This window comes from Pholis gunnellus (assembly GCF_910591455.1).
Source record: "Pholis gunnellus genome assembly, chromosome: 5".
Classification (NCBI taxonomy): domain Eukaryota; kingdom Metazoa; phylum Chordata; class Actinopteri; order Perciformes; family Pholidae; genus Pholis; species Pholis gunnellus.
In genome coordinates, this window is record NC_136531.1 from 3,424,947 (window position 1) to 3,483,151 (window position 58,205).

Consider the following 58,205-nt stretch of genomic DNA (forward strand, 5'->3'; position numbering starts at 1 on the left):
GGGTAAAATAATAAAAATAATTTCAAATCTAGTCCTGTATATTCACATCACTGAGGCTGGGTATTTGTGCTCTTTTTGGCCGCCTCAACTTTGTAAGAGTTTGTGACACGCAGCTCATGCAAAATTCCATCTTCAATACAACAACATCACAATAGTATGCATAAGGAACAGGGTGCGGGCGAGATTTCTAATGCAGAGGTAGAGCAAGCGCCGGTCACTAGGACGTGCTACCAGGGGCGAAATCTGGAGTGAGACATAGGGTAGAAGGGAGGTATAAAGTATGCAATGCAATTGTAATGCGTTTTTTTTCGAGTCCGGACTGCCCTGCTTACTTGTACTCCTTGTGATGCAAATAAACCTGCGTGAACTGAAGAAAATTCAATAACTCTCGTGTTCTGTGGGTGTTCGTTACTGAGTTCCTAATAGTGAGATACTGTGGAGTAATAGAGAGAAGACACATCACAGGGATGTAAAGAGTTAAACATCAAAACATCAAACATGTTTGAAGGCACAGCGACAAAAACAGGAATAGATCAAAACTTTAAAGCACTTCTTCTCAGAAGATGATCCTGAATATTAATTATTAATCGACACTGCATCCAGTAGAAACTGATAATTCCCTCGTTTGCAGTATCACTGAAACTGTTAATATATATTTAATGTAGATTTAAACTTTCGGTTGTATTTTGCTTTTTAACAGTTTAATAATTATTTTTAGACATATGCTGCTTTATGGTGTATTTGATTCTAAATGGACCATAATTTACTAAATGAACATCATGCTGTATTGAAGAAGACTTGAAACTAGAGATTGAGACCATAAACTCATGTTTACAATGTTTACTGAGGAAATAAATCAAGAGAGAAGTAGTCATTTTCTCATAGACTTCTATACAACCAGAGGAGTCGCCCCCTGATGGACATTAGAGAAAATGCACGTTTTAAGACACTTACTCATTAAAGTGGTGTACACATTAATGCATCAATAATTATAATACAATATATTATTTAGAAATTAACCTCAAGTCGATATTGATGTTAATCCTTTTGAACTTTCAAGTAAATATTTGAATGCAGAACTTTCACTTGTAACAGTATTACTATTTTTAGGTAAGTAAAAGATGTAAATACTTCCTTCACCACTGGTTACTACCACTCGTTAGCAAGACATGCTAATTCTTGCAGCTAACACTATAGCAGATTAACAGGCTGTTTAATTCAGCCCTTAAGCTTTTTCTCATGTTTTTGGTTTTGTAAAGGGTTAAAAATAGAAAGCAGCATCCTGAGAACTCCATCTGCTGAGACTCTCAACAGACCACTATGACCTGCAAGGTGAGAGTCACATGACCGGTGGAGGCTTCAGTATAGACCAGTTTTGGGGTTTTCTCGTGGTGTCTGATAACAGCTTTGCTGTCTCTTATAAGGGAGCTGGTTCCCCGTAAATAAACTGTTACCACCTTACATAAATATGTTGACGGCTGGAACAATTTACTAACTGAATACCTTTATTATTCAATCAAATATCAAGTTATTCAAACAATAAAAATCAGTACAATCACATACATTTAACAAACTGTAGCCACAAGATGAAAACAGTGTGAATTAAGTACCGTAAATTCCGGACAATAGAGTGCACCTATATATAGGCCGCACCTGCTAATTTTTAAAAGAAATTGTACATAAATAAGCCGCACTTGTCTACAAGTCGCAGGTGTCCCCGTTGAAACATTGAGGTATTAACGCGACAAGACAATAAATGCCGGTAACATCCACAACTACATACATACCGCAAGTGCTTTTTTTCAGAACAGTGCTTTTAACCGTGTAAATAACCCGATTCGTGTTTGGCAAGAAATCTGTTGCCTCTTGTTGCATGTTTTTTTTCTGAATTTGTTATGTCTTTCCTGTTTTAAGACGAAATGCCTTTATTTTGAAGGCAGCTCTCAGAGTAAAAACGGAAGTAGAACTGTGCGCGCGAAGAGAGAGAGTAAAGTAAGGAGAATATGACGGTTGAGAACGTATATTAATGGTACGGCATTAGTACCCCCCTCCCGAAGAGGCACAAGGTTGGTTAATAACTAATAACTGTAATAACTAATAACTGTAATAACTAATAACTGTAACAACTAATAACTAATGACTGTAACAACTGTAATAACTGCGTGTGTTTTTTAACTGACATAAGTAACGGCTCTATGTGTGTAGGCTATAGTAATGCCAACGGGAAGGAAATGCTAAGACATATTTGTTGCTATGTACACAGCTCTTACGTTGTTTGTGGGATTTATAAAGAAAGACTGATCGCTTTTAACTTGAAAGCTGCATCATGTGCATTTCTTCGTGTCTTTTCCATGATGAGGGTGCGTGCACGAAGCGCAAAATGGGTGATCTGAAGAATTAAGTGTGAGTTCGTTTGCCGAAACAGTTTCATTGGTCCACTGTGACCTGTTCGGTAATTTCATTGGTCAGATTAGCCGCATCGTTGTAAAAGCCGCAGTCTCAAAGCGTGTGAAAAGAAGTAGCGGCTTATATGCCGGAATTTACGGTACAAAACCACACTATAAAAAACACATTTAAAGCTGCTGAATTACAAACTCAGAACAAATTCATGATTGAAGGATTGCCTCCGCACGGCTCTCAATATGGCAGCAAGGGTGCAACAGTTCACACAACAACAACAGTGCTGACAGAGCTAACAATATTAAGCTTGGAACGGCTTTATCAGCTGTAAATATTGGCAATATTTGACAAAAAAAAACAGGTAATTCAATCCAAGGTTACTTCATTTACTGATCTTAAACAAGTTTGATCTCAAGAGTATATAAGATTATAGATTTATCAATTAATGAAAGATCACTTAAAAATTATCATTAAATTAACACTTTGATGCTGCAGGTACTCAAGTAAAGTACCTCAAAAATGTCAAGTACAATACTTAAGTTAATGTACTTAGTTACATTCCACCACCGCTAAAAGATCACAAAATTGTTTACAAGAGCACAAAGTTCTTCATAGAACTAGCCTCTTGATTTTGGTCTCAAAATGCACCAGATTGATGCATTTAACTTTAAAATGTACAACACTTTCTTCCAGGTGAGCGTGCCCCGGACCCCTCTATAAAACAAACACTAACTAGAAAATAAAAACTCAATTAGTCTACTAGATCAAACTAAAGACAGTACTAAGCTCCCTGCCAACGTGAGGAGGAGTCACCTTAAACAAAGCATGGATCTCTCAGAGCAATCAAGGTGTATTGTGTCACTGATCGCAAGCGGGGGCTAATTGTGTGTGAGGACAGGGTTTTGAGGGAAACAATTCAAAATATGAACGTGAAATCAATGAGCAATGCTCTCAAATTAAAACATGCTTTTGAATAAAGATCGGAAAAAAGCACCACATTTCTTCCCCTGCGTTATGTGCCATGTGGTGTGTCAGATTTACCTTTTGTTTACAAACAGAACCACTAAAGCTGGTTATCTGTTGTATGAGTAATCATGTGTAACTTCAGAGCTGATTTATGCCGAAACCTTTTATCACACACTGAGCAGCTGAACGGTTTCTCTCCTGTGTGGATTCTCATGTGTGCCCGTAAATTTTGAAACATTTTAAAAGATTTCTTACAAACTGTGCAGCTGAAAGGTTTCTCTCCTGTGTGGATTCTCATGTGCATCTTTAAAGTTGAACACTGCTTAAAAGATTTCTTACAAACTGTGCAGCTGAATGGTTTCTCTCCTGTGTGGATTCTCATGTGTATCTGTAAATGTGAACGCTGGTTAAACGATTTCTTACAGACTGAGCAGCTGAAAGGTTTCTCTCCTGTGTGGTTCATCATGTGTCTCTGTACATTTGAACGACTTTTAAAATATTTCTTACAAACTGTGCAGCTAAAAGGATTCTCTCCAGTGTGGTTTCTCATGTGTCTCTGTAAATTTGAACACTGCTTAAAAGATTTCTTACAAACTTTGCAGCTGAAAGGATTCTCTCCTGTGTGGATTCTCATGTGGCTCTGTAAATGTGGTTGCTGGTTAAAAGATTCCTTACAGACTGAGCAGCTGAAAGGTTTCTCTCCTGTGTGGATTCTCATGTGTGTCTGTAAATGTGGTTGCTGGTTAAAAGATTTCTTACAAACTGTGCAGCTGAAAGGTTTCTCTCCTGTGTGGATTCTCATGTGTGTCTTCAAAGATGAACAATGGTTATAAGATTCCTGACAAACTGAGCAGCTGAAAGGTTTCTCTCCTTTGTGGATTCTCATGTGTGTCTTTAAAGTTGAACAATGGTTAAAAGATTTCTTACAAACTGAGCAGCTGAAAGGTTTCTCTCCTTTGTGGATTCCCATGTGTGTCTTTAAAGTTGAACAATGGTTAAAAGATTTCTTACAAACTAAGCAGCTGAAAGGTTTCTCCCCTGTGTGGATTCTTATGCGTGTCTTCAGTTCTCCACTTGTCCCAGTTGTTTTCCAACACTTCAAAGATTTTAAACCTGACTGAGGTTCTCTGGTCTCCTTCCAATCACGACTGTCATCAGTGTCAGAAGATTCTCCAGTCTTCTCAACAGTATCTGGTTCTGGATGTCTATCTGGATCTGAGTTCCTGTCTGGTTCTGGTCCTCCACAGTCCTCTCCATCAGCATCTGTTTCCATCAGCTCAGTTTGTCTTTTATGAAGCTGTGAGGACTGAGCTTCCTCTTCATCATCTTCACTCTTCACAGGAGTGAATGAGAACTTGACATCAGCCTCTTCCAGACCTTGAAGCTGCTCTCCCTCCTGACTGGTCCAGAGTTCCTCCTGTTCCTCTTTAATGTGTGGGGGCTCTGGGTCCTCCTGTTCCTCTTTAATGTGTGGGGGCTCTGGGTCCTCCTGTTCTTCTTTAATGTGTGGGGGCTCTGGGTCCTCCTGCTCCTCTTTAATGTGTGGGGGCTCTGGGTCCTCCTGTTCTTCTTTAATGTGTGGGGGTTCTGGGTCTTCCTGTTCCTCTTTAATGTCCTCCAGGTCCAGACTGGAGCTCCCCTCCTGCTGCTCAGGGGGAACGTCTTCTTTAACCACCAACAGCTGCTGGACGTCTGCAGGAAAACAGTAAACACACACAGAGACGTTACGAAGAAATATTAGTATTGAGCAAATAGTCTCCTGTAGATACACTTTGTCTTCCTGCCATCATTCCCTCTTACACTCCCTGTGCAGTTACCAAACAGACATACCGACACAAATTGTAAAAGACACAAAGCACCAGCAGCAATGAGGTCATCAATAGTTTATATGGCAAAAAAGTGTGGCACTATCCAACATTGTTAAGAAGTATTCAAAGAACCTGCATCCTCCATAAAGTCCGTCAGATATTTGATCATGTTGGCAGTTATATTTGACTAATGTATGCTGCACTCCAGTGTATCCATGGACCCAGATAATATAATATCACACTCTCTTGTGACCATGAACATAGGAAATATTTTAGAATTCAACCAGCTGCAAAATCCACGTGGTGTTATCAAAGAGAACAAACTTGTATTTTAAGTGTAAATATTGTAATGTCATGAGAAGTTAATGAGAAGGCTAGTGTGAGGTGGTGCAAGGAAATTCACAAAAACAGGAAAAAAAAAATCAAGGTTCCCAAAAAGAAGGTGAAGTTTTATTCTTCAGCTGATCATTGAAGGGAATATAGCCCCAATCAACCGAGTCTCACTCCAAACTACATTGAAACGTTATCAGCTGGAGCATAAACAGAATTAAAGCTGCAAGCAGCATTGATCGGGCCCTTGCATATTCACGGACGTCGAGGGTACTGGCAGGACTCTGGTTGATGCAGCCATGCATTTCTGTGACCATCATACACTGCGTGCACGAGTTAAACAGTAATTCATGTGTCGACCAATGGCGTAGCCGGGTCATTTTGCCAGTCTTAAGCCTTGAATGTTTTGAGTGTACCTCTGAATACAACTGTTATGCCCCCTGACTTAACGATGCCTGCTTTCGAGGCTGAAGTAGAAGATGACTTATGTTTAATTGCTGCACATTATGAGATTCCTGTATCTAGGTCTTGGATTAAGCAGGAGTTAAAGTCTATTATTCGGAATGGCTTGGCAGAAAAAGGTGTGTTTCTTCTAGCAGGTCCTGAGCAACAGACTCCAGCAGATGATCCTGAGGCAGCTGCTGCAGGGATGGCATTTACTGAGGATCTGATGAGTCCTCCCCATGCGGCTAGGCCACTTGAGGAAAAACCACCCCTCTCTTTGTCATGGTTTGATCCATTATCTCTTGATTCTTCTCCTTTGTCTAGTGTAGGTGCCTGTTTAAAGGTGCGCTTAGTCCGTCTTGAATTTGAAGCAAACGAAAAAGCACGTAAAGAGGAGCTAGAATTTCAGTTAAACCGCAGTAAGCTTGAAGTTGACACTGCTATTAAAATCCACCAGCTTGAGTTAGAGTCTCAAAAGAATGCTACTGAACCTTCAGCTGTGTTTTCTCCTTCAGTTTCAACTCCTTTGGCATTCGATGTTAGCAAAAACTTCGCTCTGGTCCCTTCATACCGGGAAACTGAAGTAGAAGCTTATTTCAGTGCATTTGAATGGATTGCTGCTGCCTTGCATTGGCCCAAGGATTTTGAATACATTGCTGTATTTTTCAATGTTCAAGACCACAACTTGAACTTTCAGGTTCAGATTTTTTTTTCAAATGAACAAAACGTTTGACCTGGATTTAGCTGCATAGTCTGGCCTCTTCTACTACAATGCCAGTTGGTTGGTCAGGCCCAAGAGGCGTGTGCCACGCTTTCTATTGAGGTCAGTCTTGAGTAAGAATTCAGGGACTGTGTTCCAGAGTGGACCATGGTTTATTTGAATGAACAGAAAGCAACTACCTTGCAGGAAGCTGCCGTCCTGGCAGAAGAGTTGTGGAAAACCAGAGGCCGATGAGGATACTGAGAGACACTGGTGGGTCGCAGTCCTCCATTCTCGCTGATCTTCTGCCTCTCAGCACTGAGACCTCTTGTGATGCTTGTGCAATAGTATGGGGCATTGAGATGGGCTATGTACCTGCCTCACTACTTCGAGTTCATGTCCAGTCCAAACTAATCTCTGGGTTCTTTGATGTTGCTGCGCGCTACTCATTTCCTATAAAAGGGTTTGAGGTCATTATGGGAAATGATATAGCTGGGGATAAGGTACTGCCTACTCCTGAAGTTGTGGATATCCCCGTTACTAGTCCAGATGGGGATGAAGTGTTGAAAAGTCATCCTGACGTGTTTTCTGTCAGTGTCCTCACCAGATCACATACTCGTAAACAGAAAGAGGAAACCAACCTGGCCGACTCCATACTTACACGTCTTGGCAGAAGACAAGCTGCCCCCCGTTGATCGTCGGGATTCTACACCTCCGGAAGAGGACCTAACCACTCCCACAGGGAGTTTGTCACCATTGCCTGTGACACGTGAGTCACTGATTGAAGCTCAGAAAGCTGATGCTAGTCTAACTAAATAGTTCGGGGAGTGACGGAGGTAGCAAGTGAGAACATGACCGTCATTCTATACAGAAGATGGGATCTTGATGCGAAGATGGGTTTCACGGCCTCTGTTAAAAGATGAGGGAATGGATGAAGTTTGGGGGTACCGTGAACCAAGTAGTTGTTCCCATTATGTACAGACAAACGGTTTTGCAACTAGCACATGAACATCCATAGTCTGGTCACTTAGGTGTTACAAAAACCAATGACCGTATCCTCCAGCATTTTTTCTGGCCAGATCTAAAGGCTAACTTAGCAAAGTTCTGTAGGACTTGTCGAGTTTGCCAAATTAGTGGTAAGCCTAATCAAGTGGACCACCTGTTCCTCTCAAACCCATACCTGTCATGAAAACACAAGACAGACATTTTGATGAAACGTGCTGAAACATTTTATTCCTGTTGCACAGCAGTGGAACGTTTCACACAAAGTCACACACTGAGCACAGATAGTGAAGAGATATAACAGCTACTGTGTAAAGGGAATACTGCTGTTAAAAAGAACCTTATTTGTTTAAAGTGTTTGCAAACCAAATGTTATTGCCCTTTTGTTCATATAGCAGTACCTTTAAAATAAAAGTGCACAATACACTACCTTTGAATTGATTATTGGACTTTGCCATAACAATGCGATTAATCTCAAAAAATCCATGCGATTAATAATTGTAATCGTTGCCCAGCACTAATATTTATAGTATACTTTAAACAGTTAAATATATTGTTCAATTTGAAGAAAAAAAATTTGCCTTGGCAATAAAAAAAAAGTATCGGCTCAGGCACCGGTATCGTTTTAAAAGTATCGTTTTAGCACCGGTATCGGAAAAAACCCAATCGATACCCATCCCTAATTATGAGTGCTTTCAACCCCCATGTAGTTGCAACCCAGCCATCAAGAGGACGTGGGAGCAAGTAAAAACTAAGCACAAAAACATTATTCAGAATGGTGAGTCAATACAATATGTGCCATGGTAATGTCATGAACACATCCATAAGTTTCTTAATCGCCATATTAAACTTTACGAACAGCACGGCATGCAGCGGCTTTCCCGATGTTCTCCGCATCGCATACACTGTACAAAAATGTACCACTCGTAAAAAAAGCGCGAGGCTGCATACAGTCTGTGAGACACTCAATGCTCGGCTGCGGCGTGTGGTGTTCGCAATGTATGGCTCGAGAAGGTCTTGTAAATAAATGATTCGTTGTCGGCAGAATCGATAGAGCTCGTACAGGAAGTCATGATGTGATAACGGATCTTGGCGATCTCAAAGAATTTGTGGTGCCATACCTGGGGTTCAAACTTAATGGAAGCTTTTTAAGAGTTCTCAGCCTTTTATTTTGTAAAGTTTTCTCCTGTTTTTGTGACTAGTTAGGGAGTTCAGTATTGTTTTTGTTTGTTCGTAGGCCAGCTGAACTCTTCTTTTCCAGGTAGTGTGGGGGTTTTGTTTATTATGTTGGCCTGAGAGACCCTGACGGCCACGCTTCCTTTTTTTAGTTGGTTTGTTCCTGTTCATCTATACTGTTAATAAATTTAACTAATTGCAGCTGCCTTATCCTCTTGGTTTTTTGTTAAACTTTTGCCAAGATTTTCCATCACCTTTTATGTTACTTCCTATGCACACTATATAGGCCTTAACGACAACCATAACTGTAAGCCTGTAAAAATCGACAAAAAACAGAATGTGTGTGAATGCGCTTCAGTGTTAGTAACACTGTCAAAGTAAATGCAGGTCGTTTGTTTGTGCAGGTAGCTCTGACAATCACTGCTGAGTGGCTCAAAGCTGGAAGAGTCGAGGAGAAATAGGAGAATGTTTAGTTCCATGTGGAAAAAAAAAACATATATTTGTAAAGAAATAAGTTTAAGCCAAAAGGTGAGCCAATGTAGAATAATCTATCATATAAATTAGGCTGGGTGCAGTTTGATTTTATTGAACAAACTTCACGTTGCATGAAATTACTTTACATTACGGCCTTGCTCCAAAATGAACAAAAACAATTAAATTGACTATTCATGAAAATTCCACGTACAAGCGCGATTTTTAAACCTTTTTTATCCAATTTCAGCTCTCCAAACATCTTAGTTTGCACATATTTAGATCAGAGAAGTCTTTTTCTGGTGGTGTGGCTACGAACACTTTTAATAGGTTCTGTGTTTGGGCCGCTGTATTTTTTTTAAAAGTCTACATGTGATACATCGGCTTACCAAATGTTATACATCTAGGTGAAACGTACTGCGAGGGCTGCATTGTTTAAAAATCGAGTTTTTAAAGAGTTTTGTTTGGAATATGTATAATAAGCATATCATTTAGTTATCACTACTGAGAATGTGAGCAGTACTTTTTGAATAAAAGTGCGCAATACACTACTTTTGAATTAATTGAATTTTGCGCATAATGCGATTAATCACAGAAAAATCATGCGATTGATCACAATAAAAAATTTGAATCGTTGCCCAGCACTAAATATAATATGATATCTTAATTTATTGAGACGCCCCTATGGACCTTGTTATAGGGAGGTAAAGATCAGGAGACGTAAACATGAAGTGTAATTATGAATAATGGTGTTAAGTTAAGAGATGATGAGTTTTCACTGTTAATTTACCGTCTCAATTAAATGTTGATGCTTCCATGACCAAGTTAAGCAAATGAGACTGAGGACAACTATGTAGAATAAAAGATGTTCACTTTGCCTAATATGTAGCTTACAGAGTTCTCATGTTTCCTTACCTCCTCATCCCTCACTCCCGTTACTGTCCATGCTGCATCTGTCCCGTTGTTTTAAAAAGCTAAATAAGTTATAAGCATGACTGCATCCAGCTAGCCCAACCTTTCTGGTGTACAGCTACTAGAGAAGCTTCGCGTGTTCTGCTAGTCTGCTGTCTGATTGTGAGGTCAGGCTGATCTGGGATCAGCTCTTTCTCCGCCAAAGTTCTCCTCTCAAACGGGTCTTGGAGGAGTAGTGCTCGCGCTCGCCTATAGAGACTAGTCCCAACGAGAACGCGCAGCTCGGAGCAATACAGATTTGGGCCCAAACTGAATCTATTTGAGGACGCTGATTAGCTAAATTGTATGTCACACATTTATATCTTTAATCAGCAATTGGCTAAACTGTTTCATAGAGCCGTCACGGAGTCCTCCGCTCCGACTACGTCCGTGCTCCGGGCCTAATAAATAAAGTGAACCAACCTGCTCTGTGTAACCGCAGCTGAGGGTTGAAAACAGCGTCCAGTAGTTTCCTTTGTCTCTCGTTCTGCTCTTTTAAAGTAGAACGTTCCTCCTCGTACTCTGCTATCGTTCTTTCAAACAGACCAAATATCTCTTCAACAGCCGCAGTTAGTCGCTGGTTGACTAAACATCTCAGCATTTGGACTTTAGACATTTTCACTAAACCACAGAAACGTTTCCTCCAGACAAACTCCGGAAGATATACCGAGACGGACTGTTGTGCGTTAATAAAAGGTCCGAGTAGCACCAACAAGCTTGGGAACATTTAGTTCCACATGTAGATGTAATATGTGGTAACCGTAACAGTTGTACTTGTATAATATAATTGATGAAATATATACTATTATAACGAAGCATAAGAACTATTTAAACATTAACATACCGTTTGTCTTTTCCATATCTACACCCTTGTATATGTATTTAATGTTCAATACTATGATATTATAATGTATATCACAGACAATTGTATTCTTTACACAGAAGACAAGCAACATTTTTTCATTCCAAGTATAAATGAACTGAAACTGAATGTCATCTTTATAAGAGCCAGGGTGTATAAAACAAACAACTCCAAAACATCTCTCTATATAACACACACAACTCTCACTTGATGTACTGTTTCTATTTTAAACTTTGTTTATTGGTTGTTGACTCTGGCTTCTGTTTTTTTCTTCAGTACTTTTCCATTTTGGATATATATATTTTATATTCATTAGATTAAAAATTGACAGTTTAAAATCATTGTTTATAGAAGACTCCAACTCTGATAGAGTAGATGTTTACAAATGGTCACTGTTAACGTACAATCATGAAGAAATGCATGCTGGGTAGCTCCCAACTAGCAGATTTATACCTCACTAACACAAATCTGAACGAGACACACACATGAAATCGTATGACAGCAGCCAAAGAGCTCTAATGACAGAATTCCATTATCTACTCTCAATTTTGGGTCAAGACTGTAACTTTAATACTGAGGCAAGTGTTTTTTTTACTTGTTTTGTACTTTATGCAAATGTCACTGAAATTGCAGAATTTTACTCTGACATTTTTATTTACTGCTTTTATGGCAATTAATAAGTGAGATAAGCACAATTATTATTTATTCATTGTTTTATTTATCTATATTTTATTCTATTGCATCAGTTATTAGATGTTGACTAACTGGAGCTCTTTATTGCTTTCATTTTGAAGGAAATAAAATACCTCAAGCATTTCTTTCCCCTCAAGATGAATACCACATTAAAAAGATTTTATTTTTTGATTTAGTGAATAAAGTTGATATTCACTGAATGCAGGAAAAACCTTTATCCAGCTTATTGGCGCATTAGCTCCACGTTCTGCACACATACCACATCAACCTATAACTTATCCTCCATGTTTTACACTATAGCATGTCCAAAAAAGTCATTAAAAGTCATTGTAGACTACACCTATAGAGTCTAAGACTCAGTACTCCAGAGTGTCCTGCTTTCTGCCAATGACGATATTCCTGCTGCACAGTCACTGGATTCTTTACATAGCTTAAGGTGAGTATGTATTTACACAGTTGTGTTTTGTAGTTGGATTACCATTTGTGAAGGTTTGTACTTTATTCACTCAATTAAAAATATCTGCTCAGGTGATACAAGCATCCACAAAAGCGCATGTCCTCTTTGGATGTGACCTTAATTTGACCTAAATTTGAAACAAATATCCTCGTGAAGGAGGTGAGCAGCATCCTCCACCTTCTCTTTAACTACCTCTACCTGGACATGGTGCACTGCGGCCTGAAGGGGGCAGTAGATGCAGTGGTGGAAGAAGGACTCTGGTCTATTTCTTGGATGAAAGAAGTAATGCACCAGTGAGTAGAAATACTCAAAATCGTTCTTACAAAAAAAGTACAACTGTATCAGTAATAAAATGTACTTAACGTTCCAAAAGTAAAAGTACGCATTATGCAGAATGGCCCATATCAGAATATGACAAAAACTATTACTGATTTATTTATGAGTTCATCTGTTTAAAATGTCATCTGATAAAGATTCAGTTATTCCTATTTAGTCAATAACTGTACTTAAGTACAAATTCATGTTATATATACTTTACTTGAGAATTTCCATTTCATGAAACTTTCTACTCCATTACATCTCGGAGGTAAATATTGTACTTTGTACTACATTTGTCTGACAGCTTTAGTTACAGTTTTTCATCTCCTTCCTGTCCAGTTACTCGTACTTCTCTACCTTGACAACATTGTGGTTTTCTCTTCCTCAGTAGAACAGCATCTGGAGAGACTGGAGGTGGTGCTGGGTCGGCTTCAACAGGAGGGTCTTAAGGCGAAACTCTCCAAATGTGCGTTTTTCCAGCATGAAGTGCGTTACTTGGCAAGAGGGCAAGATTTCCGTCCCGTCTGTCCAGAGCAACCATCGCCAATGCAAGAGATTCTGGAGAGAGACTCGTGCCACCCTACTTCGGTCTTCCGAACAAAACAAGCGTCTGGCTGACCGCCCCCACCTATCTCCCTGGCCAACAGGTCTGGCTTTCCACCAAAGACATACCCCTAAGCACAGAATCCAAGACACTCTCCCCCAGATACATTGGCCTGTTCCCCATCGTTTCCATTATTAACCCAGTCACGGTCAAACTCAAGCTCCCGCAATCCATGAGAATCCACCCTGTTTTCCATGTGTCTCTTTTCAAGCCCGTACACTCCAGTCCTCTGAACCCTCCGGCCGAACTCCTTCCACCCCCCCGACTCATCGAGGGCGGTCCGGTATATACAGTCAACCGCCTCCTGGATGTCTGCCGACAAGGTAGGGGTTACCACAGAATCCAAGACACTCTCCCCCAGATACATTGGCCTGTTCCCCATCGTTTCCATTATTAACCCAGTCACGGTCAAACTCAAGCTCCCGCAATCCATGAGAATCCACCCTGTTTTCCATGTGTCTCCTTTCAAGCCCGTACACTCCAGTCCTCTGAATCCTCCGGCCGAACTCCTTCCACCCACAGCTGTGCCTCATCTCCAGCTGACATAAATACTCCGGTCATTCTCGTCCCAGCTGTCAGTCCGTCCGTTACCCTACCTGGTATTCTGGCCCCGTAAGTCTGTTCGTTTACACTCTGAAGTTCCGGTGCTAACTCCCTGTTTGTCTGCAACTTACCTGCTGTCCAGTGTCGAGCTTCGTATTTCACCTGGTCGAAAAAGTCCTCCAGTTCGTTCCTCGGAGATCAGCTGAGTAGACTTGCCTAATCCTGTGTCGAGCCTCAGGTGTCACACAGTCGATCCTGCCTGCCACTGGTGTAGGACCCCGGGATTCCACGCCAGGTGAGCCTGCCTGCTGTTCTTGTATCGGACCTAGGGATTCCACACGAGCTACGTCAGCCCTGCCTGCAAGCCTCGTACGTGGCATAGCCACTTTCCGGCTCGGACCAGAGCGGAGCGCGCGGACGTGTCACATAACATACAAGAGGTTGTTTCTGTAAAAACAACTATTGATTATAGCAGCTTGTGGTTTTTTTCCCTGATTGATGAGCCACTTCTTTGACTTTATCTGACTCGTGGTGAGACACCACAGGATCTCACTATTAGGAAGTCAGTAACGAACACCCACAGAACACAAGAGAGATTGGATTTTCTTCAGTTCATGCAGACTTATTTGCATCAAAGTATACAAGTAAACCGAACTGTCCGGAGTCAACTAACTTCACAATAACATTGTACATTACCTCCATTCTACCCTAAATCTCCCCCCCTTCGGCGATGTCCTCCTCTGAAATTTCACCGAGACAAGTTACACAGACAAGTCATAACAGGGTTTTTAAAACAACCAGTCTCCTTCCCCACTTATCTTCTCTCGATTCCACCTCTGGCCACCCGTCACAGCGACTGGCTCTTGTCTTTTCCCTCAGTTAGAAATCTTGCCCTACTTGTTTATCCAAGTCATCCCCCCTCTATCTTCACCCGGGCTCCAAGGCCGCTATAATAGACTCCCTGTCTCAGTGACGTGAATAACATATGACAATGATACAGGCCAATATCACAGTATGAATGTGAATATACATGGATAATTTCAAATTATGGATATGATTGATTTTACACAAATATACTTCAAGACAAATACATTTTTCTCCCACAAGCATTAAAGTGGTGGACACAATGCATCATTAATTATAATATATTATTTAGAAATGACCTTAAATAGATATTAATCTTTTTGTACTTTCAAGTAAATATTTGAATGCAGAAATTTCACTTCTATTAAATATCACAGTATTACTACTTTTAGGAAAGTAAAAGATGTAAATACTTCCTTCACCACTGGTTACTACTGTAGTAGTAAACTCGTTAGCAAGACGTGCTAATTCTTGCAGCTAACACTATAGCAGATTAACAGGCTGTTTAATTCAGTCCTTAAGCTTTTCCTCATGTTTTTGGTTTTGTAAAGGGTAAAAAATAGAAGGCAGCATCCTGAGAACTCCATCTGCTGAGACTCTCAACAGACCGCTATGACCTGCAAGGTGAGAGTCACATGACCGGTGGAGGCTTCAGTATAGACCAGTTTGGGGGTTTTCTCGTGGTGTCTCTTAACATCGTGACAGTCAGAGTTGATGGTTCAACACTTTTTGGAGATGCCAAACTTAAACTTTTGTTATGTTCAGGAGAGCGAAGGTCTCTTATATGGGAGCTGGTTCCCCCGTAATTGACCTGTTACCACCTTGAATAAACATGTTGACAGCTGGAACAATTTACGAACTGAATACCTTTATTATTCAATCAAATATCAAGTTATACAAACAATAGTGTGTAGCCACAGGATGAAAGCAGTGTAAATTAAGTACAAAACCAAACTATTAAAAAAACATTTTAAAAAGTTGCTGAATTACAAAGTCATAAACAAATTCATGATTGAAGGATTGCCTCCGCATGAATCTCAATATGGCAACAAGGGTGCAACAGTTCACAACAACAACAGTGCTGACAGAGCTAACAATAATAAGCTTGGAACGGTGTTATCAGCTGTAAATATTGGCAACATTTGACAACAACAAAACAGGTAATTCAATCCAAGGTTACTTCATTTACTTATCTTAAACAAGTTTGATCTCAAGAGTATATAAGATTATACATTAATCAATTAATGAAAAAAATGATCAGTAAATGAACACTTTAATGCTGCAGGTACTCAAGTAAAGTACAAGTACCTCAAAAATGTCAAATGCAATACTTAAGTTAATGTACTTAGTTACATTCCACCACCGCTAAAAGATCACAAAATTGTTTACAAGAGGACAAAGTTCTTTATAGAACTAGCATCTTGATGTTGGTCTCAAAATGCACCAGATTGATGCATTTAACTTTAAAATGTACAACATTTTCTTCCAGGCGAGCGTGCCCCGGACCCCTCTAGAAAACCAACACTAACTAGAAAATAAAAATTCAATCAAACTAAAGACAGTACTAAGCTCCCTGCCAACGTGAGGAGGCGTCACCTTAAACAAAGCATGGATCTCTCAGAGCAATCAAGGTTTATTGTGTCACTGATCGCAAGCGGGGGCTAATTGTGTGTGAGGACAGGGTTTTGAGGGAAACAATTCAAAATCTGAATGTGGAATCAATAAGAAATGCTCTCAAATTGAAACAACATGCTTTAAAATAAAGATAGGAAAAAAGCACCATATTTCTTCCCCTGCGTTATGTGCCATGTGGTGTGTCAGATTTAACTTTTGTATACAAACAGAACCACTAAAGTCTGTTGTCTCTTGTATGAGTAATTATGTGTGACTTCAGAACTGACTTGTGCCGAAATCTTCTATCACACACTGAGCAGCTGAAAGGTTTCTCTCCTGTGTGGATTCTCATGTGTGTCTGTAAATTTGAACAATTGTTAAAAGATTTCTTACAAACTGTGCAGCTGAAAGGTTTCTCTCCTGTGTGGATTCTCATGTGTGTCTGTAAATTTGAACACTGGTTAAAAGATTTCTTACAAACTGAGCAGCTGAAAAGTTTCTCTCCTGTGTGGATTCTCATGTGTGTCTGTAAAGTTGAACAGTGGTTAAAAGATTTCTTACAAACTGAGCAGCTGTAAGGTTTGTCTCCTGTGTGGATTATCATGTGTCTCTTTAAATGTGAACAATTGTTAAAAGATTTCTTACAAACTGAGCAGCTGAACGGTTTCTCTCCTGTGTGGGTTCTCATGTGTATCTGTAAATGTGAACGCTGGTTAAAAGATTTCTTACAAACTGAGCAGCTGTAAGGTTTTTCTCCTGTGTGGATTCTCATGTGTCTCTTCAGATCTCTACTTCTGCCAGTTGTTTTCCCACACTCAGAGCATGCAAATAGTTTCTCACCAGCACTACATCTTGAATCACTGACATGGACTTCATCAGGTTTCAAAGAGTTTAAACCTGACTGAGGTTCTCTGGTCTCCTTCCAATCACCACTGTCATCAGTGTCAGAAAAGTCTCCAGTCTTCTCATCAGTATCTGGTTCTGGATGTCTATCTGGATCTGAGTTTCTGCCTGGTTCTGGTCCTCCACAGTCCTCACCATCAGCTTCTGTTTCCATCTGTTCAGTTTGTCTTTGATAAAGCTGTGAGGACTGAGCTTCAACCTTCACAGGAGTGAATGAGAGCTTGACATCAGCCTCCTCCAGACCTTGAAGCTGCTCTCCCTCCTGACTGGTCCAGAGTTCCTCATGTTCCTCTTTAATGTGTGGGACCTCTGGGTCCTCCTGTTCCTCTTTAATGTGTGGGACCTCTGGGTCCTCCTGTTCCTCTTTAATGTGTGGGGACTCTGGGTCCTCCTGTTCCTCTTTAATGTGTGGGGGCTCTGGGTCCTCCTGTTCCTCTTTAATGTGTGGGGGCTCTGGGTCCTCCTGTTCCTCTTTAATGTGTGGGGGCTCTGGGTCCTCCTGTTCCTCTTTAATGTGTGGGGGCTCTGGGTCCTCCTGGTCCAGACTGGAGCTCCACTCCTGCTGCTCAGGGGGAACTTCTTCTTTAAATACCAACATCTGCTGGAAGTCTGCAGGAAAACAATAAACACAGAGACGTTACGAAGAAATATTAGTACTGAGCAAATAGTCTCCTGTAGATACCTAGATTGCCGACACAAATTGTAAAGACAACGCACCAGCAGCAATGAGGTCATCAAGATGGCGCCACGGACGGCTGCCTCGAAGTGTTGGTGTGCATTGTTTTGTGTTGTATTTGTCATTAATTCAGTTTTAATGCTGCGATACTCGGAGCTCTTTCACCAGAGATGAGCTCATGAACACCAGGGGTACAACTCCAGCGGACTTAGTTCAAACTTTTCTGCTAACTTCTGTGCAAGTACTGGACATTCTAGTCAAAGGTGCTCTCACCTTAGCACATGCAGTGAAACGCCGTAGGAGAGGGAAACGGGCCGGAGCGCTGGTGCGTCTTCTTCCGTTTTGTGCTTCACTGAGACCTGGCTCTGTGGATCGATACCGGACTCCGCGTTCCAGCTGGCTGGTTTCCAGCTGTTCAGAGCGGATCGCGACACGGAGCTCTCCGGCAAATCGAAAGGTGGAGGAATCTGTTTCTATACCAACAGTGGCTGGTGCAACAATGTGACAGTGATTCTGCAGCACTGTTCCCCTGACCTGGAATCTTTCATCATACACTGCAAACCCTTTTACTCCCCCCGTGAGTTCACTTCATTCATTCTGGTCAGTGTTTACAGAATAGAGAATCTTTGCGGTTTTGTCAAGAGGAAGATGAGACATCAGACCCAACAATGCAGATGAGCTGAAGGCCCCTATCAAAGCAACCTGGGCTTCCATAACACCTCAGCAATGCTACAGATGCACCTGTATATTTCAAATTGCATCTATTAGACACATGAAGATAAAGTTGTGAACACCGGCTGAATATCTATTATCAGAATCATTATAACTGTATTTTAACTACTACTGTGTAAAGCTGACTGCTGTTAAAAAGAACCTTATTTGTTTAAAGTGTTTGCAAACCAAATGTTATTGCACTTTTGTTCATATAGCAGTACTTTTTTAATAAAAATGTGCAATACACTACTTTTGAATTCATTGAATTTTGCGCATAATGTGATTACAAATTTGAATTGTTGCCCAGCACTAAATATAGTGAAACATGTTTATTTATATTGCATTATAATATATAATCTCTATAAAATATGTTTTTCTTTCTAAAATAAGTACATATAACATAATAAAATCAATTTCCAAAAAGATTGGACTTTTGCATTAGATTCTGGAATATATTTTCAAGTAAAATGAACTTCAAATGTTAAAATTGAAGTTAGGAACAGTGCAACAACTTAAATTTCCCCATTAAGGTTTTTCAAACTGAATTAGTGTGCAGGAAAATAATAAATGCTACATATAGAATAATGATCAAAGACAAGAAGTTACTCAGTGCTTTCAGCATAGATCACATTCCTATTCCTACATGTAAATTGCTTTCTGACATATTCATTTGTAAATAAAATGAACTTAATTTATTTTAAGTGCAAACAATGTTTTCCCACATTTCCCCACATTTAACAGGTTCTCTCAAACAAAAAAATAACACAACAGGTTCTCTCAAACAAGAAAATAACACATCCAGCCATGATTGATGTGGATTTACTTTGTTCAGATTGCTTTCAATAAAAGCTTCTTGAAGAGTGCCACAACTTAGGTTACCCAAATCTTAGGTTCTTTAAAACTGAATTAAACAGGATGTGCAAGCTACTCAAGCTTTTTCTGCATGGATCATATTCTTTTTATCATAATCCTATTCATAGGTACATTCCCATTCCTACATATCAATCAGTGACTGGTGTGGGCTTCATACGGTCTACAGACAGCATTTTAAGACACACAACACACTGGGGTCTCTCTTCTTGGCCGACCATAGTGCTTATAAAATCCAGGGACGGATATTCCTCGTTATATTCATGTCGGTTCCGCTTGATTTATTTTATTTTTAGTTCTTAGGTGCAACCATATGATATAGTGCTCTATCTTTACAACTTTTTTGCAATTATTTGTGTTATAATTTTCTATTGTTTTACCTGTGTGTGTGGGTTGGTGGGTGACACTGGTGACACTGCGCCCCCCTAGGGAGAGCGCCCCCCAGTTTGGGTACCACTGAGCTGAGCGATGATGAGTTTTCACTGTTAATTTACCGTCTTAATTAAATGTTGATGCCTCCATGACCAAGTAAAGCAAATGAGACTGAGGAAAACTATGTAGAAGAAAAGATGTTCACTTTGCCTAATATGTAGCTTACTCATGTGTGCCTGTGAACATGAGTGCCTCATGTGTTACTCATGTTCTCATGTGTGCCCTGGTGTTCTCATGTTTCCTTACCTCCTCATCCCTCACTCCCGTTACTGTCCATACTGGATCTGTCCCGTTGTTTAAAAAGCTAAATAAGTTATTAGCATGACTGCATCCAGCTAGCCAAACCTTTCTGGTGTACAGCTACTAGAGAAGCTTCGCATGTTCTGCTAGTCTGCTGTCTGGTTGTGAGGTCAGGCTGATCTGGGATCAGCTCTTTCTCCGCCAAAGTTCTCCTCTCAAACGGGTCTTGGAGGAGTAGTGCTCGCGCTCGCCTGCAGAGACTAGTCCCGACGAGAACGCTCAGCTCGGAGCAATACAGATTTGGCCCCAAACTGAATCTATTTGAGGACGCTGATTAGCTAAATTGTATGTCACACATTCATATCTTTAATCAGCAATTGGCTAAACTGTTTCATAGACCCGTCACGGAGTCCTCCGCTCCGACTACGTCGGTGCTCGGGCCCTAATAAATAAAGTGAACCAACCTGCTCTGTGTAACCGCAGCTGAGGGTTGAAAACAGCGTCCAGTAGTTTCCGTTGTCGCTCGTTCTGCTCTTTTAAAGCAGCCGCAGTTAGTCGCTGGTTGGCTAAACATCTCAGCATTTGGACTTTAGACATTTTCACTAAACCACAAAAACGTTTCCTCCAGAAAAACACCGGAAGATATACCGAGACGGACTGTTTTGCGTTAATAAAAGGTCCGAGTAGTACCAACAGGCTTGTGAACATTTAGTTCCACATGTAGATTCAAAACGTAACAGTTGTACTTGTATAATTGTCAAGTGAAACAGGGTTTTTCTTTCATGTAAATAGAAGAAATATAAATAACTGAAAACGATCTAAGCTAATTGTAAATAAAATAATAAGTAAAGCAGTTTGTAAAGTAATTAATACTGACATTCTGACTATTCAGAAAAGAAACAGGGCGGAAGCAATCTGGCTAGAAATCTAGATAAGCAGACACGCAGTGACACGCCGTGTCGCAGTAAATACGATCCGGAATCGGACAAACACCGCACCAGAAGAGATCGCATGGTATTGAGATGTGCGATATGACTGTGCATCACTGACGAGTCTAAAAGTCCGGAGAGGCAACCGGTAACAGAGCTGAACTTTGCAACAACTGAGAGACTTTGTAGCTGACGTGAAGATCACTTCCGTCACCAGTTGGTTAGCATTAGCATTAGCATTACGTCACGGGGATGTGTAGCACATACGGCGATAGTTTAAACTGAGTATTTATTTACAGTTATGTGTTGTGTAGTGAGATTTCCATTCGTGAAGGTTTGTACTTTATTCACTCAATTAAAAATATCTGCTCAGGTGATACAAGCATCCACAAAAGCGCATGTCCTCTTTGGATGTGACCTTAATTTGACCTAAATTAGAAACAAATGTCCTCGTGAAGGAGGTGAGTAGCATCCTCCACCTTCTCTTTAACTACCTCCACCTGGACATGGTGCACTGCGGCCTGAAGGGGGCAGTAGATGGCAGCGGTGGAAGAAGGACTCTGGTTTATTTCTTATATGAAAGAAGTAATGCACCAGTGTGTAGAAATACTCAAAATCTTTCTTATAATAAAAGTGCAACTGTATCAGTAATAAAATGCACTTAACGTACCAAAAGTAAACATTATGCAGAATGGCCCATATCAGAATATGAGTAAAACTATTACTGATGTATTTATGAGTTCATCTGTTTAAAATTGCAGCTGGTAAAGATGGAGTTATTCCTATTTAGTCAATAACTGTACTTAAGTACAAATTCATGTTATATATACTTTACTTGAGTATTTCCATTTCATGAAACTTTCTCCTCCATTACATCTCAGAGGTAAATATTGTACTTTTTACTACATTTGTCTCACAGCTTTAGTTACAGATTTTCATCTCCTTCCTGTCCAGTTTGAACCTCGTATCTCCAGATGTGTTGATGTTGAATGTTTGTGATAAACTGGAGGATGAAATGTTCCTTTTATGTGATGATAAAATCCTCCTACTTCTTCAGATAAATAAACTCTTTAAAAAGACTCTTGGATCAGCTGGAAAATACATCGTCACAAAGCCGAAAACAGGTTTTTCTTTTCTGGAGATACAAGGTTCTCACAGGACAGAGACGCTACAAACATGATTTTATAGAATATGATGCATTGATGTAGAATAAACTAGTTAAAAACATGCACCGACGAGGATCATTTTACTGCACAATCAATACTTTTACGACTTTAAGTACATTTTTGCTGATTCATACTTTTACTTAAGGTTTGAATGGAGGACTTTTAACTGTAGTGGAGTATTTTCACAGTGTGGTATTAGTACTTTTACTTATTAGTAAAATATCTGAGTACTTCTTCACTGCATAAATCCTACCATCATTTCCATCATTGTTTTTTTACAGGTGTTGATGCAACTGTATGATCACTTAGAGACCACAATTTATTGAATTGTATGACGTTATACAAACAGGTTTTTCTATTATTTAGTCCACCCCATTTATATCAATGAGGGTTGGCTAAATAACAGAAGCTCTGTATAAAAAAATACAAGCCTAGGACTGCAACTTTGATTATTGAACCCTCTACTGTGCTCCTTCACCCAGGCTCAGTACTCCTTTTAATGTGCAGTCATGCACCCCTTTTTTGCCACATTCGGTTGATTCTTATCCCCAAATAATACACTTGACGTCTGCTTTACTGACACTAATGTGCATATCTGTGTTTCCTGTCTTTAAAGCCCTCTTTGCCAACTCATCCGCCCTCTCATTCCCACTCACTCCTAGATGCGCTAGAACTCACAGGAATTTAACCTGACCTCCCTGATTAGTTATTCTTCTGGTTGACTGGAGGACTTCATGCAGTATATGGGGCAACTGTGGTAGAGCAGGGTCGAATCAGAGGATCGGCGGTTTGATCCTCGGCTCCGCTAGTCCATGTCGATGTGTCCTCGATGCCTACAGTGTCTGAATGTTGTATGAATGTTAGTTAGTCCTGATGGGCAGGTGGCACCTTGCATGGTAGCCCCTGCTATCAGTGTGTGAATGATGACATGTAGTGTTAAAGCGCTTTGAGTGGTCAAAAGACTAGAAAAGCTCGACACAAGTACAGTCCATTCAACATTTATCTTGACGGCTGTTTGAATGAAAAGAAATTAAACTTGCTTTTGGGCTGATGATGAGTCGGAGCAAATCAACACTGTTTCCTGTCTAGTTATTTCCACCCATCATAGTAAAACCAGCACTGCCATTATCTCCACTGTGTAAACCCCAAAATGATTGGATGTTCTTCTGTTGATTCCTCTTCCTTTAGCTGGTGTTGCCGCCCCATATCCTGTCACTCCTGTCTCAGGTTTCTTAGGACCATCCGTGTAAAATCATGATACTCTTTCATTACATAATATTAAAATGCACTTACCAAATCAACTTCATCTTTTTCTTTCCTTTTCAAGCTCTAACAAATACCAGTCTATGTCAGGCAACACAAGCGTCCATGGAGCCACCACCGGGTAAACTACTGAGGGGCTTATCCTCCGATCAAAGACTTCTGATTCTCTTGCAATGTCATTGTCTACATGACCAAAGTGATCCCTCTGACTCCTCCCACTCTCCCAGACCACCTGCAACACCCTTTTTGCAGGGTGAGAATCATTGTGTTCCTGTAAATTAGCCCAGTAGTTTGTCTTCAGTTGCCTTCTCCTTAAATCTAGCAACGTGTCTCCCATTTCTACCTGCAGGGCAGGTTCTGCTGCAACTTGGTGGGTAACCTACAAAATAAAAGCCTCTATAAATTATTCCCATCTTAAGTTACCTTCCATCTTTTCCATATGTAATGGGTGTGGGTTGGACATGAAAAAAAAAAACTCAATTCATTTTTTTCCAACATTTATTTACTTCTAGAGAAGAATTCAACCCATTAACTGCCTTCTGATCTTTTTCTGCACCTCTGCTCCCTCAGCAATAAGCAAAATGACAATGTGTGATTTCATTCTTGTTTTTTTTACATTTAGATACATTCTTTTGATATTACAGTATGTACTAAGCTCAGGATGCACATTACTAGAAACATATTACTAGAATATTAAAATGACCAGGAAAACATCTAACCTAAATCATAACAACACATTTCCTCAAAACCATTAAAGACAATATATACAAGAGGGAAAAACAGGGACACCTGGTGGGTAAAGTGAAAAGGTGCGTAAGACTGGGTGACTAAACAGAGACAAAAGAAACTATAACATTACACAAAGGAAAACACATACTACAAATTTATGATTGAAGGACTGCCTCCACACGGCTCTCAATATGGCAACAAGGGTGCGACAGTTAAAAACAACATTTTCTTCCAGGTGAGCGTGCCCCGGACCCCTCTAGAAAACCAACACTAACTAGAAAATAAAAACTCAATTAGTCTACTGGATCAAACTAAAGACAGTACTAAGCTCCCTGCCAACGTGAGGAGGCGTCACCTTAAACAAAGCATGGATCTCTCAGAGCAATCAAGGTTTATTGTGTCACTAATCGCAAGCGGGGGATAATTGTGTGGGAGGACAGGGTTTTGAGGGAAACAATTCAAAATCTGAACGTGGAATCTATAAGCAATGCTCTCAAATAAAAACATGCTTTTGAATAAAGATAGGGAAAAAAAGCACCATATTTCTTACCCTGCGTTATGTGCAATGTGGTGTGTCAGATTTACCTTTTGTATACAAACAGAACCACTAAAGCCAGTTGTCTCTTGTATGAGTAGTCATGTGTAACTTCAAAGCTGACTTGTGCCGAAATCTTTCATCACACACTGAGCAGCTGAAAGGTTTCTCTCCTGTGTGGATTCTCATGTGTATCTTTACATTTGAACAATGGTTAAAAGTTTTCTTACAAACTGAGCAGCTGAAAGGTTTCTCTCCTGTGTGGATCCTCATGTGTGCCTGTAAATGTGAACACTGGTTAAAAGATTTCTTACAAACTGAGCAGCTGTAAGGTTTCTCTCCTGTGTGGATCCTCATGTGTGTCTGTAAATGTGAACAATGGTTAAAAGTTTTATTACAAACTGAGCAGCTGTAAGGTTTCTCTCCTGTGTGGATCCTCATGTGTGTCCGTAAATGTGAACACTGGTTAAAAGATTTCTTACAAACTGAGCAGCTGTAAGGTTTCTCTCCTGTGTGGATTCTCATGTGTGTCTTTAAATTTGAACAATAGTTAAAAGATTTCTTACAAACTGAGCAGCTGTAAGGATTCTCTTCTGTGTGGGTTCTACATCTTGAATCACTGACATGGACTTCATCAGGTTTCAAAGAGTTTAAACCTGACTGAGGTTCTCTGGTCTCCTTCCAATCATTACTGCCACCAGTGTCAGAAGATTCTCCATTGTCATCAGTATCTGGTTCTGGATGTCTACCTGGATCAGAGTTTGTGCCTGGTTCTGGTCCTCCACAGTCCTCTCCATCAGCATCTGTTTCCATCTGTTCAGTTTGTCTTTGATGAAGCTGTGAGGACTGAGGTTCCTCTTCATCATCTTCACTCTTCACAGGAGTGAATGAGAACTTGACGTCCGCCTCCTCCAGCCCTTGAAGCTGCTCTCCCTCCTGACTGGTCCAGAGGTCCTCCTGTTCCTCTTTAATGTGTGGGGGCTCTGGGTCCTCGTGTTCCTCTGTAATGTGTGGGGGCTCTGGGTCCTCTTCTTGAACCACCAACATCTGCTGGACGTCTGCAGGAAAACAGTAAACACACAGAGACATTACGAAGAAATATTAGTATTGAGCAAACAGTCTGTAGATACACTTTTTTCCCCTGCCATCAATCCCTCTTACACTCCCTGTGCACAGTTACCAAACAGACATGCCGACACAAATTGTAAAGACACAACGCACCAGCAGCAATGAGCAATAATCTATCATATAAATTAGGCTGGGTGAAGTTTGATTTTATTCAACAAACTTCACGTGGCATGAAATTACTTTACATTATGGCCTGGCTCCAAAATGAACAAAAACAATTAACTTTACTATTAATGAAAACTCCACGTACAAGCGTGATTTTGAAACCTTTTTTATCCAATTTCCGCTCTCCAAACATCTTAGTTTTCACATATTTGGATCAGAGAAGTCTTTTTCGGGTGAACCCTCGAAAGTTCCATGTTTGGGCCGCTGTATTTTTTTAAGTCTACATACCAAATTTTATACATCTAGGTGAAACGTACTATGAGGGCTGCATCATCAAAATATTGTAGGGAGCGCTATCGAGCCGACTTGCAACTCTGAAGCAATAAAATCAGAACAGATAACTACATCCATGATTTTAAATGTGTTTGACAAGTTTGGTTATGTTTTGAGCATTTTTAACCCCTCAAAAACACCTTCATTTTTCATGGCGAAGAATCATCGCCACAGCAACAGCCTTTCACGAAACAAACTTTGAATAACTTTTAGTCACAAAGGTCTTTAGATTGTACTGACCAAATTTATAGTTGATTTGATTATTTCCCTAGGAGGAGTTTGTTAAAGTACAGCGCCTGGAAATGGCAAAAACAACACTCAAAATTCATAGAAAATTCAAAATGGCTGACTCCCAGTTGGGTTTAGAGCATGGACCTGTAAGACTTTTTTTTAAGTCCAAATATGATACATGTGCCGACCAAATTGTGTAAATCTATGTGAAACGTACTGCGAGGGCTGCTTCGTCGAAGTTTTGTAGAGGGCGCTATCGAGCTGAATTGCCACTCTGAAGCATTAAAACCATAATATGTAACAAAATGTTGGGCTTTAAATCTTTGTGCCAAGTTTTCTTACGTTTCGAGCATTTTTAGCGCCTCAAAAGAACCTACGTTTTTTACGGCGAAGATTGCATCGCCACGGCAACGGCGTTCGACGAAACATCAAAAGCTTCATGAACTGGCATTATGAACTTCTTACATTTGTGTGGAACTAATTTGATGTTTATCTGATTTACCTACTAAGAGAAACAAGCCAAAATTTAGAAACTTTAACCTCCTATTACCAGTAGGCAGCGCTATGACAATTATACATAATTGGCCTGTAGATGTCTTCAGGACTGGACTTTAATCAAACATGTGAAAACTGGAAAAGTTCTGACCATCAGTTTATTCGTTCATGGCGAAGGATCGAAATTTGCCGAGCCGCCACGTCGCCGCCCTTTTTCTGAGATTCTGAATTTGGTATAATAATCATCAAAATTAAAAGAAATAATCACTTGAAATATATCACCTTGTGTGTAATGAATCTATATAATACACGAGTTTCCCTTTTTTAAATTGAATTACTGAATTACTAAAATTTACTGGGTTGGTGATGAAGCCGCACCCCCATATAGTAAAGCTGCGCCCCACCTAGGGCCCCCCCCCCCCCCAGTTTGGGAACCACTGAGTTAAGCGATGATGAGTTTTCACTGTTAATTTACCGTCTCAATTAAATGTTGATGCTTCCATGATCAAATGAGACTGAGGAAAACTATGTAGAAGGAAAGATGTTCACTTTGCCTAATATGTAGCTTACAGAGTTCTCATGTGTGCCCTGGTGTTCTCATGTGTCCTTACCTCCTCATCCCTCACTCCCGTAACTGTCCATGCTGGATCTGTCCCGTTGTTTTCAAAAGCTAAATAAGTTATTAGCATGACTGCATCCAGCTAGCCCAACCCGTCTGGTGTACAGCTACTAGAGATGCTTCGCATGTTCTGCTAGTCTGCTGTCTGGTTGTGAGGTCAGGCTGATCTGGGATCAGCTCTTTCTCCGCAAAGGTTCTCCTCTCAAACGGGTCTTGGAGGAGTAGTGCTCGCGCTCGCCTGTAGAGACTAGTCCCGACGAGAACGCGCAGCTCGGAGCAATACAGATTTTGGCCCCAAACTGAATCTATTTGAGGACGCTGATTAGCTAAATTGTATGTCATACATTCATATCTTTAATCAGCAATTGGCTAAACTGTTTCATAGACCCATCACGGAGTCCTCCGCTTCGACTACGTCGGTGCTCGGGCCCTAATAAATAAAGTGAACCAACCTGCTCTGTGTAACCGCAGCTGAGGGTTGAAAACAGCGTCCAGTAGTTTCCTTTGTCGCTCGTTCTCCTCTTTTAAAGTAGAACGTTCCTCCTCGTACTCTGCTATCGTTCTTTCAAACACACCAAATATCTCTTCAGCAGCCGCAGTTAGTCGCTGGTTGACTAAACATCTCAGCATTTGGACTTTAGACATTTTTTACTAAACCACAGACACGTTTCCTCCAGACAAACACCGGAAGATATACCGAGCCGGACTGTTGTGCGTTAATAAAAGGTCCGAGTAGCACCAACAAGCTTGTGAGCATTTAGTTCCACATGTAGATTCAAAAATTATGTGATGACTGTAACAGTTGTACTTGTATAATTGTCAAGTCAAACAAGGTTTTTCTTTTATGTAAATAGAAGAAATATAAAGAACTGAAAAAGATATAAGCTAATTGTAAATAAAATAATAAGTAGAGCAGGTTGTAACGTAATCACTACTGACAATCTGACTATTCAGAAAAGAAACAGGGCGGAAGCAATCTGGCTAGAAATCTAGATAAGCAGACACGCAGTGACACGCCGTGTCGCAGTGAATACGGTCCGGAATCGGACAAACACCGCACCAGAAGAGATCGCATGGTATTGAGATGTGCGATATGACTGTGCATCACTGACGAGTCCAACAGTCCGGAGAGGCAGCCGGTAACAGAGCTGAACTTTGCAACAACTGAGAGACTTTGTAGCTGTCGTGAAGATCACTGCCGTCACCAGTTGGTTAGCATTAGCATTAGCATTAGGTCACAGGGATCTGTAGCAAATATGGCGATAGTTTAACCCTTTGTCATATAATACCGTTGTTTGTTTATGATTGATTGTCCGGTAATGTTTTCTATCTGGTTGTAAATCATGTGGAAGCACGGTAGATGGTGATAGTTTAAGCGGTTGAATTGTTTGTTGATAGTATTATAAATACACATTACATACAACATTAACTGTATGTGCTTGTTAATATATCAGGGCATGTTTAGATTATAGAATGTGGCTCTATTACACACAAGCGTCCATGGAGCCACCACCGGGTAAACTACTGAGGGGCTTATCCTCCGATCAAACACTTCAGATTCTCTTGCAATGTCATTGTCTACCCGACCAAAGTGATCCCTCTGACTCCTCCCACTCTCCCAGACCACCTGCAACACTCCTTTTGCAGGGTGAGAATCATTGTGTTCCTGTAAATTAGCCCAGTAGTTTGTCTTCAGTTGCCTTCTCCTTAAATCTAGCAGCGTGTCTCCCATTTCTACCTGCAGGGCGGGTTCTGCTGCAACTTGGTGGGTAACCTACAAAATAAAAGCCTCTTAAATTATTCCCATCTTAAGTTACCTTCCATCTTTTCCATATGTAATGGGTGTGGGTTGGACATGGAAAAAGAAAAATCAATTGATTGTTTTCCAACAATTATTTATTTACAATAAGTAAAATGAGAATGTGTGATTTCATTCTTGTTTTTTTACATTTAGATTACATTCTTTTGATATTACAGTACGTACTAAGCTCAGGATGCACATTACTAGAAAAGGGATATTAAAATTACCAGGAAAACATCTACCCTAAATCATAACAACACATTTCCTCAAAACCATTAAAAACAATATATACAAGAGGAAAAACAGGGACACCTGGTGGGTAAAGTGAAAAGGTGCGTAGGACTGGGTGACTAAACAGAGACAACAGAAACTATAACATTACACAAAGGAAAACACATACTTGCAGAAGTCAATGCTTAAACACATGAATTGCCCTTCTGGTATTTTTCTGCCACATTTCTATTTTAACTGTAAAAACAACACTATAAAGCTGAGTAACGTTATAATATTAAGAGAAAACAACGTGTCTTAAATGTTACATCTTTCCAATAAATCACCTTCACGTGGTTTAGGGCCGTGTGTGTGCATACCTGCAAACTCATAAGAGGTGAAAAAGGTCTGAAAAAAGTCCGAAACCCTATCGGGGGGTGCAGGGTTATGCTCCCCCGGGAAAATTTTATTTTAAATATGATCTTTAAATGTAGCATTCTGCTGACTCTGAGAAGAAAATTAAGTGATAAGACATCATTTACTTTAAGCAAAAAACTAATTTATTTTTCAGTTATTAATCAGTATTTCAGCTCTAGTTGAACAGCTGACTAGTTAGCTTTTTTTTTCAATCAATATTATTATTAACCTTTATTTAGACAAAATCCATTGAGAATCCATTTCACTTTCAGAAGTTTTAGTCATATAAAAACAAAGATAGCAAGAGTAGCGAGAACCATCGCCTGTACAAAATAAAGTGATCAGTTTTCATTGAACCCTGTTACTGTATGGCTTAATATTAACTTCCACCGTCGCCGTAAAGCTGTTAGAATTGTGGCCTATCTTCTATTTACAATTAAAATGATTTAAATCCAGATCAATTATTTAAATTGAAATGATAATTTACTCTGGCTAAAGTAGCTCATCAAGAGTAAAATAATAGCTGTGATCTATACACACCTCTGCATTAGCAACCCGCTGAAATGAAGGTACAGGCACCTTAACACTCATTACTCCAGGGCCCTTGGGAGCAACTGCAAGTGGGACTGTTAGTACACATGGCTGTAGTCATCACAGTGAACAGTGTCTGGCAGTGTGATGAGAGGGCACGTGAGCCCTTGTTGCTCTACTTCATCTCCTTGGAGCAGAGGCTATTTAAAATACTGTGACAGCGGGAAGCTGTACTGCTCTCCCTTCCCGTCTGTTTAGACCTCCACCTTTATCCAGGCCCAGCTCCTTCACAGCTCAGCCCTGCGTCAAGCTGCGCTACAAAACAGCCTCCTCTTCCTGAAGCTCTTTGACCACATCATCTCATCAGTATCTGGGCCTCATGTTTCAAGTTATTATGACCACGAAATCACCTCATTCTACATTGAGTTAAAAACAAACCTGCAACCAGATGTGACGGTGTTCCGGTTTAACGTTAACAAGTGACCGCGTGAAGTGAACCGGAACACTGGGGGGGGCTGCATGTTTCATCACGTTATGTTTTTTTCCTACTAAATCATGATACTGACGAACGTTAACAGTCGACAAAGTTCCGCATGCAGTGGACGTTAACTTAACCGGGCAAGTCTGAACTATAACGGAACTTAAACTGTAACAGAGGGAAATGAAGACGCTGTAGACATCTTAAAGCTGACTGGCCAAGACTCGACAAGTCACATCAAAGATGCTTTATTGCGAAGATCACGACATCATCTTTTCTCTTTGTCTCACTCCAATCTAAGAAACACTGGCTGTCCAGTTGAACCCCCCCCCGAATAAAATCGATTACAGATCTACACGATTCACGTGGACGATATATTTTGATTCAAAACGGCAAATTTTGACGAAAAGCGACAAGTTTGCAGGTATAGTTTGACTTGTGTTCTCAGACCAAGAATTCACTCACCATTTGAAAAGAGTTGTAGCAGCTGGGCCGAAAAAAGGGAAACCGGGGCCCCTTTCTGGAGCCAGACCTGGGAGTGGAGCTTGCTGGTGAGGGTCTGGTTTTCGAGACATGAGACATATGGTTCGACCGGGAACAACCTGAAAAATCTACATTGAGCCGCCGCCCTATGGGCCCACCGCTCAAAGGGGTATGTGGAGGGGTGATTGGGTAAAAGGGCTAAAGGGGATTCTTTCCTGTGTGAGTTTTCATGTGTACCTTTAGATCTGCGTTGTGCTTTAATCACAAACTGAGCAGCTGAAAGATTTTTCTCCTGTGTGGGTTCTCATGTGTGTCCTTAAAGTTGAACCCTGGTTAAAAGATTTCTCAAATACTGAGCAGCTGAAAGGTTTCTATCCTGTGTGGATTCTCATGTGTCTCTGTAAATGTGAACCCCGGCTAAAAGATTCCTTACAAACTGAGCAGCTGTAAGGTTTCTCTCCTGTGTGGATTCTCATGTGTCTATTTAAAGTTGAACCCCGGTTAAAAGATTCCTTACAAACTGAGCAGCTGTAAGGTTTCTCTCCTGTGTGGATTCTCATGTGTCTCTTCAGATCTCCCCTTCTGCCAGTTGTTCTCCCACACTCTGAGCATCTAAATAGTTTCTCACCAGCACTACATCTTGAATCACTGACATGGACTTCTTTAGGTTTCAAAGAGTTTAAAGCTGACTGAGGTTCTCTGGTCTCCTTCCAATCATCACTGCCATCAGTGTCAGAAAAGTCTCCAGGCTTCTCCTCAGTATCTGGTTCTGAGTTCCTGTCTGGTTCTGGTCCTCCACAGTCCTCTCCATCAGCATCTGTTTCCATCTGTTCAGTTTGTCTTTGATGAAGCTGTGAGGACTGAGCTTCCTCTTCATCATCTTCAGTCTTCACAGGAGTGAATGAGAACTTGACTTCAGCCTCCTCCAGACCTTGAAGCTGCTCTCCCTCCTGACTGGTCCAGAGTTCCTCCTGTTCCTCTTTAATGTGTGGGGGATCTGGGTCCTTCTGGTTCAGACTGGAGCTCCACTCCTGCTGCTCAGGGGGAACCTCTTCTTGAACCACCAACAGCTGCTGGACGTCTGCAGGAAAACAGTAAACACACAGAGACGTTACAAAGAAATATTAGTATTGAGCAAATAGTCTCCTGTAGTCTTCCTGCCATCATTCCCTCTTACACTCCCTGTGCACAGTTACCAAACAGACATGCCGACACAAATTGTAAAGACACAACGCACCAGCAGCAATGAGGTCATCAATAGTTTACATGGCAAAAAAGTGTGGCACTACCCAACATTGTTAAGAAGTATTCAAAGAACCTGCATCCTCCATTAAGTCCGGCTGAGATGTGATCATGTGGGCAGTTATAGTTGACTAATGTACGTAAACCTGCCACCGTAGAAACATTGGATAGAACCTTCAGAAGCAGCCACAACGTAACCGTGGACGTGCATCATCGGTGCGCTCCGTTTATGAACCAATAGCGCTCCACCTTGGTAGTCAGCCGTAGAGAACATCCATGTAAAGATGATGAAACTGAAATGTGACAATAACAACAATGACACAATCAAACTTTGTCTAGAGACTGCTCTCAGGAACCTATAGGTCAAGGTTACACCCCCCCCCCCGATCTCAGGGTGGTCCCTGTTATTATCGATATATTTTAAATGTTAATAATTGTATGATTATCAATAATTTAATTATCATACTTGCCAGTAACCAGGTCTGTATGTGTCATGATAACAAGGTCTATCTATGTTGTGTGATTGTTTAATTCATTCTATCATTGATCAGGTTGTATTCAGTGATTTATATCCAACCGTTTGGTACCGTTCTGCAGCTGAGACAGTCCAGATTTAAAATATGGAACAATTAAATAGACTATGTAAGTAACTAGTTTTAATTCTGTAAATTAAGGTTAAATGAAATAATCAAGACTGTTGTCAGGATGGGAGAGGTTTGGTGTTCCCGTTGGTTAAAAGATTTCTTAAAAACAGCAGCAGACTTTGTAACAGTGAAGTTATTGATTATTTATCCCAATAAAAATTAGCCAAAATTATGCAAAAGCATTTGTTTTCTAAAATAAACATGGTAGTATAACCAAGAAGAGCCTATTGATGTAGGAAGTGCATTTGGTTACACTACACGACAATGAAGCTATTGAATATTTTAACAGTAAGTCTTTTCAGCATTGATCTTTATAGACTCGTCTCATGCGGATGTAGCTTGTTGTCCACCTTACTACAGTTACAGAGTTATTGATACGGAAAACCTGAATATCTTTCCAACTTTACCGAACTTTTGAAGACAATCAATAATTATATTGAATTACCACCCGGCCCTAACATAACCTGACGGTGCATTTGGGTATCGTTGCACCTGAGCGTCTGTTTAGGCTCAACAGACGAGAGGTTAACGACATGTTGCCTAAGTGGTATCAGGTGCGGTTGTATCGGAGTAGTACACAAGTACATCACAAGTACATCAGCACAGCATCGGACCCAGATACACAAATACTGGTATCGGTGCATTCCTGCATTAGAACACAAGCAAATCTGAGCTATCAATGTGGTCTGATGTGATGAAATGTGTATACACAATATATGGAACATTACTAAGTATTATATTATCTGGTTCCAGATAATATAATATTGTAATAAACTCTTATCAATCAATCAACTTATTAATCATTTTAGAATTCAACAAGCTGCAAAATCCACGTGGTGTTATCAAAGAGAACAAACTTTACTTTAAGCACAAATATTTTCTGTCATCTAGATCAGTGGTTCTCAACTGATCTGGCTGCGGGACCCACCATCACCCCTTAATGACAAACCGCGACCCAAATTTTCAACTTCTCAAATGTCTTTAATGAAAAGATGGTGCAGTTTGAACCTGAGCTGAGAATGTCCTCTGCAGTCGTAGTAGTAGGGAGCTCTCTTGTGCAGAGAAATTGTTCCTGTAAGTCCCCGTCCCACATATGTTTCACGTAAACGAGTAAAACTGCTTTGTTTGTTATGTCTGTAGATTTGTAATGCAAAATGACCACTTGCCTTAATTCGAGCTGTGATCTGTTGTTTGATGTCATCCGACATGTCTTCAATTCGTCTAATTATAGAGTCATTTGACAGAGGTATATTAAAAAAAAGGTATTTAAAAGGTATTTCAGTTTATCTGCTGCGGATTGATCCAACAAATGCCGCTTCAGTTTTGACGGCTTCATGCTTTCTTGTGCCAGAACCTCGCTGCACAAAACACACTGATGTTTTTGCCCTCTTTTGTCCTCAATGTAAGAAAATCCACATCTCATGTAGTCGGTGTCGTACTTGCATTTCACCATGCTCAATTAGCATGAAAACAAACTTTGTGGGTGTTCTTCTATACTGTGAATGGCGGGTGTCTATTAGCATTACAAGGCATTAACGCCAAATACTGTTAAGGAGTGTGAATAAATCCCCTTCAAAATAAACGCACAGGATTTTTTTTCAGGCAAAGGCCCGCGACCCACAGAAAGTTGACCCACCAGTTGAGAATCACTGATGTAGAAGCTGAGAGAACAGATCAGAAGAAAAAGAAACAGATTCATTGAATCAACACAGTCTCACTCCAAACTACAGAGGAACGTTATCAGTCGGAGCATGAACAGAAGAAATAAAGTGAACCAACCTGCTCTGTGTAACTGCAGCTGAGGGTTGAAAACAGCGTCCAGTAGTTTCCGTTGTCGCTCGTTCTGCTCTTTTAAAGCAGAACGTTCCTCCTCGTACTCTGCTATCGTTATTTCAAACAGACCAAATATCTCTTCAGCAGCCGCAGTTAGTCGCTGGTTGACTAAACATCTCAGCAGTTGGACTTTAGACATTTTCACTAAATCACAGAAACGTTTCCTCCAGACAAGCTCCGTTAAAAAACGGTTTGCTCACTCTGAGCTGCGCTGTGTTCCTAGGTCATGTTCGGGTCCGTCTACTTCCTGGTAGCATGCTAACTTCATTAGCTCCGTAGGACACCAGGAGACAATCCACCAACGACACAAACGTTCTCTCCACACAAACCCCGTCAACAACACAGTTTACTAGTGATGGTTCCTTTCGTGTCAAGGGTTTGAAACGAGTGTCGAGTAATCAGGAAGAGTTTTCTGAGGTGCATATCGAGGCTCGTGTTGATGACGTGTGTGTTGACGTTCGAAGCCTCGCAAGCCAGCCGTACCACGTGACTGATTCAGGAAGTGGTTAGCAGGTTTGGTGAAATATATTAATATATAATATATATATATAAATAAAACGGTTAGTTAGATAGACAGATATATACTTTATTCATCCACAGGGGGAAATTTGTATGTTACAGCAGCAAAGATATACTTCAGCAAACGAAGTAACAGAGTAAATAAAAATATGAAGTATGAAAAATGCACAATATATACAATAAAATAACAGAGTAGAACATATTAAATATAATAATATGAAGAAGAGAAAAAATGCACAGTATATACAATGAAATAGATTAGTGTTGAATTACTTAACTAGATAAACTAAACAGTAGTGCAAAGATCAACCAACAGCAAACAATAACAGTGTAGCGGTGTGTATGTGAAAGATGATCTGGCCAGAGGTGATTTATTGTACAGTCTAATAGCAGAGGGCAGGAATGTTCTCCTGTATCTGTTCTTGTGACAGCGGAGCTGGATCAGTCTGTTGGAGAAAGTGCTCCACTGTCCATGCAGTAGGTGGTGGAGAGGGTGGTCCGGGTTATCCAATATGGATAATAGTTTCTTCAGTACCTTCCTCTCCACCACCTTTTCCAGATTGTCCAGTTTGCAGGCAATGATTGAGCCGGCCTTCTTAATAAGTTTATTAAGTCTGTTGGTGTCTCCGGCTCCAATGCTGCTCCCCCAGCAGACTAAGGAGAAGTACAGTGCACTGGCCACAACAGACTAGAAGAACATCTCCAACATCTTACTGCACACGTTGAAGGATCAAAGTTGCCTCAAGAAAAAGAGTCGACTCATCCCCTTCCTGTACACAGCGTTGATTTTGGCCTTCCAGTTCAGTCTGTTGTCGATGGAGACACCCAGGAACTTGTACTCCTCCACCATGAGAGAGAGATGCTGTGCTTCTGGAATCAAAGAGATAGATGGGACAACTCACCCAAAACAGCCATGTAAAGACCTGTATGGAGGAGGAAAAGGAGCCCAAACACACACTGTCCAAAGTTGGCAAGACCGCTGCATGCCCAACCATCCTCTCACTCTTGCAGCATCTGCTTTCTTTATATCTTGCCGCTGATCACTTCCCACCTCACTTAGATGAGCGATGACTGCAGGGATGTTCGTCTCGAGTGCTTTAAGGGCTCTTCTGCGGTGATCAACCCATCTGGTCCCATCTACTCTAGTGGGTGTCAGGACAGACTCGTCTAGCAGTTCAGCCAGCTGGTCCAGCTCCCATCGTCTTTTCCCTGACCCTCGATAGAATGATGTATAGAAAGACAGGACCACATCAATCTGAAAAATGAAAAGAAAAACACAAACAAGGCGTTGAGAATCAAAGTCCCACAATGTTTATACTGTTTGCTTTAGGGTCCAGCAATGTTAATAAATACTAAATAATTTTTAAAAATATGTTTTTTATATCAAAAGTTAAAATATCACACAAACCTCTTGATTTAAATAAGTTCCCTGGAAGGCATTCTTGCAGGCTAGCTCTAAACGATGAGCTAAACAATGAATGCCCATTAGCCATGGCCTGCATTCAAAGTTAACGCTGGCTCCATCTGCTCCGAATCCAACAAGGTGATCGGTCCAGTTAGGGATGCCCTTGGAGATTAGCAGTGACCGGATGCAATGCAGGATGCCTTCAGTTGTGGCGCTCTCTGTGTCTTCAATTCTATTAGCATGATAAAAACACACAATGTAAAAAAAAAACTAAACAAAACACAAGTGAGCCACTTCAGAGAAATCCTTGTGCTGTATGTGTGTAAGTAACCTTTAGATTAATTGATAAAAAAATAAATTTGAGCAATAGATAATTGATAAGAGATCATTGAATTGATCATAGATAATTACCCTAGAAATGCCATGCGAGGGACACATAAAGGACCTCCTTCTCCGCTGTTGACCTGTCTGTGCTCCCATCAACAAGGACACTGATATATCTGGAAGCCAATACTTGCTTGCTAACTTCAAGCTGTATTTGTTCCGCGAGGTACTGGTTAAAAACCCTTGCTTGTTTGGGGTTAATGTAGGCATCTTCCAAATCAACCCCATGCCGCTTCTCCAGATTGACTAGAGATGGAAAATAAGCAAATCGTGTTAAGCAATATGGTAAGCAATGTCAAACAGCTTGACCATTTTGCAGAACTCTGTCTTCTGCATCAGATTCACAGCTTCCACAATTGGCTCTCTGTTATTGAGCGGATTACTCCATGCTTCTGTAAAAACAAAAACAAAAATAGTATGTTATATGTGATAAGGGACTTAATCTAAACATTTAAACCTTGAAAACCCCCAGTCAACTGCAGTCTCAACTAATTGTATTTTATCCAAATAGAGGATTGGTTGTCAACCACAAGATGGCAGTAACTTATCAGGATGGGGGAAAAATCACTCACTGACTGCACTCTGTCTAACGTTAGCTAAGTTAGCTAGCTTGCACGCAAGCCTTTGTAGCTAACGCACTATTAGAGCAAGCTAACGTGAACTAATTAACGTTAAACTAGCTAAAGCGAACTAAATAATTTCAAAATAATTATTACTAGTTATGACTCACCATAGGCGATGGAGTGTTGCTCGGTCGCCTGGTGACGAAAGGCCACGTATTTCTTTATGTTTTCGCTCCCCTTGATGAAGTCAGCAGAAGAATTCGCCTGTGCTGGATTGACAATGACTTTGCGCCAATCTAGCTTCCATTTTTCGATGGTCGCTGGGTGTGTGAATTTTATCTTTGGAACCTGAGATGGTGACAGAGACTGTGTTTTCTGATCCTAATTTCTCCTCACACTCGCAGTCATAGGTCTGATTAAGAAGCGCTCAATTTATTTATTTTTTAGAACATTCGGTTCTTCACGCACACGCAACATCAGTCAAGGCGAAAATCTAAAACATTCTATGGCAACTGGACCGGGTCATATAGGCTACGATGTTTTTGACAAGTTCATTAAATTATCATTATTATTAGAGGAAATTATATTATATATTCAGACCGCTATGACCTGCAAGGTGAGAGTCACACGACTGGTGGAGGCTTCAGTAAAGACTAGTTTTATGGTTTTCTCGTGGTGTCTGATAACAGCTTTGCTGTCACTTAACATCGTGACATTCAGAGTAGATGGTTTAACACTTGTTGGAGATGTCAAACTTAAACTTTTGTTATGTTCAGGAGAGCTAAGGTCTCTTATAAGGGAGCTGGTTCCCAGTAATTGAACTTTTACCACCTTGCAAAAACATGTAGCTGGAACAATTTACTAAGTGAATACCTTTATTATTCAATCAAATATCAAGTTATTCAAACAATAAAAATCAGTACTATCACATACATTTAACAAACTGTAGCCACAGGATGAAAACAGTGTGAATTCAGTACAAAAACATTTAAAAAGTGTTGAATTACAAACTGAGAACAAATTTATGATTGAAGGATTGCCTCCGCACGGCTCTCAATATGGCAACAAGGGTGCAACAGTTCACAACAACAACAACAGTGCTGACAGAGCTAACAATAATAAGCTTGGAACGGCGTTATCAGCTGTATATATATAAGACAACAACAAAACAGGTAATTCAATCCAAGGTTACTTCATTTACTTATCCTAAACAATTTTCATCTCAAGAGTATATAAGAATATATATATCTCTCAATATGGCAACAAGGGTGCAACAGTTCACAACAACAACAACAGTGCTGACAGAGCTAACAATAATAAGCTTGGAACGGCGTTATCAGCTGTATATATAAGACAACAACAAAACAGGTAATTCAATCCAAGGTTACTTCATTTACTTATCCTAAACAATTTTCATCTCAAGAGTACATAAGAATATATATATTAATCAACTAATGAAAAATCACTTAAAAATGATCTTTCAATGAATACTTTAATGCTGCAGGTACTCAAGTTGATGCATTTAACTTTAAAATGTACAACATTTTCTTCCAGGTGAGCGTGCCCCGGACCCCTCTAAAAAACCAACACTAACTAGAAAATAAAAACTAAATTAGTCTACTGGATCAAACTAAAGACAGTACTAAGCTCCCTGCCAACGTGAGGAAGTGTCACCTTAAATAAAGCATGGATCTCTCAGAGCAATCAAGGTTTATTGTGTCACTGATCGCAAGCGGGGGCTAATTGTGTGTGAGGACAGGATTTTGAGGAAAACAATTCAAAATACGAACGTGGAATCAATAAGCAATGCTCTCAAATTAAAACAACATGCTTTTGAATAAAGATAGGAAAAAAGCACCATATTTCTTCCCCTGCGTTATGTGCCATGTGGTGTGTCAGATTTACCTTTTGTATACAAACAGAACCACTAAAGCCGGTTGTCTCTTGTACGAGTATGTTGGGGACGAAAAGGAGCATGTTTGAGTTATCAGCATTTAAGAAAACTAAATTATTGACATCAATAGAATTATAAATGTCAGTAAAATGATTATTAATAATAATGGGGCACCACCCTGCGATCAGGGACCAATAACCAAATAATAAACTAAGTCTCATAATTAGTGTTCACTCACAATGTCAATAGTCGGAGTACTATTACACATTCAGAGTGAAAGGTGAAGGTTTAAATTCGAGCAACAGACCACATATCCAGCTATTATCACAATACATACACAAAGTAATCACAGAAAGCCGCTCTTTAAATTATAACAGAGTTTGTTAAGTTCAAATATTAATGATCTAATCAACTAATATCTAAACTAACAAGAAAACTATACATCCATGATCACGCTATCTAAAATCAACAAACTATGGTAAGGGGGGAGAAGTGTGTGTGTCTGTGTGTACATGCAGTGTGTGTAAGGGGGAGGGGCGAGAGAACAGCTCAGGCAACATATGACGTGATCTGAAATGTGGCGACGCCTCTAAAATGGCGAACAATAGAGACCTCGTTAGGTACACATGTCTGAAGCCGTTAGCACAACCCGTAACTACATTAGCTTGAAGCTATATGTGTGTGGGTTAGTAAAAGAAGAGAAAAAGCAAACAAAACAAAATAAACCCTCCAAAAACAAAAGATTAAGACCCTCCGCGCCGGAGTACGGAAGATTGTTCTCTCAGCTAGAGGAACACAGCTGACAACTCTTTGATAGCACATTTGCGGTTCTGACCTCTGAAATTATAAGGAACAACTTCCGGCCTCGCTAGCGGGGAATTATCTCAACATGATTGCAGTAGTATGAACATACACAATAACTTCTATACCACATTAACGATCTTGATCGCTAATCTCTGCGATTATTAAGCATACACACCATGTTATAAAAATGACAGTACTTTAAGCAACACGAAACAAGATAATGAAACACAATAATCTAACTCTAAATCTGCCCAGACTCAGTAAATAGCTTACTATGAGGTGATTTATGGCTTTTGTTTGTCGGTGGAACTCAGGTAGCACGGCTCCGTGCGGCGCAATAGATTATCTCGGTGGCAGTAAGGGAATTCACGTCCTTACTTAACTAGCACAAAGTCGACTTGGGTGACGAGGAGAAATGTGCTTCTCTCTCTGAAGAAGAATGGTTCACTTCTGCAGGTAAAATGATTCGCTTCCTAGTCCCAGATGCGAACAAAACAAACAAACAGCCCAGTGGATTCGTTCAGCGAATATAAAACTGTTAGAAACCTAGGATTTTCTTTAAGAACAGCAAACATTGCGAGTGTGCTTTCTTGCACCGACGCTGAGTCGGGGCGGGGGGGAAGAGCGGTGCCATCAGGTACGCTCAGGTTTTTTTTGGGGGTATCTGGTTGTAAAACCGGAAGTCCCGCCTCGGCATCCCTGGGCTCGTCCAATGAGAGCAGTATTGCATTTGGGGGAGGAAATTCGCACTGTAATGTGAAATTCTTCCGAGTGGGGGTTTGGTCTTTATCAAACTCGAATCAGGATGAACCCTTGCCTGCAAAAAGGAGGGCCTAATTTCTCTTTGTTTCAAAGCACATGATGAGGTAAAGGGAGCACCTGGGACAAACAAGTAATTGTGTGTGACTTCAGAGCTGACTTGTGCCGAAATCTTTCATCACACACTGAGCAGCTGAAAGGTTTCTCTCCTGTGTGGATTTTCATGTGTGTCCTTAAATTTGAACAATCGTTAAAAGATTTCTGACAAACTTTGCAGCTGAAAGGTTTCTCTCCTGTGTGGATTATCATGTGATTCAGTAAAGTTGAACCCCGGTTAAAAGATTTTTTACAAACTGAGCAGCTGAAAGGTTTCTCTCCTGTATGGAATCTCATGTGTCTCTGTAAATTTGAACCCTGGTTAAAAGATTTCTTACAACATTTGCAGCTGAAAGGTTTCTCTCCTGTGTGGATTATCATGTGTTTCAGTAAAGTTGAACCCCGGTTAAAAGATTTCTTACAAACTGAGCAGCTGAAAGGTTTCTCTCCTGTGTGGATTATCATGTGTTTCAGTAAATTTGAACCCTGGTTAAAAGATTTATTACAAAATTTGCAGCTGAAAGGTTTCTCTCCTGTGTGGATTATCATGTGTTTCTTCAGATCTGCTTTTCTGACAGTTGTTTTCCCACATTCAGAGCATGTAAATAGTTTATCACCAGCACTACATCTTGAATCACTGACATGGACTTCATCAGGTTTCAAAGAGTTTAAACCTGACCGAGGTTCTCTGGTCTCCTTCCAATCACCACTGTCATCAGTGTCAGAAGATTCTCCAGTCTTGTCATCAGTATCTGGTTCTTGATGTCTATCTGGATCTGAGTTCCTGTCTGGTTCTGGTCCTCTACAGTCCTCTCCATTAGCATCTGTTTCCATCTGTTCTGTTTGTCTTTGATGAAGCTGTGAGGACTGAGCTTCCTCTTCATCATCTTCACTCTTCACAGGAGTGAATGAGAACTTGACATCAGCCTCCTCCAGACCTTGAAGCTGCTCAACCTCCTGACTGGTCCAGAGTTCCTCCTGTTCCTCTTTAATGTGTGGGGGCTCTGGGTCCTCCTGTTCCTCTTTAATGTGTGGGGGCTCTGGGTCCTCCTGGTCCAGACTGGAGCTCCACTCCTGCTGCTCAGGGGGAACCTCTTCTTGAACCACCAACAGCTGCTGGACGTCTGCAGGAAAACAGTAAACACACACAGAGACGTTACAAAGAAATATTAGTATTGAGCAAATAGTCTCCTGTAGATACTTTTTTTTCCTGCCATCATTCCCCCTTACTCTCCCTGTGCACAGTTACCAAACAGACATACCAAACGCACCAGCAGCAATAAGGTCATCAATAGTTTACATGGCACAAAAGATTGGCACTATCCAACATTGTTAAGAAGTATTCAAAGAACCTTCATCCTCCATAAAGTCCAGCTGAACCTCCCTTTCTAGTGTATCAATGGACCCAGATAATATATTATTTTAATCCACTCTCTTGTGACCATGAACATCGGAAACACTTTAGAATTAAACAAGCTGCAAAATCCACGTGGCGTTATCAAAGAGGACAAACTTTAAGTGTAAATATTGTAATGTCATGAGAAGTCAAAATGGCAGGCTAGTGTGTGGTGGTGCAAGGAAATTCACAAAAACAGGACAAAATCAAAAAGGTTCCCAAAGAAAAGGTGAAGTTTTATTCTTCGGTTACTAGCAATTAGGGTAATTCTTTTTATCAAACTTGAAAAGTCCAAAAACAAAAAAAAAAGCATCCAAGAGGAGATAATGCTTCGTTCAACGGAACAGTATAAAATAACTAAACTTAGTGTGTCCTCGGTTTCACCGTTCACCGGGTCGTCTTCCTTAAAATCCTCCTCAGTCTGGCTCTGTCCTTTTCTTTACGCCGTTCTCCAGCCCAGGTTAGTTCTTGGCTCTCCTTCCTCTCCTCTTATCCTGCAGCTCCTGTCTTAATTAGGTGACTGAAATACCCACACCTGGGTGAGTGGCGAGGCCTTCTGGGAGCTGTAGTTTGTGCCTCGGTAGCCATTTTGTGATGTGGCTGCTGATCATTGAAGGGAATGTAGCCCCAATCAACAGAGTCTCACTCCAAACTACATTGAAACGTTATCAGCCGGAGCATAAACAGAATTAAAGCTGTAAGCAGCATTGATCGGGCCCTCGCATATTCACGGACGTCGAGGGTACTGGCAGGACTCTGGTTGATGCAGCCATGCATTTCTGTGACCATCATACACTGCGCGCACGAGTTAAACAGTAATTCATGTGATGACCAATGGCTCTGGAACACAGTGCATGTCACGTCGGTTCCGCTAGTTTCTTAGGTGCAACCATATGATATAGTGCTCGATCTTTACAACTTTTTAGCAATTGTATTTGTTATAATTGTATTTTATATTGTTTTACCTGTGTGTGTGGGTTGGTGATGAAGCCGTGCCCCCTCTAACTGCGCCCCGCCCCCCCCCGTTTGGGAACCACTGAGTTAAGCGATGATGAGTTTTCACTGTTAATTCACCGTCTCAATTAAATGTTGATGCCTCCATGACCAAGTTAAGCAAATTAGACTGAGGACAACTATGTAGAAGAAAAGATGTTCACTTTGCCTAATATGTAGCTTGACAGAGTTCTCATGTGTGCCCTGGTGTTCTCATGTGTCCTTACCTCCTCATCCCTCACTCCCGTTACTGTCCATGCTGGATCTGTCCCGTTGTTTAAAAAGCTATATAAGTTATTCGCATGACTGCGTCCAGCTAGACAAACCCGTCTGGCGTACAGCTACTAGAAAAGCTTCGCATGTTCTGCTAGTCTGCTGTCTGGTTGTGAGGTCAGGCTGATCTGGGATCAGCTCTTTCTCCGCCAAAGTTCTCCTCTCAAACGGGTCTTGGAGGAGTAGTGCTCGCGCTCGCCTGTAGAGACTAGTCCCGACGAGAACGCGCAGCTCGGAGCAATACAGATTTGACCCCAAACTGAATGTATTTGAGGACGCTGATTAGCTAAATTGTATGTCACACATTTATATCTTTAATCAGCAATTGGCTAAACTGTTTCATAGACCCGTCACGGAGTCCTCCGCTCCGACTACGTCGGTGCTCGGGCCCTAATAAGTAAAGTGAACCAACCTGCTCTGTGTAACCGCAGCTGAGGGTTCAAATCAGCGTCCAGTAGTTTCCGTTGTCGCTCGTTCTCCTCTTTTAAAGCAGCCGCAGTTAGTCGCTGGTTGACTAAACATCTCAGCATTTGGACTTCAGACATTTTCACTAAACCACAGACACGTTTCCTCCAGACAAACACCGGAAGTTATACCGAGACAGACTGTTGTGCGTTAATAAAAGGTCCGAGTAGCACCAACAAGCTTGTGAACATTTAGTTCCACATGTAGATACAAACGTATGTGGTGACAGTAACAGCTGTACTTGTATAATATAATTGATAAACTATATACTTTTTCAATGAAGCATTATAACTATTTAAACATTAACATACCGTTTGTTTTTTTCATCTCTACACCCTTGTATATGTATTTCATGTTTAACACTATATTTTACTGTATATCACAATGTTATTCTTTGCGCAGAAGAACAGCTACATTTTTTCATTCGAAGTATAAATGAGCTGAAACTGAATGTCATCTTTATAAGAGCCAGGGTGTATAAAACAAATACAACTCCAAAACATCTCTCTATATACAGTAAACACACACAACTCTCACTTGATGTACTGTCATTTGCAAGTGCCTTCATCATTTCAACTGTCGATTGTAAAAATAAATGTTATTTCTAGGTCGAAACAAGTCATAATAAATCATCGTAGACTACACATATAAATTCCTAGCCTCAGGCAATCATCCTTTTACCATTTCCCTGCATTTCCATCATATCCTATGAAAAACAAAACTGTGTTCCTACAGAAAGCTAACAGAACCCTCACCTGTGCTCCCTCACCCAGGCTCAGTACTCCCTTCAATGTGCATTCATGCACCCCTTTTTTGCCACATTCTTGGTTGATTCTCATCCGCCCTCTCATTCCCACTCACCCCGACATGCGCTGGAACCCACAGGAATGTAAACTGACCTCCCTGATTAGTTATTCTTCTGGTCGACTGGAGGACTTCATGCAGTATATGGGGCGACTGTGGTAGAGCAGGGTCGAATCAGAGGATCGGCGATTCGATCCCCGGCTCCGCTAGTCCATGTCGATGTGTCCTCGATGCCTACAGTGTCTGAATGTTGGATGAATGTTAGTTAGTCCTGATGGGCAGGTGGCACCTTGCATGGTAGCCCCTGCTATCAGTGTGTGAATGTGTGAATGATGACATGTAGTGTTAAAGCGCTTTGAGTGGTCAGAAGACTACAAAAGCTTGACACGAGTACAGTCCATTTATCTTGACGGCTGTTTCAATGAAAAGACCTTAAACTTGCTAAAGGGCTGAAGATGAGTCGGAGCAAATCAACACCTTTTCCTGTCTAGTTATTTCCACCCATCATAGTAAAACCAGCACTTCCATTATCTCCACTGTGTAAACCCCAAAATGATTGGATGTTCTTCTGATGATTCCTCTTCCTTTAGCAGGTGTTGCCGCCCCATATCCTGTCACTCCTGTCTCAGGTTTCTTAGGACCATCCGTGTAAAATCACGATACTCTTTCATTACATAATATTCAAATGAATTATGACTGTTTTCCAACATTTATTTACTTCTGCAGAAGACAAAATTCAACCCATTAACTGCCTTCTGATCTTTTTCTGCACCTCTGCTCCCTCAGCAATAAGTAAAATGAGATGTTGTTGAGATGATGAATGTGATTTCATTCTTGTTTTTTTACATTTAGATACATTCTTTTGATATTACAGTACGTACTAAGCTCAGGATGCACATTACTAGAAAAGGGATATTAAAATGACCAGGAAAACATCTAACCTAAATCATAACACCACATTTCCTCAAAACCATTAAAAACAATATATACAAGAGGAAAAACAGGGACACCTGGTGGGTAAGGTGAAAAGGTGCGTAGGACTGGGTGACTAAACAGAGACAACAGAAGCTAGAACATTACACAAAGGAAACCACATACTTGCAGAAGTCAATGCATAAACACATGAATTGCTTTCTGGTATTTTTCTGTAATCCTTGATTCAAACATGCAAAATAACTTTACACAAGAAGATATTTACATCAGCAAATAAGCTAAATATTCATTTTAACCGTAAAAACAACACTATAAAGCTGGGTAACATTATAATATTAACAGAAAGCAACGTGTCTTAATTGTTACATGTTAAATGTTGGTTAGCATTAGCATTTAGCATTATGTCACGGGTATCTGTAGCATACACGTGCATAGAGCACAGTCAGTGTCTGTAGTGAAAGCTTCCAAAAAGTACAAGACACCACATATTTTATGCCTACAGAAGTTCACGCCTTTAGATAAATCATAAATAGGAGAGTATAGGTCTTTTGACACAGGCTGTCTTGATCTGCTCATTATCTGGAGTCTGACAGGTGCGTTCAACTGGGAGTCAGTTCATCCTGAGATTGGGAACAATGGGTTTCTGTTTCTTCCTCTCGTGTGGGTGCATGTGATCGGCCATGAAGAACAGGACCCTGGTTTCATGAACTAATTAACTACTTCTGCAGGACCGCTGTTTTATAAGTTGCTGTGTCTCTGTACTTCTCCCATCAGTTGTACAACATCTTTCAAAACTTCTCATGATACTCAAATATATTTTACCATTACAGCATGCAGTGTGTGTAAGGGGGAGGGGCAAGAGAACAGCTCAGACAACGTATGACGTGATCTGAAATGTGGCAACAACTCTAAAATGGTGGACAATAGAGACCTCGTTATGTACACGTGTCTGAAGCCAATAGCGCAACCCGTAACTACATTAGCTTGAAGCTATATGTGTGTGGGTTAGTAAAAGAAGAGAAAAAGCAAACAAAATAAAATAAACCCTCCAAAAACAAAAGATTAAGACCCTCCGCGCCGGAGTACGGAAGATTGTTCTCTCAGCTAGAGGAACACAGCTGACAACTCTTTGATAGCACATTTGCGGTTCTGACCTCTGAAATTATAAGGAACAACTTCCGGCCTCGCTAGCGGGGAATTATCTCAACACGATTGCAGTAGTATGAACATACACAAAAACTTCTATACCACATTAACGATCTTGATCGCTAATCTCTGAGATTATTAAGCATACACACCATGTTATAAAAATGACAGTACTTTAAGCAACACGAAACAAGATAATGAAACAATAATCCAACTCTAAATCTGCCCAGACTCCGTAAATAGCTTGCTATGAGATGATTTATGGCTGAGGATGTGGTTCTTCTGAGTTTGTCAGTGGAACTCGTTAGATTATCTCGGTGGCAGAGAATTTCTTCGGCTCAGTAAGGGAATTCACGTCCTTACTTTTTTTTATAGTTTTGGGGGTATCCGGTTGTAAAACCGGAAGTCCCGCCTCGGCATCCCTGGGCTCGTCCAATGAGAGCAGTATTGCATTTGGGGGAGGAAATTCGCACTGTAATGTGAAATTCTTCAGAGTGGGGATTTGGTCTTTATCAAACTCGAATCAGGATGAACCCTTTGCCTGCAAAAAGGAGGGCCTAATTTCTCTTTGTTTCAAAGCACATGATGTAAAGAGAGCAACTGGGACCAACAAGTAATTATGTGTGACTTCAGAGCTGACTTGTGCCGAAATCACACACTGAGCAGCTGAAAGATTTCTATCCGTGTGGATTCTCGTGTGTCTCTTTAAATTTGAACAAGTGTTAAAAGATTTCTTACAAACTGAGCAGCTGAAAGATTTCTCTCCTGTGTGGATTGTCATGTGCGTCTGTAAAGTTGAACCCCGGTTAAAAGATTCCTTACAGACTGAGCAGCTGAAAGGTTTCTCTCCTGTGTGGATTCTCTTGTGTGTATTTAAATTTGAACGATTGTTAAAAGATTTCTTACAAACTGAGCAGCTGAAAGGTTTCTCTCCTGTGTGGATTATCATGTGTTTCTGTAAAGTTGAAACCCGGTTAAAAGATTTCTTACAAACTGAGCAGCTGAAAGGTTTCTCTCCTGTGTGGAATGTCATGTGTCTCTTTAAATTTGAACCCTGGGTAAAAGATTTCTTACAAACTTTGCAGCTGAAAGGTTTCTCTCCTGTGTGGATTATCATGTGTTTCAGTAAATTTGTACCCCGGTTAAAAGATTTCTTACAAACTTTGCAGCTGAAAGGTTTCTCTCCTGTGTGGATTCTCATGTGTTCCTGTAAATGTGAACCCTGGTAAAATGTTTTTCCACACTCAGAGCATATAAATAGTTTCTCACCAGCACTACATCTTGAATCACTGACATGGACTTCATCAGGTTTCAAAGAGTTTAAACCTGACTGAGGTTCTCTGGTCTCCTTCCAATCACCACTGTCATCAGTGTCAGAAGATTCTCCAGTCTTCTCAACAGTATCTGGTTCTGGATGTCTATCTGGATCTGAGTTCCTGTCTGGTTCTGGTCCTCCACAGTCCTCTCCATTAGCATCTGTTTCCATCTGTTCAGTTTGTCTTTGATGAAGCTGTGAGGACTGAGCTTCCTCTTCATCTTCTTCAGTCTTCACAGGAGTGAATGAGAACTTGATATCAGCCTCCTCCAGACCTTGAAGCTGCTCTCCCTCCTGACTGATCCAGATATCCTCCTGTTCCTCTTTAATGTGTGGGGGCTCTGGGTCCTCCGGTTCCTCTTTAATGTGTGGGGGTTCTGGGTCCTCCTGCTCCTTTTTAATGTGGGGGGGCTCTGGGTCCTCCTGTTCCTCTTTAATGTGTGGGGGCTCTGGGTCCTCCTGGTCCAGGCTCGAGCTCCACTCCTGCTGCTCAGGGGGAACCTCTTCTTTCACCACCAACAGCTGCTGGACGTCTCCAGGAAAACAGTAAACACACAGAGACGTTACAAAGAAATATTAGTATTGAGCAAATAGTCTCCTGTAGATACACTTTTTTTCCTGCCATCACTCCCTGTGCACAGTTACCAAACAGACATGAAGCATTAATCAGAACAGATAACTACATGCATGATTTTAAATGTGTGTGACAAGTTTGATTATGTTTTGAGCATTTTTAACCCCTCAAAAACACCTTCATTTTTCATGGCGAAGAATCATCGCCACAGCAACAGCCTTTCACGAAACAACAAACTTTGAGTAACTTTTAATCACAAAGGTCTTTAGATTGTACTGACCAAATTTGAAGTTGATTCGATTATTTCCCTAGGAGGAGTTTGTTAAAGTACAGCGCCTGGAAATGGTAAAAACTACACGAGAAATTCATACAAAATTAAAAATGGCTGACTTCCGGTTGGGTTTAGAGCATGGACCCCTAAGACTTTTTTTTAAGTCCAAATATGATACATGTGCCTACCAAATTATGTAAATCTATGTGAAACGTACTGCGAGGGCTGCTTCGTCGAAGTTTTGTAGGGGGCGCTATCGAGCTAAATTGCCGCTCTGGAGCGTTAAAACCATAATATGTCAAATGTTGTGCTTTAAATCAGTGTGCCACGCTTTCTTGTTTCGAGCATTTTTAGCCCCTCAAAACAACCTTCGTTTTTTACGGCGAAGACTGCATCGCCACGGCAACGGCGTTCAACGAAACATCAAAAGCTTCATGAACTGGCATTATGAACTTCTTACATTTGCGTGGAACTAATTTGATGTTTATCTGATTTACCTACTAAGAGAAACAAGCCAAAGTATAGAAACTTTAACTTCCTGTTACCAGTAGGTGGCGCTATGAAAATTATACATAATTGGCCTGTAGATGTCTTCAGGACTGGACTTTAATCAAATCAAATCTTACCATCAGTTTATTCGTTCATGGTGAAGGATCGAAATTTTCTGAGCCGCCACATCGCCGCCCTTTAATGAATTCTTACAATCTTCACAATGAAGCATTATCAAAGTCTTAGAGCTTTTCTGACAAAATTTTAGAGGAATGTGATTAGTCTGTGAGGAGCAGGATGTCAAAGTACACAACCTATAACTTCCTGTTGCCACTAGGTGGAGCTATTACTATGATTCTAAACTATCATGTAGATGTGTTCCGGGTCACGATGTTATGACAAATGAGAAATTTGGAGCAGATTAGACAATGTACGGCCGAGTTACAACAACTTCCTGGTGAATGGTGTTTTTTGCCGCCATGCCATGGAGACATAGTTTGATAACTTTTTGATCTTTGAGTATTTTTTAACAGCCAAGGTCTCAAGAGTATACCGACTGAATTTGAAGTCAATTGGGTGAAATCTGTAGGAGGAGCTTGTTAAAGTACGGCGCCTTGAAATGGTCAAAAAACGTCTTAAAATAAAAAATGTCCAACTGCCTGTTTGGTTTAGTGAATAACTCCAATTGGATTTTTTGTACGTCCCATCTTGTTACACATACCTACCAAATTTCATACAGCTTGGTGAAAGCCAATGTTGGGGTAACTCAAAAGGGGGCGCTAACGAGCCAATATGTCATACAATTCTGGACACCCCAATCAGACTGCAATTTTCGCCACGAGTGCCAAATTTCAAAATCTTACCAGTATCCCAAGCACCTCCTTTTTGTGATGAAAGAAGCACGATAATAATAATAATAAACATTAGAAGAACAGTAGCTCCCCCCAGTGGCGGCTGGTGGAAAATGTTCTATTTTGTCAAGAGGAAGATGAGAGACAGACCCAACAATGCAGACGAGCTGAAGGGCCCCTATCAAAGCAACCTGGGCTTCCATAACACCTCAGCAATGCCACAGGCTCATCGCCTCCGTGCCACGCCGCATTAATGCAGTAATTCATGCAAAAGGAGCCCCGACCAAGTATTGAGTGCATACTGTACATGGACATACTTTTCAGTAGGCCAACATTTCTGTATTAAAAATCCTTTTTTTAAATTGGTCTGATGTAATATTCTAATTTTCCGAGGTATTGAAATGTATCACCTTGTGTGCAATGAATCTATATAATACATGAGTTTCACTGTCCTACAGTAAGCTGCTGTGTTGTATGTATCTGCAGTGTGTAATGTTTGTTGGACTCCCAAGCAACCATTTTGTACGTTTCGCCCTGCTTTCCCCTGCAAAGTGTGTGCGGGAAAATAAAAGGTTCCCGTCAAAGTCAAAATAGTATCTATATTTCTCACACAGGTCGGGTAGTGAGAAAGAGAGAGAGAGAGTGTGAGTGTGTGTGTGAGTGAGAAATGGGGTGAAATATGTTGGGGGAGAGTAAGAAATACTTTGTCTCACATTTTCTCTCTCTCTCTTAACATGAGCCACTCTGGGGGGCCTGGATGGAACACAGTGCATGTCAGTCGGTTCCGCTTGATTTATATCTTAAGTGCAACCATATGATATAGTGCTCTATCTTTACAACGTTTTTGCAATTGCATTTGTTATAATTGTATTTTATATTGTTTTACCTGTGTGTGTGGGTTGGTGATGAAGCCGCCCTCCCCCCCGTTTGGGAACCATTAAGTTAAGCGATGACGAGTTTTCACTGTTAATTTACCGTCTCAATTAAATGTTGATGCCTCCATGACCAAGTTAAGCAGATGAGACTGAGGACAACTATTTAGAAGAAAAGATGTTCACTTTGCCTAATATGTAGCTTACAGAGTTCTCATGTGTGCCCTGGTGTTCTCATGTTTCCTTACCTCCTCATCCCTCACTCCCGTTACTGTCCATGCTGGGTCTGTTCCCGTTGTTTTAAAAAGCTAAATAAGTTATTAGCATGACTGCATCCAGCTAGCCAAACCTGTCTAGTGTACAGCTACTAGAGAAGCTTAGCATGTTCTGCTAGTCTGCTAACGAGAACGCGCACCTCGGAGCAATACAGATTTAGCCTCAAACTGAATCTATTTGAGGACGCTGATTAGCTAAATTGTATGTCACACATTTATATCTTTAATCAGCAATTGGCTAAACTGTTTCATAGACCCGTCACGGAGTCCTCCGCTCCGACTACGTCGGTGCTCGGGCCCTAATAAGTAAAGTGAACCAACCTGCTCTGTGTAACCGCAGCTGAGGGTTGAAATCAGCGTCCAGTAGTTTCCTTTGTCTCTCGTTCTGCTCTTTTAAAGCAGCCGCAGTTAGTCGCTGGTTGACTAAACATTTCAGCATTTGGACTTTAGACATTTTCACTAAACCACAGACACGTTTCCTCCAGACAAACACCGGAAGTTATACCGAGACAGACTGTTGTGCGTTAATAAAAGGTCCGAGTAGCACCAACAAGCTTGTGAACATTTAGTTCCACATGTAGATACAAATGTATTTGGTGACCGTAACAGTTGTACTTGTATAATATAATTGACAAAATATGTACTATTATAACGAAGCATAATAACTATTTAAACATGAACATATCGTTTGTCTTTTCCATCTCTACACCCTTGTATATATATTTAATGTTCAACACTATGATATTATACTGTATATCACAGACAATGTTATTCTTTGCACAGAAGACAAGCTACATTTTTTCATTCCAAGTATAAATGAACTGAAAATGAAAGTCATCTTTATAAGAGCCAGGGTGTATAAAACAAATACAACTCCAAAACATCTCTCTATATACAGTAAACACACACAACTCTCACTTGATGTACTGCAACATCATGTAATTTGCAAGTGCCTTCATCATTTCAAGTGTTGATTTTAAAAATAAATGTTATTACTAGGTCGAAACAAGTCATAATAAATCATTGTAGACTACACATATACATTCCTCGCCTCTGGCAATCACCCTTTTACTATTTCCCTGCATTTCCATCATATCCTATGAAAAACAAAACTGTGTTCCTTCAGAAAGCTAACAGTACCCTCACCTGTGCTCCCTCACCCAGGCTCAGTACTCCTCTTAATGTGCATTCATGCACCCCTTTTTTGCCACATTCGGTTGATTCTTTTCCCCAAATGATACACTAGACGCCTGCTTTACTGACACTAATGTGCATATCTGTGTTTCCAGTCTTTAAAGCCCTCTTTGCCAACTCATCCGCCCTCTCATTCCCACTCACCCCTACATGCGCTGGAACCCACAGGAATTTAACCTGACCTCCCTGATTAGTTATTCTTCTGGTCGACTGGAGGACTTCATGTAGTATATGGGGCGACTGTGGTAGAGCAGGGTCGAATCAGAGGATCGGCGATTTGATCCCCGGCTCCACTAGTCCATGTCGATGTGTCATCGATGCCGACAGTGTCTGAATGTTGTATGAATGTCAGTTAGTCCTGATGGGCAGGTGACACCTTGCATGGTAGCCCCTGCTATCAGTGAGTGAATGATGACATGTAGTGTTAAAGCGCTTTGAGTGGTCAGAAGACTAAAAAAGCTCGACACAAGTACAGTCCATTCAACATTTATCTTGAAGTCTGTTTGGATGAAAATACATTAAACTTGCTATAGGAATGAAGATGAGTCGGAGCAAATCAACACCTTTTCCTGTCTAGTTATTTCCACCCATCATAGTAAAACCAGCACTGCCATTATCTCCACTGTGTAAACCCCAAAATGATTGTATGTTTTTCTGTTGATTCCTCTTCCTTCAGCTGGTGTTGCCGCTCCATATCCTGTCACTCCTGTCTCAGGTTTCTTAGGACCATCCACGTTAATCTGTGTAAAAACACGACTCTTTCATTACATAATATTCAAATGCACTTACCAAATCAACTTCATCTTTTTCTTTCCTTTTCAACCTCTAACAAATACCAGTCTATGTCAGGCCACACAAGCCACCACCGGGTAAACTACTGAGGGGCTTATCCTCCGATCAAACACTTCAAATTCTCTTGCAATGATTGTCTACCCGACCAAAGTGATCCCTCTGACTCCTCCCACTCTCCCAGACCACCTGCACCACTCCGTTTGCAGGGTGAGACTCATTGTGTCTCTGTAAATTAGCCCAGTAGTCTGCCATCAGTTGCTTTCTCCTTAAATCCAGCGGTGTGTCTCCCATTTCTACCTGCAGGGCAGGTTCTGCTGCAACTTGGTGGGTAACCTACAAAATAAAAGCCTCTATAAATTATTCCCATCTTAAGTTATCTTCCATCTTTTCCATATGTAATGGGTGTGGGTTGGACATGGAAAAATAAAACTCAATTCATTGTTTTCAAACATTTATTTACTTCTGCTGAAGAATTCAACCCTTTAACTACCTTCTGATCTTTTTCTGCACCTCTGCTCCCTCTGCAATAAGTAAAATGACAATGTGTGATTTCATTCTTGTTTTTTTTACATTTTGATACATTCTTTTGATATTACAGTACGTACTAAGTTCAGGATTCACATTACTAGAAAATGGATATTAAATTACCAGGAGAACATCTAACCTAAATCACGACAACACATTTCCTCAAAACGATTAAAAAAAATATATACAAGAAGAAAAACAGGGACAACTGGTGGGTAAAGTGAAAAGGTGCGTAGGACTGGGTGACTAAACAGAGACAACAGAAGCTATAACATTACACAAAGGAAAACACATACTTGCAGAAGTCAATGCATAAACACATGAATTGCTTTCTGGTATTTTTCTGAAATCCTTGATTCAAACATGCAAAATAACTTTACACAAGAAGATATTTACATCAGCAAATAAGCCAAATATTCATTTTAACGGTAAAAACAACACTATAAAGCTGGGTAACGTTATAATAGTAACAGAAAGCAACCCATCTTAATCGTTACATCCTTCCAATAAATACCCTTAACGTGGTTTAGGGCCGTGTGTGTGACCTGGCTGTGACCTGTGTTCTCAGACCAAGAACTCACTCACAATCTGAAAAGAGTTCAGAGTGGAGTTTGGAGTGGAGCTTGCTGGTGAGGGTCAAGTCAAACAGGATTTTTCTTTTATGTAAATAGAATAAATATAAATAACTGAAAAAGATTTAAGTTAATTTTAAATAAAGTAATAAATAAAGCAGTTTGTAAAGTAATGAATACTGACAATCTGACTATTCAGAAAAGAAACAGGGCGGAACCAATCTGCCTGGAAATCTAGATAAGCAGACACGCAGTGACACGCCGTGTCGCAGTAAATACGGTCCGGAATCGGACAAACACCGCACCAGAAGAGATCGCATGGTATTGAGATGTGCGATATGACTGTGCATCACTGACGAGTGTAAAAGTCCGGAGAGGCTGCCGGTAACAGAGCTGAACTTTGCAACAACTGAGAGACTTTGTAGCTGACGTGAAGATCACTGCCGTCACCAGTTGGTTAGCATTAGCATTACGTCACGGGGATCTGTAGCATAAACGGCAATAGTTTAACCTCTTGAACCCTAAGCCTATTTTTAGCCCTCTGCTCAAAAATGTCATACCCATAGTCAAGAGAGTAAATCTCTAACTACAAGGTCTATTTGAATAATTTAAATGGCATAAAAACACAAATAAATGTGAGCTTTGTTAAGATGTGTACATATCATTGTATACACTACCGTTCAAAAGTTTGGGGTCACCCAGGCTATTTCGTGTCAATTTTCAGTTTCTTCGCAATTTCTCGCATGGAATAGCCTTCATTTCTAAGAACAAGAATAGACTGGCGAGTTTCACATGAAAGTTCTCTTTTTCTGGCCATGTTGAGAGTATAATCGAACCCACAAATGTGATGCTCCAGATACTCAACTAGCTCAAAGGAAGGCCAGTTTTATAGCTTCTCTCACCAGCATAACTGTTTTCAGCTGTGCTAACATATTTGCACAAGGGTTTTCTAATCATCAATTAGTCTTCTAAGGCGATTAGAACACTGGAGTGATAGTTGCTGGAAATGGGCCTCTATACACCTATGTAGATATTTCATTAAAAACCAGACGTTTCCACCTAGAATAGTCATTAACCACATTAACAATGTACAGAGTGTATTTCTGATTAATTTAATGTTATCTTCATTGAAAGAAACAGTGCTTTTCTTTGAGAAATAAGGACATTTCTAAGTGACCCCAAACTTTTGAACGGTAGTGTATGTTACTGGTAAATGCTGGATGAATGTTACACACAGCTCAAATTGAAAATGTTCAGGTTCACCTGAAAAAGAAAAGCGCTTTTATTGATTTGAAATGATGCAGAAGCAGGCCTAAACTCTCCCAAATCATATCACAACACGTCAGCAGTCCTCTTTAAAAAAAAAATTGGTTTTGATAAAGTGAAGTATGTCTGAGAAATCAAGGCCGGTGTACAGGTCAGCCAACATCAATTCTGATTTTGGAAGCAGCACATATAGCTATTTTATTGTAATTTTATATACTATACAACTATATATGTCACTTCTTTTACCACTAATAGTATTCAATCTATCTAATACAGCAGTTTGGCATCATTTTAAGAGCCTGGGCCATATAAAAACCTGTAAAACATGGCTCATTTTCGTCTGAATTTCAGAATTACGGAATGCAATTGAACCTTACCAAAGCCTGTGATTGGCCGATTTGTGCATGTGATACAGATTTGAACCCGGAAGATTGTCGGGAATGTAGTGATATGTTCTTTGAGTTGTTTGACAGAATTTTAAGCCAATAAAATAATCGAAAACCGTGATCCACCCCCATGGGTCAAACCTATCGGCCAAAACTGAAATAGGTCAAATGTTAGTTACCCTAAGTTAGATTGATCCCAATGTCTTCAGGAAACAGTTCAGAGCCGTCACAGGATGTTGATAGAACAGTAGGACCCGGGAAAATATGCCTTTGTTTACATCAAAACAGCACAAAGGTAAGGAGTTTATGAAATATTAGCGGTGAAGCTGGTTTGTTGTTCTGGTGCTTGTTTGCTCAAAGCTCTGTGGTGGTTTCACTTAGATAAATAGTGAAGATATCTTTGGAATCAGTGTGTTATTGGCGTGTTTTCTGCTATTTCGGTTTTCCGTGTTAGCATTTAGCCTCTTCTTAATAGCGCCTACCGTAGTGTGTGGTCGGCTCAGCAATGGCGAAAAAAGAGTGATATTGTGGACATTCTTTTAGTTGCTTATTTGAGTTTGTGTAGAATTGTGTTTGCAGTGTGTACACTGGCTTGCAGGACAGTGTTGAACAGAATCTCTTCGTTAATTTGGTATATAGCATGTATGAAGCATTAATAATATTTTTGTATGAAAAGTCCATTCTACGACATTTGGAACAGAGCCTCTGAACAGAATGGAGACTTTTTGGGCATCTTCGGGTCCAAGGTTCCCTTTGTCGTACAATATCGTTGTTTGTTTATGATTGATTGTCCGGTAATGTTTTATCAGGGCATGTTTAGATTATAGAATGTGGCCCTGGTGCTTTATTACTTAAACCATCATGAATGTTTGTCTGTTTACATTAATTTGTATATTGAATATGGGTTTTGTGTTCGGTGTGTTTTTTCCTATTTAAAAGGTATTTTACCGACACTACACTACACGAAGGTACACTAAGTGGCTTAGTGATGAACAAACTACTATGCTGAACCTACCAAAATAAAAGGAGGAAAATAAAAGTCGTTTGGTCATTGAGTGAAATCCAGTTAGAAATCCTTCGGGTAGACTCATCGATCCTTCTCAAGTGGGGAAAGTGCACATGTTAACAACATAACTTCACAGTTAGGGTCTGGTTCCTAGAACGTGAGCCATATGGTTT

The 58,205-nt window shown here is 40.5% G+C and overlaps 6 protein-coding genes across 6 annotated transcripts; all 6 read right to left on the bottom strand.

Moving 5' to 3' along the window:
- Positions 1–1,599: 1,599 nt before the first annotated feature.
- On the bottom strand, positions 1,600–10,878 carry LOC306696404 (uncharacterized protein). Its single transcript, XM_079160008.1, has 2 exons — positions 10,672–10,878; positions 1,600–5,058 (listed from the first exon to the last, which is right to left on the bottom strand). Exons 1-2 carry the CDS (start codon positions 10,862–10,864, stop codon positions 3,464–3,466), a joined length of 1,788 nt encoding a protein of 595 aa, XP_079016134.1. The 5' UTR covers positions 10,865–10,878; the 3' UTR covers positions 1,600–3,463.
- Positions 10,879–15,448: 4,570 nt separating this feature from the next.
- LOC306696285 (uncharacterized protein) lies at positions 15,449–20,635 on the bottom strand (the record flags this gene model as incomplete). The annotated part of the gene is made up of 2 exons (XM_079159867.1): positions 15,449–17,715; positions 20,503–20,635. The coding sequence occupies 2 exons, from the start codon at positions 20,633–20,635 to the stop codon at positions 16,439–16,441; spliced, it is 1,410 nt and encodes a 469-aa protein (XP_079015993.1). The 3' UTR covers positions 15,449–16,438.
- A 3,358-nt stretch (positions 20,636–23,993) lies between these two features.
- LOC306696405 (uncharacterized protein) lies at positions 23,994–28,231 on the bottom strand. Its single transcript, XM_079160009.1, has 2 exons — positions 28,024–28,231; positions 23,994–25,718 (listed from the first exon to the last, which is right to left on the bottom strand). Exons 1-2 carry the CDS (start codon positions 28,214–28,216, stop codon positions 24,733–24,735), a joined length of 1,179 nt encoding a protein of 392 aa, XP_079016135.1. The 5' UTR covers positions 28,217–28,231; the 3' UTR covers positions 23,994–24,732.
- A 1,333-nt stretch (positions 28,232–29,564) lies between these two features.
- Positions 29,565–35,605, bottom strand: LOC306696406 (uncharacterized protein). Its single transcript, XM_079160010.1, has 2 exons — positions 35,157–35,605; positions 29,565–32,572 (listed from the first exon to the last, which is right to left on the bottom strand). The coding sequence occupies exons 1-2, from the start codon at positions 35,347–35,349 to the stop codon at positions 31,863–31,865; spliced, it is 903 nt and encodes a 300-aa protein (XP_079016136.1). The 5' UTR covers positions 35,350–35,605; the 3' UTR covers positions 29,565–31,862.
- A 2,186-nt stretch (positions 35,606–37,791) lies between these two features.
- Positions 37,792–44,841, bottom strand: LOC306696292 (uncharacterized protein; the record flags this gene model as incomplete). Its single annotated transcript, XM_079159875.1, has 4 exons — positions 37,792–37,910; positions 38,249–38,401; positions 42,141–42,758; positions 44,709–44,841. 4 exons carry the CDS (start codon positions 44,839–44,841, stop codon positions 37,792–37,794), a joined length of 1,023 nt encoding a protein of 340 aa, XP_079016001.1.
- Positions 44,842–46,309: 1,468 nt separating this feature from the next.
- On the bottom strand, positions 46,310–52,755 carry LOC306696592 (uncharacterized protein). Its single transcript, XM_079160245.1, has 2 exons — positions 52,613–52,755; positions 46,310–49,492 (listed from the first exon to the last, which is right to left on the bottom strand). Exons 1-2 carry the CDS (start codon positions 52,743–52,745, stop codon positions 48,168–48,170), a joined length of 1,458 nt encoding a protein of 485 aa, XP_079016371.1. The 5' UTR covers positions 52,746–52,755; the 3' UTR covers positions 46,310–48,167.
- Positions 52,756–58,205: the final 5,450 nt, after the last annotated feature.

Bases quoted from the DNA above. Each gene is read 5' to 3' on its own strand.
- LOC306696404 (XM_079160008.1), bottom strand. From the start codon at position 10,864: ATGTCTAAAGTCCAAATGCTGAGATGTTTAGTCAACCAGCGACTAACT. The intron at 5,059-10,671 runs GTTGGTTCACTT...GTTTTCCTGCAG, and splicing joins GCTGCGGTTACACAGAGCAG to ACGTCCAGCAGCTGTTGGTG.
- LOC306696406 (XM_079160010.1), bottom strand. From the start codon at position 35,349: ATGTCTAAAGTCCAACTGCTGAGATGTTTAGTCAACCAGCGACTAACT. The intron at 32,573-35,156 runs GTTGGTTCACTT...GTTTTCCTGCAG, and splicing joins GCTGCAGTTACACAGAGCAG to ACGTCCAGCAGCTGTTGGTG.
- LOC306696405 (XM_079160009.1), bottom strand. From the start codon at position 28,216: ATGTCTAAAGTCCAAATGCTGAGATGTTTAGTCAACCAGCGACTAACT. The intron at 25,719-28,023 runs GTTGGTTCACTT...GTTTTCCTGCAG, and splicing joins GCTGCGGTTACACAGAGCAG to ACGTCCAGCAGATGTTGGTG.
- LOC306696592 (XM_079160245.1), bottom strand. From the start codon at position 52,745: ATGTCTAAAGTCCAAATGCTGAAATGTTTAGTCAACCAGCGACTAACT. The intron at 49,493-52,612 runs GTTGGTTCACTT...GTTTTCCTGGAG, and splicing joins GCTGCGGTTACACAGAGCAG to ACGTCCAGCAGCTGTTGGTG.